Here is a 64,642-nt window from a genome sequence, read left to right on the forward strand (position 1 = left end):
TGGACGAACTAACGCGCCGGCACATCGCGGGCACAACGCCGGACTACTTTACACCAAATAGTTTTATAATGAGACATCGCGTGCAAAGTTTGGAAATATTAGCAACAAGCAATTCCTATTTTTCGATAGTGATATTCAAATAAGAAGTCATTTGTAAAAAAAATTATATTTTTGTCTGGATCGGCCATTCTAATGTTGCGTAATCCAAGTACTTGGAAATTTAAAAACGAGCGAACATTGCGCATTATGTTTTAATTTTTTTAAATGATGTACAATTTCAATTATGCACTAAAGTACATAAATAGATTATATTACTTTCATCGAACTGTTTTCAAACGATTTTATTACCAATAAAATTTATATTCAATTACAACTTTAACTTTTTTTTTTTTTTTTTTTTTTATTGCCTTTGTAGGCAGACGGGCATACGGCCCACCTGATGGTGAGTGGTTACCGTCGCCCATGGACTTCAGCAATGCCAGGGGCAGAGCCAAGCCGCTGCCTACCGCTTAATACTCTCCACAAGCCTCGTTTGAAGAAGGACATGTCATAGCGCTCGGGAAACACCGTGGAGGGGAGCTCATTCCATAGCCGGATGGTACGTGGCAAAAAAGATCTCTGGAAACGCACTGTGGATGACCGCAGTGGCTCCAGGTAGTATGGATGAACTCTACTCCGGTGGCGGGCGGTGCGATGGTAAAAACGAGATGCTGGTATCATCTCGAACAATTCCTCAGAGCACTCCCCATGGAACATACGGTATAAAATACAGAGGGAACCGAAGTCCCTCCGCAAACCCAGAGGCTCCAAACGATCCGAGAGAATGGGATTATCGACAATCCGAACGGCCCTCCTCTGTATGGAGTCAAATGGAAGAAGCTGGTATTTGGGAGCCCCGGCCCAGAGATGGGAGCAGTACTCCATGCGAGGCCGGACTTGTGCTTTATAAAGCAAAACTGTGATTTAGTTTCGTTTCATAGTTTAGTATCGATATTCCTAGGTTAATTAATACTCATAAACGAACACATGTTGCTTGCGCACGACTGTACTTGACAGTACGATCAAGTGGACAAGTGTCGGTCGCTACACGAGCGCGCGACGTGACCGCCGCCCCGCCCCACCACGCCCCGCCACGCCAGGCTGCTGCGCCTTACGGTCATGCTATTGTTGCTTCATGTGTTACTGAGCTTTACAATCCTGTTAGACGGAGGTTTCCAAAAGTATTATTTCTTCTCTGTTTTGTATTACGAGCATTGACAGTCCTATTGAGTTCTTGTAGTCAGATGTACCCGCCCACTGGCCCCGGGGTCTGCGACAACAGTGTGGGCGGGCCCGGCGAGTATTCATATGTTACAAATTTATTTTGACAATGGGGCAAGACAATTTTTTGTTTTCCCATTTAAAGGCTTAAGACATTTAAAGGTTTGCATTTCAGTACCTATAAAAATAATGATAACTATTATTTATTATATTTTTTATATTTTGCATTAGCAGATATTGAAGGTATATAGTCCAATAATGCTTATAGCGCTGACTAAAACTAAAAGGTTTCATTCTAACTAATTGGCTCGGCGCGTCTTCACTGGGGACTCTCCGATGTATGACCGTGCGACCACGAGGCCCACTCCTTATATACTCCGAGGCGTATATAACAAACCATTTCCCTTCACTGTTCTTGCTAAAAGGTTTCCGAAATAATATTGTTCCCGCGATGAATTCAATATATGTATATAGAGCAGACGGGGGCGCGGTTGTGCGGCACTGGACCGCAAATATCATTATCACAATAATTACTCAAGGCTTTCTTAAGTACTGTATTTAGTTTTGCACGTAAACTGTTGTATTAGTGTGTATATTTCTTCGATTTTGTGACATAAATATTTATAGCAAAAATTGTTTTAATTATTATAATCTCCCCTCTACAATATCCCACGCGCCACCGCCGTAAGCCGCGGCCCAACATCAGACTGTGCATAACGACCGACCCGACAGTAGGAAGCCTCGACACAAGCACAGTTCACGAGTCAACAATATCGACAAGATTGATCAACAACTACTCTAATCTAACACAATTCTTGCAATAAATGGAAATGACATGTAGTTTGTAAATAGTGTCCTATCTAATACAGCGGGGCTTTCAACGGTGAGCTCGCAGTCTAGACTTGCGGGTAGTCAATAAATAAATAAACAATTTACAAAAAATAGTATTTAATTTTATAAACAACTAAGCATATAACAAAAGGTTCAATACAAGACTAGCAAATAATTTATTACTAAAATAAATATAAGTACCATTAAAAAACAAGATTTGTTGGTAACTAATAATTCCTAAAAACCCGTAAAATAGATCACCAATCAACTGAGAAACACTAATTAGTTCATCACAGTTCACTCTAACCATCAATACAGTTTACATTAAGGAATCAAAGTAACTCCCCAGACTTCCTCATTATTATTTTGAAGTCTATTGAAAGTAATACTATCTTTTATCGTAGAAATAACGATATAGATCGTATCGTATAAACGCAAATAACCCTTTGTAACATTGTTTGTAGTTAAACATTTCACTAAACTGTCATAGCACATCGTCACAAATATTCTGCGCAATAAATGTTAATTTTGGTCGTGAGCTTAGAAATAATTGTATGCGACAACAACTTCTAATTAAGCTTGAGCAGCGATTGTCACGTTCGCGATGGAAGGTGGGGCGGTGCGTCAGGCGTCGGGCGTGCGGGCCCAGCGGCGCCGCCGGGCCGCCAGCGCCGCGCCCACCGCGCGCACGCGACCCGCCAGCGCCGCGCCATCCTGCCGCCGACCACACACGTCACATTACAGCGCCTTGCCGTTAATTAGGTACATACAGCATTCCACAAAAAAATTTCAGGCCAAGATTATTCCGTAAATTCATTTTGTTACAGTTATTTTATTTATTTATTTATTGTTAACATAGAAGTAGAAACACAATCACAATTTGCTTGAACTAGGTGATAAAACCTGTATCTCAAGCAGCGGTGCTCCTCGTACAAAGAATACAAAAGCTTTACTTCTGATACACAAAAATAGAAAATTAATAGACAAGAATTAAACTGAAATTCATGGATTGCATAAAAGTGACAATAGGTATGTGAGCTTATAAATATGTATTACAATTAACAAAAAATAATGAAATGAATGTATTAATATACCCTCTATGTGTAATGAGTCTGAGCATGAGTGAGTGTAAGATTAAGTTAAAAGTTATTAAGAGTGTAAGGTTAAGTTAAGAAAAGCTATTTAACAAAACTTCAGTGTCCTCATAGTTGAAATTAAGCAACCAATTAAATATAGAAGTTCTGCATTTCTTACTGTTTAGAGTACTTTAGAGGATATATATTAAGGTGTTTATTAATTTCATTATAAAGAGTGGGACCTATATCCAACTTGAGAGGGCGGATTTATTTTAGTGTCGCTCTTTCTAAGAGTGGAACGGCGTTATATAATACAGTTAAAACTTCGACCCCATATTCCAAAGCGGATGGCAACATTTACGTTGAGGTGTCTATGGACACCACCAACTCCGTCACTCCAGGTGTGCTCTGAGCACCTTCACCTGTGCATGTAACAAATACATTAAATTACCAATAGGTCATGTTCCCGGTGCGCAGAGCGGGTGTCGGTGGCGGCGTGGCGTCGCGCCGGGCACTGCGCCGCCTGTGTGCGAGGGCCGGTCTTGTTATAGCTTACTGATACACATTATGGTAGTAGTAATTGTAGTAGACGGAAACCATAAAAATCATGTGAAATAGGTAGCAACAAATCTTACATTTCAGTTTATTGTAAAGCATCGAGTCTACCTCATGAATCAAGTTCTAAACGAGCCTAGAGAAATGAGCAGAGAAATATCTTACCTCATCACAAGTGTGTTTTCTAAGCATCCTCTTTGGCGGAACCGGGGCTGACGAACAGCTTGCCATCTCACTTCCACTCGTACTGGCCCAATGCATTCGTCTCTTTTCGTCGTTCGAAGAATAACAACTCGCAGAACCGAGTGCAGTCTCTGTTATTCTATGACTTGCACATTTTGAGCAGCTCGCTTCGCTTTCTCCGCCTCTTCGTGTCCCTTTCTCTTTCGTTTTTAATCTTTCTTTTAAAGTTGATATTATAGTCTGTTGCGTTTTAATTGTATTTTCTTGTTCTCTAGAAATTAAAAACATCACCTTCGAATAGAATACGACACGCAATATCCCACGCACACCTCGATGCTTCTTAAACACACATGCGTCGTGCGGTGCCAGCACGCGCGCCGTTCCACTATTGAAACTTCAACCGGCCACCACTAGGCACTCGCCTTGTGATGAATATGGACTTCGAAAACCACTCAACACCGAGAGGAGTTGCATGAACTATCCGAGTTGAGGAATGAACCAAACTTCATCTAAGTATGCTGTAGAATGAAGATCGTTCACGATATAGGAGTAATATCGCATTAAAAGTTAATGACTAAAACATGAATTTTCTTAATTTTTGATGGTTCATGTTGTGGGCTGTCATGGCTAGGTACCAGCCTTTTGGCGTGTTTCCAGCACAAAGCAACGTATGTTGTATAGTGCACTGTTCCAAAACTCATTTCTTAAGTTTAAAATTTATATGTAATCTTAAGTTTAAAATTTATATGTAATGGGGCATAAGGGAACCGCTCCCGAATATGCCGAGGGTGAAATAGTCGGGCAGTAGGGCGACTTGGGCGACCAGAGCCGAGACAGTCGTATGTTCGCGGGCGCTGTGTTGTCGCGACGTCACGTCGCATCGCGCGCCGCCACGTCCCCGAGGATTGGAGTAGATGAGTTTGTCGAGAATTGTGTATCGTAATTTATATATTGCGTGGTCACCCACTGTTAAATTTCTTAACGTATAATTTCTGCGAAGAAATATATATTTGTTCCTAAACAAAGGTAGCAAATATTGAGAGTGAGGTCGGGGCGCGACACTCACGCGTGCAGCGCGGCGGCGCGGGCGAGCCAGCCCCGCAGCGCGGCGGCCGCGCGCCCCGCCCCCGCGCTCGCCGCCCGCAGCTCCGCCTCCAGCACGCAGCCCTCCCGCGCGCGCGCCCTGCGGACCCGCACCCGCACTACACACTGTGCTCCAAGCTACGATCCATTTTGAACGCCAACATTGGGATCGTAACAAACTTGAAATTTTTAAAACTTTGTAATTCATTTAATAAGTAAAAAAACATTGTTTTAAAACCAGACTACATAAATTCATCAGTTAGGGCGTTTAATGACGTAAAAGTTCAGTAAACAAAATGAGTGCAACATTATTCCGTATTTAGGAAACTATTTCCTACCTACGTCGTGACGTACGTTTGACGTACATATATAAATTTTACTACTGCTTTCGAATTATAGCACACTGAGTAAGTTATATTCTGAGATACGGTGGACAAGGAACAGTAAGGGATTTAGTAGGTATCGGTGTCGGTGAGACAACAGCCTGCGGGGTGTGCAGTCGTGTTCTCGGAGACGTGAATAAACTGAATTCCCTTTTTTTTTTATTAGGCAGATGAGCCTACGACCCACCTGATGATGAATGGTTACCATCACCCATGGACATCAGCAATGCCAGTGGCAAAATCAGCCCCTGCCTATCGTTTAATACTCTCAAATTTATAATAATAATAGGTAATGGTATGGTAATACCCTCCTACTCTTACAAACTTAACATAATCTTGAACAATGTATATTTTTATTGCAATTAAATTATCTAATTGAAAGAAATACCTAAAAATATCATCGACATGTAGTATGTGCGTCTCCGCGCGGCGCAGCTCGTCCCGCAGCGCGCGGTGTCGGCTCGCGGTGTCCGCCAGCTCGCCGCGACACTGCGACACTTGCTTCATTAGACTCGACACTTCGAGGCGCAGGTTCATGTTCTGGGAGTCAAATACACAGATAATAAGTCGCGATACCTTTGGATTATCTATATCTATGGAGACTTGGTTCTATGTGTCCATTATGCCGAGTAGTCTGAGAATAATGCCTTTAAAGGGGCTGTTTGATGAATTAATTATATAAAAACGTTAATCAGTTTATAGTTAAACCTAAAGGTGACCGGTGTCTGATGTCAGTAAACGATAAACTGCTATTCTCCTGAAATCTGGTGGTAGAACCTTTTGTGAGTCCGCACGGGTAAGTACCACCAACCTGCCTATTTCTGCCATGAAGCAGTAATGCGTTTCGGTTTGAAGAGTGGGGCAGCCGTTGTAACTATACTTGAGACCTTAGAACTTACATCTCAAGGTGGGTGGCGCATTTACGTTGTAGATGTCTATGGGCTCGAGTAACCACTTAAGACCAGGTGGGCTGTAAGATCGTCCACCAATAGAAGAAAAGAAAACAAAAATCATAACCTCAACGTTATCAAATTTGTTGTTCAGAACATCAAAGCATGATAAAGCATGACGTGTCTGAGCGTGCTCACAACACGACCCACCACCAGTTTGGCTTACCTCCTTAGCGACACTATCGGTCTTCTGGAGTTGCTCCCTCAGCCCCTCAGCGGTCTGCTCACAGCAGTCACGCTGCTGACTCACTCGGCGCAACTCTTCCGTCTTGTCTTCTAACATAACTGAGTATAAAGGAAATCAAACTTAATTAACCATTCATAAAGTTTGAGATGTTGTTGTTGCTGTAGTCATAGGGTACTCCGCTGGTACATAAGACCCTGACAAGTTGTCACCACTTGACCCTGTCCTGCGCTTACTCCTTGACATCACTCCAGATCATGTCAGGTTAATTTGCTCAATGCCTCGAACAAATTCCGAGTTTGGTTAATGTATGTATATACCGCTACACGTAATGTAATACAATATACCATGACCACTGCCGCGGGATGTGCGCCCCCGCTTACGGCCCGTGCCTCTATCGTTCATTTATTATACATAGGGATTTCACGAAGGACTTACTAAAATTTCACTTGATATTATTTTTTTTAGGTTGGGATGATGAGTAGTCTTGAATGCGCCAGGATAGGCGAGATTACCTATCAGCTGTTGGAGCGCCTCCATTGGACCTCGTAACTAAAGGCAGCTGCTTCGTGAATGCACTTCGAAATTACAAAACTCAACGGGTACACAGTGTTAGTACTTAGCTTGGTTTATGAAATCTGCTTGCTGCTTTTTTTTTATTGCCCTTGTAGGCAGACCATTATACGGCACACCTGATGGTGAGTAGTTACCGTTGCCGTAGCCAAGCCGCAGCCGAATGGTACGTGGCAAAAAAGATCTCTGGAAACGCACTGTGGATGACCGCAGTGGCTCCAGGTAGTATGGATGAACTCTACTCCGGTGGCGGGCGGTGCGATGGTAAAAACGAGATGATGGAATCATCTCAAAGAATTCCTCAGAGCACTGCTTCTGTTGCAGGCAGCGGTATGTACGTTATTTGGTTTGGTGCTGCGGTTTTGGTGGTTTGGTTTGGTCGGGTGCGTTACGGACGAGTTCGTGTTACCTTGGAGCTGATGCAGCTGCACCGACAAGGAGTCGCAGGCCGCGCTCTGGTCCCGAGACGTCGCGCCCGTCGCCGACATTTGTGACTTCATCACGCTTAACTACAAGCATAGTGGAAAGACGTGTGCAAATTTGTGAGTCCGCGCGGGTAGTACCACCATCCTGCCTATTTCAGTAATGCGTTTCGGGTTGAAGGGTGGGGCAGCCGATGTACTGTTAAAAGTGAAAACTTAGAACTCACATCTCAAGGTGGGTGGCGGCATTTACGTTGTAGATGTCTATGAGCTCCGGTACCCACTTAAAACCAGGTAGGCCGTGAGCTCTATGTGACAAATAAAAATAAAATGAATTAATCGTGATATTAATCAGCTATCAATTGGCCTCGACTATCTCAAGCCGTTGAGGTACCGTACGCTATCTCAGACACCCTGAAGTAAGATAATACTAATAGGAACTCTATTATAAGTTTACAATTTAAATTGTATGTGTAAAAAAAAAATTGGTAATACATACCTCGTCCTCCTTCAGGCTTATAAGTTGTTTCAATTCCTTCCTAGATTGTTTTTCTTCTTCCAAGGCGACCTCCAGGTCACTGAGCCGTCTACGGAGCTGCCTTACTTCCTCCTGCACATAAAAACGTTAACGTCAGCCGCTAGTTTCGTTTTATGGGCGGACACCGACAGCACGCGATTTGGATATTCTCACTCTGCATGTTCGAAAGTGAAACTTAACTTTACGGTTCAAACAATTTATCTCTCAATTATTTTCTATATAACTATCAATGTTGTACATGCAAATAAAAACTTATGAGGGTGATAAACGATGGCTACATCTTTTGATTGCCTTGACCAAGAAGATTGTAATTACCTCTTTCCGCAGTAGAACTTAGTTTTAGGTACTAACTTCATTATGATAATTCTAGCTATGCCTGAGAAAAGCACGTCTCAAGTTAGACAAGTTAGCCATTAGACAGGCAAACATAACAACAACCAAGTTTTTATCTTTTCTTTTTAAGTACCAAAACTCTAAAAGTTTAAATGGCTAATTTATTGAATACATAACTCACCTGTGTATTTTTATTAACCTCATTCAATCTTGCGTTCTCATCTTGCAGTCCGCATATGCAATCACCCTGAAAGTATTAAACAAGCCTTGTAATTTTCATACCGCGACAATGAAAATGTATTCTAGATTACCCATCAACAAGATAAACAGATAATTTGATAAACCCAGTAGTTTTAGTCCGCAGTGAAGAAGCTCTCAGTGTAGAGGTTAAGACTCCTTTTAAACTGCCGCAGTTGCTGGACTCTTTTAGAACAGCCGGCCCGTGGGGTCGAGCAGTCCGTGAGTGGTGACGTCATACCGATGACCCGGTGTCACGATGCTGGGAGTCCACTGGATATGGATAGCGCGAAACAAGTCACCCGCGGTCTTTAGGTAAATTAGGCTCCTGACCAGTGGTGAACCCTAGTCTACTAGGGACAGTCGGGGCAAGTACCCAGGGCGGCAAAATTTTGAAAGTCAAATTTTTTTTAGTCTTATCAAGATTGCTCTATATATATTTAATTAATGCTATTAAATTAATTGATAATTTTCTTTTTTAATTAATAATTCAAGAAATTAAATTCATTCATCAATTATTTGCGAATTATAACTTGGCACTTTTGGTAAAAATTAATAATCAAAATGATTTAATCAATTTATTTCCTTGAAATTTAAAATAATAATCGATTTTTATATTTTCTGTAATTAAAGAAATTTAATTCGTTTTATTTTATGTAATATAATTATGAGTCACCCTTAGTGCAAATTTTATAATTGTTACAAAAAAAAACAAATATTTATTTATGTATAAAGTTTCCGCTATAAATTAGTTATTTTAATTTTGAAAAAAAAAATGTGAACTATAAGTTTAGGTAAAATTCCAGTATTTTTTTCCGATGCCTAGGAGCGGCATTAAGTTTAAATCCGGCCCTGCTCTTGACATAAGGTAAGTTATTAACCTAACATCTTGCGTATGTTTATTAAACTAAAACCCACTGACTTCACTTTTTTAACATATCTTAAAGATATGTTGGTCTCTTCCAACGCTAGAGAGAGATAGAGAAACTTTTCTGACCGACAAGTCTTGCCGATGGACACTAATATATATAGGATCACCATCATCATAGGTCACCGGACCTCTCGATTGGCAAAAACTAATTACAGCCTATAAATACTACACTTAAACGTAAAATAAAAACAATGACATAGGAAATTATAATTGTAATTAAACATATTTAACAAATTATATAAACATAAAAATGCCGGAATCACATGCTATTAACAATAAAACAGTAAGTTTCTGAAAATATTAGTAAGCTTTTTGTGGGTTTATTATATTCAATAAATGTCATATCGCACCATACATGATGGCAGACACTGTAGCGGATAAATTAGTATTATTCGTATAGGAGCTTGGAATCTAGCAGTATCCTGCCTGTTCCTCAATCAAGTGGCGCATACGCCTCCTGGTAGGGCCGAAAGTCTCGCATAGCTTAACTCAATGATTATTGATATTTTTGATTGATTATATTTGATTTGATAACAAAAATATCAATACTTTACAATACAATACAATAATTTAATACTCTTTTATCAACTTCATTAACGACTACTATCTTTACTATCTTTCGAAGTCGTCGTGGCCTAAAAGGATAAGACGTCCGGTGCATTCGTGTTGAGCAATGTACCGGTGTTCGAATCCCAGGCGGGTACCAATTTTTCTATTGAAATACGTACTTATCAAATGTTCACAATTGATTTCCACGATGAAGGAATAACATTGTGTAATAAAAGTGAAACCCGCAAAATTATAATATGCGTAATTACTGGTGGTAGGACCTCTTGTGAGTCCGCACGGGTAGGTACCACCGCCCTGCCTATTTCTGCCGTGAAGCAGTAATGCGTTTCGGTTTGAAGGGTGGAGTAGCCGTTGTAACTATACTGAGATCTTAGAACTCAAATCTCAAGGTGGGTGCTGGCATTTACGTTGTAGATGTCCATGGGCTCCAGTAACTACTTAACACCAGGTGGGCTGAGAGCTCGTCCACCCAACTAAGCAATAAAAAAAAACTGAAGTGCATGCAACGAACGATAATTCGACAACACAAGCGCAGACAAGCACGCGAGAGCGAGGACGTACTGTGAGCATGTCCCTCAGCTTGAGGAGGTGGTCCATGATGTCCTGCAGGTCCTCGCCGACCCCCGAGGCCACGGACGCGTCACTGCGCTCCCACATGCCCTGGACACGCCACCATAGCATCGCAGATAAAACATTATTAATACATACATGCCACTTTATAAGTTTATTGTAACAATTAGTAACTTTATTTTGTACTGTATCAAATGATATGAATGTAAATGTTTTTATTGTAAAACACAAAACAATAAGAAAAATTGTAAGAACAGATCGATATTGATTTAATATTGACGATATTAAAATGGTTTTATATTTTGAACTGATAAAGTGCATACTTGGAGGCATAGCATGTTTTGTGTCTCAACAAAAATGTGGCGTTTTTAACAAAATTAATAAACATTCATTTCTACAACTTTACGCATTATTATAATTTCCTTAACATAAGTTTGTTTTGTGTTATCAACGAATAGTTTTGTGATTAACAATACCGAGTCGTTGTTGGAGCCGTGCAGGAAGTTAGATATCTCCAGCTTCAGGGCTTCCACTTCCAGCGCGATATCCTGTGAAACAAACCATATTATCATTAGTTAGGGAAGTGCTCTCGTATCCTTGTCATCTTCAACATTATGTTGATCCTCCGGAGACTACTGCCTGATATATGTAAATGGTTCGCTGCTCACAGACAAGTTCAAGTGGCGCGGGCCGTCGGAGGCTTTCCAAACGCATATATAAATTTTAGGTCAACAAAACATCATTTATTTATTTATAAATAAAAAATAATACCTGACACTTATCCAAGGACCACTGCTGTGTTTTCACAACGGTCTGCAGTTTGTCGATCTGATTACTTTTGTCTCTTTCTATCATTCTTATATCTAAAATCGACTTTCTCAACATTTCAATCAAATCTTCCTGTTTTGCTGTCTGCAATATTCAAACAAAACATTGAACTTTTATATCAAATAAAATCGAAGTCGATAAAAATCTCACATAATGTACAAATCTATCAAAAAAGTGCTAAATTGCCAAACGAGCCGCTTCGAACTGAACGTGTCCAGTTTCCGTTCCGGGTTGCATGAGGTGCTAGTGCGGCACGGATGGTGCATACAGCCATACACGCAAACATTCTCTAACTTGTCATTACGATAAACTCGGTGCGAAACTTCACCTCACTAGGGCCACTGGTCGCGCGAAATCAATTAATTGCATTAGAGTTTGACAAATTAGATAGATATATAGAGATAGAGATAGATAAAATAATTAAGATGTGAAGCACGCACTCACCTCATAGAAACACTCCCGGTACAGTTCCTCTATGACGCTCAAATTATCTTGCAATGTTTTGACGACATTTTTCTGATTTACCAATTCCTATAAAAATTATCACATCCATTCCTGATAACATTGTGAATTCAAATTTTTTCACTTGTTAAAAATATATTATTTGTAGTATATAATAGCATTTAGCAATTTTTTTTTTTTTAAGTTTCTCTAAAAAATTCAATAAACAAGGGGTAAAGAACCAATTTCAGAAACGTAAAAACGCCTACAAATTTCCTACTTCAATACATTTAAAAACCCAATAAAATACAAATATAATATTTCACCGACAATTTTTGCATTAAACGTGTTGTAATTTTAATAAATGCGGGGTTAATATACGACCTCATGTGAGGCAGCTGCCTCCATATTATTTGGTTGCAGGTTCACGGAATATACGAACTTGCCAAACAACAAAATGACCTCTTGTCATTAGAATACTGTCACCTACTATACATATTTACTTATATATCGATGTGGTCAGTTCGTGTACAATAATCATTAAAATAATTGTAGACAGTCCTTACCAGTTGAGTTTGAGAGTCGATCGAAATTCCGATCTTCTCTATTTTGTTATCTTCGATCGTTTTGCGAAGGCTTTGAATCTAAAACAAACATATATAGTACGCTTTGAAGATGTAGGTAATACCAGATCTGTGAGCACACGATCCGTAGAAAATTTAAAGGTCTTGTGAAATCGATAACAATGCAGTAATTATTATTTGTTGCACTTGTATTACTTGTATTTTACTGGTATGACCACATCTCGAGATCTAAATTGCTATAGTAGAATTATTTTGTCCGAGCAGTTTGGGTCATAAAACATAACCCGGCTAGGGCGGTGAGCATGTTGCGCGGACGCAATGTCATTATCGATAAAAACAAATGAGTCGAAGGCAGGTACACGGCGGCGGAGTGATATACGAAGGGTGGTGAGACATTGTTATCACTGACCCCCAAAATGACAAAACTAAATACACTATCGATAACGCTTATAGACAACAATAATGCGCATCACTATGCCCGTCCATAAGGCTCGTGAGTGTAAGAGAGAGCGAAATACTCGCTTCACCGCTCCGATTTTTTATGACCCAAACTCCAAACTGCACGCACAAAATAATTCTACTATCGTAAAGCAACCTGCTGGGTCATTTTATAATGTTTAACTTCTTCTTCATGCAACAAAGCAGACAACGACGCGTCTTCCACTTGCGATAAAGCATGCGACACCCACGCACCACACGCCTGTAGCAATACTGTACTAACTTACCTCCATGTCTTTCCTGTCAACTTCCCTCCTCATATCTGCCAGTTTCGTTGTGAGCACCGAGATCCTGGCCTCGGCCACGGCGAGACTCTCACTTTGTATCCTCATCGTTTCTTCTTTATTCTCAAGCTACAATAAAAACATTTTCGACGTCCGTCTGGTGTTTAACGTCCGTGTGGTGTAATGGTAAGTGACATGGTCACTACACTAGGGGGTCGCGGGTTCGAATCCCGCCAAGGGAAGATATTTGTATGATAAATATAAATGTCTTTTCCAGGGTTATGGATGTACTTATATATTAAATTTATGTATGTGTATAATAAAAATCTTACATTTATTTCCGATATCTGGTACCTGTAACACAAGTTCTTTACGAACTTATCACGGGACCAGTTAACGTGGCGTGATTGTTAGTAAAATATTTATATATTTATTTTTTAAACTGCTTGAGCTTTGTTTGTCAATAGACGCTGCAGGCACGACTTTTAAACTCTTCCAACGCTTTTGATATTCAGGGAAATGTATAGCTTTAATGTAGAGATAAAGAAACATGTTGGCAGAGACGCCTTCATATATTGATGTCGTGGCCTAAGCGATAAGACGTTCGGTGCATTTTTTTTTTTTTTTTTTATGATTGAAGGATTACTGGTGGCCCGGAGGCCTTTCCAGTTTCACCAGGACATGTGGGCGAGCAAAGGCTCAGCCAGAAGGGGTGGGATTTGCTAACAGCCACCCGAGCGCCTCCGAAGGAGACCTAACAACTCAAGAGTAGCTGCTTCGCGAATGAATCTACTACCGGATCGGAATCGCGACCCGCTGAGAAGATCCGGCGAGAAACTCAGCGAGCTGATTCATGGGTTAGGTTGCACGGCGAACTCTTGGTCGAGTTCGACGAGTACGGTTACCGAGGTCCCTAACCCTGCTCCTAGAGCTGAAGGCGTCTAGTGCAAAGGTTATTGGATCTGATGGATCCGTAAGGACGTGTCTAGGGCGTCGACGGTGACTGGCTCCTGCATGATCAGGATTCGGGGAGTAGTCAGCGGCGGCTACGATAAGGCGATTATCATGACGCATAGCCTTATCGAAGTACCGTTCCGACGCTGACTTCATGTATTTCTGTATAGATTCGAGGCCCAGGTCGTCGTGTAGGTCAACGTTCCTCACGAACCACGGAGCTCCGACGGCTAACCTGCAAAAGCGGGATTGTAAAGATTGAAGGGTGTCTATGTGTGTGCGGGCCGCGTGAGCGAACACCACACTCGCGTAAGTCATGACGGGCCTTATGCAAGTTTTGTAAAGTGTCACCTTGTTCCGAAGGGACATTTTACTCCGCTTACAGATCATGGGGTAGAGTCTACCGAGAATAAACGCGGCACGGTCACGGACTGATTTTATATGCGGGCGGAATGTCATCGATGCATCCAGGGTAACGCCCAGGTACTTGACCTTCCTGGCCCAGGGTATGGATTGACTAAAGAGAGTAATCGGGGGTGTGAGATTCCTCCTCCTAATACGGGAGGAAATCCGTGTGGAGCTTCCCCTTTGAAATAGCACCGCAGTACTTTTCGCTGGGTTGATGTCTATGCGCCATTTTCGGAACCACTGTCCTAGGGCTAGGGCTGCGCTCTGAAGCTTCTTCGCGATTAGGGACTTGTTTCTACTGGAATAGTAAACAGTCGTGTCGTCGGCGAATAAAGCTAAATGGGTCGGCGGCGACCGGGGAATATCGTTAACGAATAAGCTAAATAGGAGGGGTGAGAGGACAGAGCCTTGCGGGACTCCAGCTGTGAGAGGTCGTGGGGAGGAGCGGGTTCCCTCGACTCGATATCGAAAAGAGCGGTTCGACAAGAAGTCCCGTATGATGAGCACGAGACTATCCGGCACACCCATGTTGAATAGTTTGAAAATCAAACCGTTGTGCCAGACTTTGTCGAACGCTTTTGCGACGTCGAAGAAGAGAGCTCCCGTGTATAACGGTTTTGGTCGATTAAGCCCCACAAGAATGTGCTCCGTGAGGCGGTGCACCTGTTGAACGCATGAGTGATTTGTACGGAATCCGAATTGTTCATCGATGAGAATGCCCTTGAATGAGACGAAGTCTCTGAGGCGTTTGTAGAGCAGACGCTCATACAGTTTGCCTAGAGACAGGAGGCTAATCGGGCGGTAGCTCGTCGGATGATTTTTTGGTTTACCGGGTTTATGTATGCCGATAACGTCCACTTCTTTCCACACCGCGGGAAAGATACAGTTCGCCATAGCGGCATTGAAAATAGATGCCAACATCACGATGAGTTGGACGGGTAGAAGTTTAATAACGCGGTTGGATATACCGTCGGAACCGGGAGCCTTGCGAGGACGTAGGTCTTTGATCAAGTCTTTAACTTCCATCGGGGTGACGGGTGGTAACGCATCCGAGGGTGGCAAGGAGGCTCTGCGTTCTACCTCACTGTCTACTAATTCTACATGAACAGGGTCCACGGATTGAGTGCTGGGCCTACACTGGGTTTGCAATGTATCGGCCAGCAGCTCTGCTTTTTCGTCATCATCGAACGCCGTGAGTCGGCCTGAGGGGCCTACGAGGGGGGGCATAGTTACTACCGTATCCGATTTGAGAGTACGAGCTAAGCGGTAAGTTAGACCTTTGGGAGGGCGCGAGTCCTTCTAAGAAATCAGACCATCTGGCATCTCGGACTTCGGCGATGCGAGACTTTACGTCGCGTTGTAGGGCACGCATTCGAATACGATTTTCCGCGGTAGGATACCTGTCGTAGGCGCGTATCGAGGCGTTTTTAGCTCTAAGGAGTTCCCTAATATCGTCGGACAATTTGAAGCGGTGAAGGAAGTCCTCCGTTACAACTTGTTTCGATGACCTATATAATGTCGAGTTGATGTGTGACGTTAAGATGTCTATGGCTTCAGCGGTATCCTGAGGAGACGGGGTAGAGTTCGGGCTAAACGGGAGCGATGGTGGATCAGATTCCGCCAGGCTGACGCCCAGCGTGTGCCAATCCACCACAGTCCTTGTGACGGGAACGGAATCGGGAGCGCGACCGAGCTTTATAACGACGGGACGGTGGTCTGAATCTAACTCTGAAACTACTTCGATCGAGTGTAAGCGCAGAGTTACGTTTTTTAATAACGCTGTGTCGAGTATATCCGGGCGATGCGCGATATTTAGCGGGTAGTGAGTCGGGGTTAGCGGAGCGACGATATCGAAGGCGAGATCATCAACTAACGCGTCAAGCCGCCTGCCATTCGGGGTTGTGGTGTGTGAGTTCCACCTGATGTGTTTACAATTTAGGTCGCCCGCCAGAATGACAGAGCTTCCCATGCCGAGCAGCGCCTCGATATCACTGCTTAGAACGATCTTATCCGGTGGAAGATAAACGGACGCGATAACGATCGGCGCGTTTCCCGTCAGTGAGATTCGGCACACTGATGCTTCGATATTAGCGAGCGCGGGAGGATCGAGCGGGACGCAATGCAGGGCTCTTCTATAGTAAATGACGGTGCCACCACCACGAGCAGAGAGCCTGTCGTTCCTGACCATGTTACAGTTCGCGATTTTAGGGTCACGGCGCGCGGGCTTAAGTAGGGTCTCCTGCACTAAGAATATATCAATTTGATGGTCACGCAAAAAGTCAGAAACCTGATCACGTTGATTTGCGAGACCGTAAGCGTTAAAAAATCCTATCGTTACGGATAGGGGCTTTATTCTACTTATATACGCCATTGATTACCGGCGGAGTGAGGGGAGGACGTACGTATTTAATGACGCGTATACGTCGGCGTATTCTTGCACAACGGCGATAAAGTGTTGTGCAGTGGAGGCAGCGCGAATGGCGTCGCCCAAAGCGTTAACGCGCTCAAAGTTGATCGACTGAAAGAAGTCGATCGCTAGAGCGAGATTGTCGGACGCGGTCGGAGGGCAAGTCGCGGGAGAGGGACGAGTCGCGGGGGCGGGACGAATCGCGGAGGAGGGAGTTGTAGCCGTGTTCGTGTACGGTAGCGGTTTCGCCCAGGCCGAGACACTGGGCACCGGCGCCGGAACGAACGCTGGCTTAGCCTGCGACACAGAGGGTGCCGAGGCTTTGATGTCTGGGCCGGAAGCTCGGAGGCGGTTTTGGCGGGCGACGCGGCGATTTATTTTCGGGGCTCGGGGGCATCCGCGGTAATTTGCGGGGTGACCCTGTGTTCGACACAGGACGCAGCTAGGCGGTTCCGTCGCGGTTTTTTGATCGCGAGTGCATAGGGCCGTGGCGTGATCGCCTAAGCACTTGACGCATCGGGGGCGCGCGTGACAGTTACGGGAAGAATGCCCGTATAATTGGCAGTTATGACACTGGCTAGGTGTGCCTTTCTTGTGTGGGGTTTCGACTGCGATTCCGGAAAGGCTACAGACCGTTCGGATGTTGAATATTTGCTTACCCTCGGGGGTAGGCTGAAGGGCGACGAGAACCATATTATATGGCTCCCTTCCACGGCCTGTGTGCATGCGGTGTACGGAGTTAACCGGTAGGCCTTGTTCGAGAAGGTCGGCCTTGACGAGCTCGGCATCCAACTCTTTAGGGATGCCACGTATAACGGCACGGAGTTCGCGCTCCTCCTGGAGCGTATATGTGTGGAAACTTATACGCTCCTTACGGAGGTAAGAAGAGAGGGCCCTATGGTCGTCGGGTGTTCGAACCTTAATTTTAATGCCGTTCGCGAGGTTACGGGCATTCGTGAAATTTATATTTTTGGCCTTAAGGGCCAGGGAAACTCGTTCCCAAGCTGCCTTCTCTTGAAGGATTACCGGGGGAGGGGTCTGGGTTTTATTTTGTGCCACCGGACGCGGCGACGGAGTGGCACGGGCTGGAGGCGCAACGGGAGTCTGAGGGCGGGGGCGCGACGCGTTCGCGGCTTTGCTAATTTTAGCGGCCGCGGGAGCTCGAGACTCCGCGGCACGCTTCTTACCCTTTTGTACCAGGGTAAATCCATCCGTCGATGAGGCGGGGGCGAGGTCGACCTCCATCTCCGAGTCAGAGTCGGAGGACGAGGAGGCGGGCGCAGGTGACCTACGAGTAGGTGTTTTGGAGGGCGCGACGGAGGCCGCGGATGATCGCGCTGCTGGAACGGTGACCACGGCGGACGACGCAGCAGTTTTACTCGCCAGTATAGGCGACGCGGGAACGGCAGGCAGGACGGAGGCTGCGGTGCTCGATGCAGAAGCTTTGCACGCAGGTACAGGCGACGCAGGAGCAGCGAGCTCGGCGGAGTCCACGAGAGGGCTCGCGGTGTGATCGGCCTTGAAGGCCTGAAACTCGGAAGTGAGCTTTGGGTAGCGAAGCCGGAGAAATTCCGCAAATACAGCGTCCATGATGGCTACGTGCCCAGGTGGGGCTACCCTGGGTCTTAGAAAACACTCGCCTTGCGGCGAGGCCCCAACTTCTCGGACCTGAGCGGTTCTATTGAACACAGGTGGCGATGTGGCACGATTACTACAGGACAAAGAAAAAACACAACAAAACGGAAATAACAAAAAGAAACAAAACAATTAAACACTTCCAGGAAGACAGTTTGTCGGCAGATGTACCACGAACACAGAAATAAGAAAAGGAAACAAAACAAATAAAAACTTCCAGGAAAAGCACTTGGTCGGCAGATGTACCACGAACACAGGCCGCGCGAACAATGGCCGGGCTAACAAAAGCCGGGCGATCGAGTGGTCGATGAGCACGTCCGCGCGTGACGGGTGCCTCTATCGGAATCGGGGCTCTGTTTGGTGCATTCGTGTTGAGCGATGTACCGATGTCCGAATCCTAGGCGGGTACCAATTTTTCTAATGAAATATGTACTCAACAAATGTTCACGATTGACTTCCACGGTGAAGGAATAGCATCGTGTAATAAAAATGAAACCCGCAAAATTATAATTTGCGTACATAATTACTGGTGGTAGGACCTCTTGTGAGTTCGCGCGGGTAGGTACCACCGCCCTGCCTATTTCTGCCGTGAAGCAGTAATGCGTTTCGGTTTGAAGGGTAGGGCAGCCGTTGTAACTTTACTTGAGACCTTTGAATTTATATCTCAAGATGGGTGACGCATTTACGTCGTAAATGTCTATGGGCTCCAGTAACCATTTAATACCAGGTGGGCTGTAAGCTCGTCCACCCATCTAAGCAATAAAAAAAAATATTTTACGCATACGAGGCTAATTAATTTACTTCGTGCTTATTTATCAGCGTAAAATAACGCTCAGAAACGGTGCACTAGTTAAAAATATAACTAATAACAGCGGACCACTCGAAGGTCGAAGATGTTCATTAGATTAAAACTCACAACTTGTGTAGACAATAGCTGATGGCGCTTAGCTCGTCCACTTCCTCCACATGAACTGCTGTCCGCCGCACTCTCCTGTACAGCGAAATCATTATTATGGAAGTGTGGTACCTAAATACTATACTGAGTAATATATGGTAACTATACTGAGACCTTAGGAACTTATATCTCAAGGTGGGTGACGTATTTACGTTGAAGATGTCTATGGGCTCCAGTAACCACTTAACACCAGGTGGGCTGTGAGCTCGTCCACCAATATAAGCAATAAATTTTTTCCGAAAACGCAAAAGCGCCAACGGTTCCCATGACGGTCAGTGGTCATCGTGACACAAATATACATAATGATATATTATGGATCCTCACGCTGTGGAGAGTTCAATCGACGTTAATATCTCACTTTAACAACATTCACTCAGTGAATTGTAATTTATAATAACAATTATGTATTGATAAAAACAAATACTTGTTATGATAGCACATCAGTGACAGAAAAGACTGTGAGTTTTGTTGCATCGCGAAAGGCAGACAACCAATTTAATCTTTTTTTCTCTCAACATTTTATTAAAACGCTGAACCTGTGTGCCTAAATATTTATTTATTTGAAGCCTTCAACGCAATTTTCAGCTATTTCAAGACGTCTAATTATTTCTAAAATTAGCACACGTGTAAAGGATCGATGAAAATACAGCAATTTATTACTATGACCTAATATCACTAGAAATACCAGGGTAAAAATATTAGTCTTATCTTTAGTTCGTGTTACTATTAAAACAGTTTTTTTTACTAAACATACTCGATATTTTAATTTGAAATATTAGTTAGGTGTAGTAGAATGTACTGATACAATAATGTTTTGTAAATTCTGAGTATTATGTACATGCATTTGGAAGATAGCAAGCCGAAACCGAAATGGTAGACAATTCATGGTGATCTAAAAACTGTTAAGTACGCCTAAATTTCGGATTTTAATAAATTAATTTATACAGATTACACCGCATAGTATGTCGCGTTCATTTTTTAACGTTTTCTACTAATGTATCGCTTACAAAATATTTAGTAGATAAATTATGAATATCCTACCTATCAAACCCCACCTAGCAAAACAACAAAAAAAACCGAACTCACTTTAGTAAAATCACTTGTATCAGAATCCGTACACATCATTAATCCATTGAACATCATTTTTAAGAGTAAAAAACAACAAACAAACTTTTATAAAATTGATCTGCAATTGACGCAAACTTCAAGACACACGCTAACACACAATGTTTTCATAATTTCATTGGGCTCTTTGTCGCACGTGCTCAGACGCCCGCAGTGCGCGCTGCATTCACCGCGGCAGGTCGCTGGTTGCACGCGCCTAAATTTAGGAAAAGAGATTTCTGAGGAAGAGCATTGCCCCACTCGACTATTCTTTATAGTTCCGTAGCTATACGGAGTGGTTTATTTCAGTTACTACACTGTTTGTACACCTCTTTCATTCATTGAGAGCGCTACTTGAATTAAATACGCTTTGAAGATAGCTTATTTCGATGAGGCTATTTAGATACATTTAAATTACGGTTTCCTTTGAGGCTGCAGCGATATCTATCCTCGGATAGAAGAAACCTCAAGCGCTACAGACATATTTAAGAAATCTTGTAGTTAAGTTTCGAAGAAAATCATTTGAACTATCAGCTTGACGCACCGTACAGCTAAACTACAAGAGGTTATTAGACATACCATATTTTGTCCAGGCTACTAATAGGTAAATAAGCAGATTTGGTCGAACTACCATGTAATTGCCTAAAAGTCGATGGATTTGTATTCATCAGCAGAAAAATTATATTATGGTGGTGGTTGGCTGATTACTTTATTTTTAGGATATCTCAAAATTTAGAGTTAAACTACAGAATCCGTATTAAACACATTGATTCTCGTACAAATATGTGAATCAATAGCGTTACTGACTGAGAGAGTCTGATTTTAAATATCGCCAATTATACCCATCGGACTTGCGTTGCGTACTACAAACTCGATTTATCAATATGCAGATTTCAAAAGAACCACCTGTATAGAAGTATCATTAGCGACAAAAGTGTTAAATAAATTAGAAGAAACGACTTCTAAGGTTTCCGGCGAGACGTCCGCCGGATTGAGACAGCGGCTGAAACTCTATCCATACGTAAATATAACGACGTATCTTTATAAAATGACATAAAAAATGGTGGACTGCTTCTCACATACTTGTCTATGGCATTTTAGACCACCATATCACGCTGGCTGATATTCCACACAACCACCAGTTGAAAATCACAACTGCTAGGAAATAGCCACTGCCAGATAAAAGTAAACAACGACAGAAAATACACAAACAGACCCGACAACCATTGTAACAGTTTGGCAAAGAATCTTCTAACTATACGAGATAATTTAACACTGTTTTATTTAGTTCTATAATATATTTTTTTTTGTTGTTAATGCACTGTCGAGTGTACCTATAATTGAGGTGACATCTACGATGAACATTTGTTAATTGTTCAATGTTTTGTATCGATGATCACTTTGTTGGTGCAACTTAATAAATAAATAAATAACACTGCTGAAAATATGGCAAATATTAAACTTAAATCACAGAACCTAACAGACTTAACTTAACGTGATGTCAGTATTTGATGGTCTTAATGTAGCAAATTTCAGATAATGAACTTATGAACCTGACAAAAATATAATTGAATCTAATTTACCTATTTAGAACCATGTATGTACACAGACAAACGCATCAATTGACCTTACCTGCAAACACTCATGGAATCCGTTTAAGTTTAGAGCATACAGTACAATAGTATATAGAAGTATTGATGGCAGATAATTAAATTAATGTAAGATATAAATTTATAGAGAACTTGCAGCGCTCAATCTCAGAGGAACCTCTGGTTACTAATTATCTAATTGTGTAGATGCACCACGAAGGTAATGCTTTAGGTGACTGCAGTCAGATCGGAGCAAATTCCATAATATCTAGAGATATCTAAAGGCCACTTGCGCACTTCCCTGTGCATTTTCGGAGATCATCATGGCCCTGGTATTAACTATCTTCAACACTACGATAAGATTCGTTCTTCAAACAAGATTTTCAATGAGTTTTTAGGGAAAAACATCAGCTAGAATAGACCTCTGGCATTGGCAATGTCCATGGTCGTTGGTGACCATTACCGATAAGAGCGGTCTTAAGCTCTCTTCAGTATTTGAGGACAGTAAAAATACAATCAAAACTAACCTGAAAACTTTTAACATGATGTGCGCATCGTCTGAAAAACAGAACGTTTATTTTAAAACATAGATGGAATCGTAAAACGTGTTTGGGTTATGTTCGCCGCGCGACGATTATATGTCACGAGGTCTTTAACCCAACGAAATAATAATAATAACTGGGAACAAATCACGCACGCTCATCCGGCCCCAATTCAGGATTCCCTGTGTTATGGGTACCAAGGAACTGACATACATTTTTATATACATTCAAATATTTACATATAGATAATAAACACCCAGACAAATAAACTTGGTCATCACACAATATTTGCTCAATGTGGGAATCGAACCCACGACTGCTGCACCACCGGCTCAGTCACGAAAATATGGAACCATTTGAAATTTTTTCGATTAATATATAGTGTAGCTATAGTGATCGATCCGATAATCCATTCATCCCTGTTCGACACATTGTTTACCTCACACTAACTAGAGCGTTTGAAGACAGTGAACGATTTATCAAGTCTCCGAGGACTTATAATGTTTGCGGAACGTTTTTTCTTCGATGCGTGGACGATCTCACGGCCTACCTGGTGTTAAGTAGCTACCGGAGCCCATAGAGATCGACAACGTAAATGCCGCCACCCACCTTGAGAAATGACTTCTAAGGTCTCCGTTTTTACAGTATAACGGCTGCCCCGTCCTTCAGTCCGAAACGACAGAAATGGGCAGGGGGTGATATCTACCCGTGGATTCACAAGAACTCCAACCTCCAGTAATTACGCAAATTATAATTTTGCGGGGATGATTTTTATTACACGATGTTATTCCTTCACCGTGGAAGTGAATTGTGAATTTGTGAACATTTGTTAAGTACGTATTTCATTGGAAAAATTGGTACCTGCCTGCGGGATTCGAACACCGGTGCATCGCTACCTACATATGAATGCACCGAACGTTTTATCCTTTAGGCCAACGACATTCCGGCGCGCATCAGAAATTGACACGCGCATACAATGTGCGGCACAACTTTACCAGATATGATTTTTTTTTAAGATGTCAATATAAAACTAAAGGTTAATGTGTGTAATTTGTTATGAATGTGTATAGTAAAAATATGAAACTAAAATGGGAATAGCAAGCGTATCGGAACACCTAATTGTTTCTAACTTTCGAACATTCACGAACATTCGATTTCGTATCTCGATGTGGGGAAGCGCTCACGTTCTGGTGTCAACGGACCAATGAGACAGAGGACGATGACGAAAATAAAATTGACCTAATTTTAAACGAGGAATTTATTCTTCCTGAATAAAAATCTCATAGTCAAATACTCGTAGTGTCTGGAAACAAAACAAAAGAGAACAGAGACATTCAACTGCTCACGGGTGATCGTTTACTTCGATCTACTTGGCTACTTGCTGCTTTAAGATCAGACAGAGCTCTTCTACCGACATAATAGAGTTGGCGAGCGATTGAAGAGCTATCCCTCCGGGAGCCGTGCTTTTTGGTCGCTCGCCAAAGCTGCAGAAGGAAACTTCTGCAGGTCTAGTCTCCCACCACTGCGCAAATCCGATGACAATCTGGCCCACAGCGCGAAAGAGAAGGCTGACCTTCTGGTCAAACTCTTCGCCTCGAACTCGACTGTGGACGACGGGGGTGCCACACCACCGAACATCCCCCGGTGTGATAGCTCCCTGCCGGATATCTGCTTCACACAGTGTGCAGTCAGGCGGGAGCTCCGACTCCTGGACGTCCATAAGTCGAGTGTGCCAGACGGCATCCCCGCAGTGGTTTTGAAAACGTGCGCCCCTGAGCTGACACCTGCGCTAACGCGTTTGTATCGCCTCTCTTATTGCACTAACAGGGTTCCGTCTTCATGGAAGACCGCCCACATCCACCCTATCCCCAAGAAGGGTGACCGGTCGGACCCATCGAGCTACAGGCCTATCGCGATAACTTCCTTGCTTTCCAAGGTGATGGAGCGAATTATAAATACACAACTCCTGAAGTATCTTGAAGATCGCCAGCTGATCAGTGACCGACAGTACGGTTTCCGTCACGGTCGCTCAGCTGGCGATCTTCTTGTATACCTTACTCACAGGTGGGCTGAAGCCTTGGAGAGCAAGGGCGAGGCTCTTGCTGTGAGCCTTGATATCGCGAAGGCCTTCGACAGGGTCTGGCATAGGGCACTTCTATCGAAGTTACCATCTTACGGAATCCCCGAGGGTCTCTGCAAGTGGATCGCTAGCTTTTTGGATGGGCGGAGCATCACGGTCGTTGTAGACGGTGACTGTTCTGATTCCATGACCATTAACGCTGGCGTTCCACAAGGTTCGGTGCTCTCCCCCACGCTTTTCATCCTGTATATCAATGACATGCTGTCTATTGATGGCATGCATTGCTATGCAGATGATAGCACGGGGGATGCGCGATATATCGGCCATCAGAGTCTCTCTCGGAGCGTGGTGCAAGAGAGACGATCAAAACTTGTGTCTGAAGTGGAGAACTCTCTGGGGCGAGTCTCCGAATGGGGTGAATTGAACTTGGTTCAATTCAACCCGTTAAAGACACAAGTTTGCGCGTTCACTGCGAAGAAGGACCCCTTTGTCATGGCGCCGCAATTCCAAGGAGTATCCCTGCAACCTTCCGAGAGTATTGGGATACTTGGGGTCGACATTTCGAGCGATGTCCAGTTTCGGAGTCATTTGGAAGGCAAAGCCAAGTTGGCGTCCAAAATGCTGGGAGTCCTCAACAGAGCGAAGCGGTACTTCACGCCTGGACAACGCCTGGACACGCTTTATAAAGCACAAGTCCGGCCTCGCGTGGAGTACTGCTCCCATCTCTGGGCCGGGGCTCCCAAATACCAGCTTCTTCCATTTGACTCCATACAGAGGAGGGCCGTTCGGATTGTCGATAATCCCATTCTCTCGGATCGTTTGGAGCCTCTGGGTCTGCGGAGGGACTTCGGTTCCCTCTGTATTTTGTACCGTATGTTCCATGGGGAGTGCTCTGAGGAATTGTTCGAGATGATACCAGCATCTCGTTTTTACCATCGCACCGCCCGCCACCGGAGTAGAGTTCATCCATACTACCTGGAGCCACTGCGGTCATCCACAGTGCGTTTCCAGAGATCTTTTTTGCCACGTACCATCCGGCTATGGAATGAGCTCCCCTCCACGGTGTTTCCCGAGCGCTATGACATGTCCTTCTTCAAACGAGGCTTATGGAGAGTATTAAGCGGTAGGCAGCGGCTTGGCTCTGCCCCTGGCATTGCTGAAGTCCATGGGCGACGGTAACCACTCACCATCAGGTGGGCCGTATGCCCGTCCGCCTACAAAGGCAATAAAAAAAAAAAAAAAATTAATAAAAAGACAGATCCTACAATATTATGTTAGTTCTATCAGTCGTAACAGTAAAAAAACAGTATTCTTCATTATATTGAAAATCGAATTAAGATTTTTTAATTGCTCTGAAGCGTGATGCTAATGCTCCCGTTGTTAGTGAAATAAGAAATTGCGCAAAATTAAAAATATAATAATCAAATATTTACTCTACAAATAAGTTACTAACTTACAGAATTAGTTCAGAACTCGACGCCTTTATTTCAACTTTCTTTATCATTTCTGGCTCTTGGAAGCAATCGCAAAGATTTTCCTCAGTTTGTTTTAGTGAAACATCTGAAATGACCACGAGAGCTGGATCCACCTGCAAAATTTGGTTTCATATTTATTGTATTACATTCTGTTAATGGAATAGTTTATAGATTTCTAATTCTGTGTAAAGCGAATTCATTCATTCTCATTGTCTGAATTCATGCTATCTCCCCTTTTAATGGACGTCATGACTTTTAACTACACATATTACAATTTATAGTGTATACTTTAGTGATATACTAGTTGCAAACCAGCTCATATCAGTTGATAACAAACAGTTGCCATTGTAATTCTATAATCGAAAGCGAACTGTATGAACTCGTAAAGAGGCCGGTGCCTTGAACGATGTTTATCGACTTTTTTCTGTCGACTACGATAAAAAAATTAGATGTGGGAATAATAAGTAAAAACAAAGTGACGCACTTTTTCAATTACCAATATATCCGATCCAGTATCAAAATTGCGATCTGAGTCACTAATCTTTTCTGGTCCAATGGAATTTGACAGTGTATCCTAAAATGAAAAGAATATTAGCAAAATACTTCTTCGTACACATTGGTCCAAAAAATTATTTTTATGCTTATACCTAATACTTACATTCATGCTTTTTTCAAAAGACCTTGTATCTTCTATCACTTAAAATTTGTATTTTAAGACTTTGTGAAAGAAACACGTGGTTATCTGTTGTAACTTGAACTACATTCGTAGGTAATCCACATTATCTACACTAATCCATACTAATATTATAAAGGTGACGGTGTATTTGTTTGTTGGTTTGTCCTTCTTTTACAACGGCACGAATCGAGGAAATGACATATTTTTTTTATGTTTTCGTTTTAGGTGATTGACATACGCCACACGGAACTTTTATTATGAAATATTAACTGAAACTTTTCCTTGACGACGCAAGCGAAGCCGCGAGTAACAACTAGCAGTACCTACATAAAAATGTCTAGCGCGGAATTCGTTAGCACTTTGTAATCGACTATACCACTTATACTAAGACTCATTCAGACTCCGCGAAGCAGCAACGCATACGAGAGAGATTCATGTTGACGACCTGCAATTATTATATTGAACTCCAAGATTTTATTATATTATTTGAAGATGTTGTAGAGATTTTGGGAGCAACGACATGGGAAGATGTTCCACCGAGCGGATGAAAATACTCGGTAGACAGAATGTTATTATTTTTTCCTATCTATGCTGATAGCCTTGAGAGGCTATATCAGCGGAACCTTAACTAGTAGGTGAGCTCATGGGGCTCAAATCTGACGACGTTGCTAACACGAACCCTAGCAAGAGCCGTGCTTCGCAGAATCTACCACCGGATCGGAAACGCGACCCACTGAGAAGATCCGGCGAGAAACTCAGTGGGCTGTGTCTGAGGGTTAATTTACTCATCGAGCCCTTCGTCGCAAGCGACGGGTTCGACAAGAACGGTGACCGGTGCTTGAGGTACCTAAAAGCACCGTTAGTGGATCGGGAGGATCCGAAATGACGTGTTTGGGGCGACGTCGACTGCTTTCCATTCTTTCTGCAGGATCGGGAATGAGATGAATGTTAGGGGAGACCGGGGCAAGATGAGATAGCTAAGACAAAACTCGCTGTACAAAGGCAATTATACTCTTTAATTAAATTCTTTAAGAAAATAAGTAACACTTATACATTTGTTTCTTAAAATTAATAATTTTATCAAGCAAAATCACAGAAGTTTTTTGACAAATAATGATTAACGATAATGTGGCGAATTTCCCGTCTTGCCCCATGGACGGGGTAAGATGGGAAATGGTACGGGGCAAAAGGAGTACGTATTTTAATCGGGCAGACAGCGTTCACAAATGTGTGCCTCGTCGTCTTCTTCATCTACTTCGGCACAGGAATCGTGTGCCCAACCATGGCAAATACTGCAGATAGCCCAACCCTCGGTTGACTCTTAGTATAAGTAACCACAATAGATGCCGGCCCAGTCACCGTCCTCCAATTAAGATGAACTATATTCCGATTCGATTTTTTTGGCGAGTCTTAGCTTGATGATTGTTTTCAGTTCTGTTTATCTTCTTATTTCCAACTTTGTGTATTCGTTTTTTACGTCAATCTTCTCCTGCCATGTCGGTTTCTTCATTAAGTGGGCTATCTATATGATTTCGCTGACCCAACTGATAAGCTATTACACGAAGCTATTTTCCAGTTAACCGTGCTTCCTGCATACTTAGTAGTTACCGGAATCAGTGTCGTCATCCACAGTATCACGAGCTTTTCTTACACGGCGGTGGAACATCATATGTAGCAGAGGCTCGAGGAAGCCCCATCCTGTTATTAAGAACCCATAAGACCCAGAACTTCAGGGTCCCATTTGCCACGATCTGTTTTTCGTTTATAGTTCCCAACCATTGTATCTGAGAAAAAAACTTTGTGAGAAAAGCAACGATATATCTTGCTTATGTAGAAGTTACAACAATATGTACTTATACTTTTTTTATACCACTAAGTCAGCAAAGAAGCTTACAGTTCGCCTGATGGAAAGCGGTTACCGTAGCCTATGGACGCTTGCTTAACCAGGTTGCAATACTATAGATAGGTAAGTGGGTACACAGAAGAAATTATTTAAACCACAAGGAAGGGGCAAAACGGGATAGTATTCCGTTATGCCCCGATCATTGTGCCCCGACCCACATGTATCCAAATAAGTTGAAGCAATTCTAATCTTAAATCTTACCGGCGCAAACATCTAATCTGAATTTAAAGTGTTATAGTACTACAACACGCTGAGGATTAAAACATTATATTAATTCAAGTACTTACATGTCTGCACATCAGTTTCTTAACCAAAAACCGGATAAAAACACTTGCAAAATCAGTTTTTTTCCTATACAACGCAAAAACGATATCCAATACGTTCGCTTTGCTCGGACGCACTTGCGCAGTCTGAATTTCGTGCAAATGGCGCCGTTACCGGTCCGAACACGATTACCATTCATGGACAAAAGCTTATTTCCCGTCCTGCCCCGAACTTCATCTTGCCCCGGTCTCCCCTACATTTCGGAACTTGTATATATGTAAACCCTTCTTGATAATGTCGTTAGCGAGATTCAGGCATCTGTCAAATACTATCTTTAAAAGAATTAATAAAATCAAAATATGACAAAAGCTTGAACCTCGAAAGATCTCAAGACCTTTGTAATTTCCAGGATTCTGTCGGCTCGTCTCAGTTCTGTGGCAAAAAATTTGTTAAATATTATTTTATTTCAAATCATGACTCAAATTATGACTATTTATAAAATGTTTTACTTTTTTCATTTTTCAGTAACACCTACTCAATATTTACTGTACCTCTACGCTAATATATATTCTCCAGAAAACTGTAATCAAATAGATACAACTTGAATTTAGCAACCCTTCTTTGCTTTGTTCTATGTCGCTTATAAATACCACCACAGCTGGCAAAATCAGATTTTTATGTTCTATAATCAACCGGGGAAAGGACTTCATGGTGTATCCGCAGCCCTAAGACACATTACTCATGATTAATCTTATATCCACTCTAACTGTCTATCGAATAGAACTGTTATGGTTACCGAGTGATCGACTGTTTTCTCTGGCATTTTGAAGGCAAAAAAAAACAATCAAATCTCAAATAGTTAAACTTTATTCATATAATCAACAGAACAATAGTCAGTCTTCCCTACACAACATATCGTCATCGGAGTCCATCAGTCTTGGACTGGTGCAATTCGAAAATGACTGTCGACTCAGATCCAAGCCGTCGCAAGGTGGCGTAATGACGTCAGTGATGCGGCGCGCCTTGCTGACGTCATGGCCATGACGACTAGGCTGCTTGCGAACGCACGCGGTTGAATCATAAAGAAACATATCGAAGTCTTTATCTCCAGTAATGGCGTGACAATCAATTTTACACATTTCCGTTACTGTTCTTAGCTGAAATTTAAATTTTAAACGATAAGTTATTTTTGAAAGGCTTAATATAAAAAAGTAATAATTACACGCGTTTCTTTTTCTTGGCAATCGGGCGCTAACGGTGTTCGCAGACAACCATGGCGATCAGCTTAATACCATATTAGTCTGCGCCAGGACCCTCGCGCTGCTACACATGTACTAAGAAAAGTTTTCATCAAAGTCCTTGATTGATCAGCGCAGCACTCTGGACTTCGGTTAAGACAGGCTGTGATAGTTGCAACGATTTAACTTGAATAAATCTACAAGAAGAAGGAGGCAATATCTACCTTTTCTTTGGAATGTTTTAGCTGCCTCCTCAGTTCCCTGATCAGGTCATCTTTGAACTGCGAGTTAGACTTGAAGACCTGGCACTTGTCTTCCAGTGCGAAACACAGCTTTCTAGCCTCGTCGACTTCCTTACTCAGCAAAATGTTTTCATTACGAAGAGACAGGAACTTGATGCTGCTGCTCTGTGTTGGTTTCGTAAGACATAAAAAAGTGTTTGCGAGAAAGAAGATAAAAGAATTTGATAATGTTTGTAAAGAACTAATCTATTTTGTTAGCTAGAAGGCAACAGCTGCGTTTGAGCCATCTGCTTAGCGAGATTCAAGTAATAAAGATGGTTTTGATAAAGATCAATGATACCTTCAAATCCTCTTCAATTTTCTTAATGTGATCTTGGTATTTAATTGTCCCCTCGACTTCGAGCACTGTTAAATCTCTAACTGGCTCATTGTCACCACACTAGAACCGTTTACAAAACCGTACATTTTAAATACATTAACCCTTTTGTTATACTTAAAATACGCGGTTTTGGCTACTTACAAATTAAATAAAAACAAGTGAGAAAAATCGTAAAAGAGACATTATTTTTAAAAAAAAATACGTAATAGTATTCAATGATGTCTAAGTATTGTACAACAATTTTTCTATGTTAAAATTAACAGTTTAATGGACCAATGCGTATACCAATTAATCATATTACGATAGTACAACCATAAATACCATGAACCACGTACATCAGTTCCGATGTAACACATCTGCGCCATCACTTCAGCGTCTTTTTTCGGTATTTCCCTAAAAAGCAACGAATATATAAAATATGTATATTTTATCGTTTACGCTAACAGACAACAAAAGGTATTCTCTATATAAATGAAAAACAATAATCATAGAAACTTCATGATCATGATTCAGCTGGACTAAAACAATAGTAGCTAACTTACTCGGAGTGTTGACTCCAACCTTAGCTTAAAACCTTTGTCTGCAACCCACTTTTTGCCCCACCCTTTCCCTTCAAACCGAAACGCATTACTGCTTCACTGCTGAAATAGGCAGGGTAGTAATACCTACCCGTGCGAACTCGCAAGAGGTCCTACCGCCGGCGGGATTCGAACACCGATGCATCGCTACAACCGGACGTCATATCCTTTAGGCCACGACGACTTGCAGCTCATAGCTATCATGTGTACCTTCTTCGAGAAATCTCCGATTAGACAATTGGAAACGGAAATAACGCCGAATATTTTTTGTTTTGTCGGGAAGTCATTTATAAGAAATATTTTCAATTGCCTAGTATTTACAATTGGCAAGGACGTGGTCGCTGTTTACGGTTAAAACCACTGTTTATTAGTTAAAGTGAGATAAAGAATAAACCTTTTCTTTATATTTATTGCATAGACGGATGATCTTGGGACATATCCAGTCCAAATCTCTAGTATAACGGCCGGTCCGACCTTTTAAGCAACACGATCGTTTCCCTGAGAAATAGGTAAATTGGTGGTACCGCCTGCGTGGGTCCAGAATGCACCCGACTACCAGTAACAACGAGTACGTGCGTTGGTGCAAGGCCCGATACTAACGGCACGCGGTACTGGCTGACGGAGAGCTCGTTCCTGAGATTCGAGATCTTCTCTTCGCACTGCTGTATATCTTTGTTCAGCTTCTGGATCTCTCTACATAACATATCGAGGGATGAAAGGCTATTTGGTTTAAGCGACAGGAGGATTTTTACAACTTTACAAGAAACTCATTTAAAGTTAAAATTTGGAAAAGATATGATAACAATAAAACTTCTTCAGATTGAATTGGGTAAACTTAATTGAACTTCAATTAAAAGCATCGAATTGTTGATACTAATCTATACTAATATTATAAAGAGGAAAGATTTGTTTGTTTGTTTGTATTGAATAGGCTCCGAAACTACTGAACCGATTTGAAAAATTATTTCACTGTTTGGAAGCTACACTATTCCCGAGTGACATAGGCTATAATCTTTTTTGAAAAGAATTAGGCATCCTTAGTAAAACTCCAATAATGTAACCCAAGGTGTAAAAAACATACCTAAAATATTCTTTACATCGCGTGCCCTGCGAAAACTATTGATGATAGAATAAAATAATGTACTACGACTTTGTATAACACATTATTATTTACAAAAAGTGTCGTGACAGCATATGTCTAACTATTATAGTTATGCCGCAATAAGTGTTCTTTTACTTTAAAAAATAAAACAACGTCGTTGAAATTTTTGTTAAAGACCCGAGCGGAGCCGGAGCGGGCCGCTAGTACCGCTAGTAAAATAAAACGGAGCTTTATTTTCAAACATAAATGTCACGTATTAAGCGAAATGTCGCTTAAACCAAATAGCTTTTCCCACGGCTCCATATTGTATTAACGAAATTCGTACTGATCTTAATTACTGTCATTCAGCGCTGGCAGACGCAACGATTTTATACGCAAAATATTAAAAGCAAAGTTATTGTGAAATCAATTAAATATAATAGGTAATCTGAAACGTCCATTAATTTCTTGTATTTGGAAGAAAATGTATAAGATAAGCTAGGAATCATGGCAAACACATGTGGCATGCACATAGTGTGTTGATTCTTAAGCGAATTGCGGAAATCCCCATTATAAAGTGCAACATTTGTGATATCAACCAACGCTTCATTTCAGCGTTGTGTTGGGCGCGTTGCAAGTTTGCATGGGCCAATGCTCGGTCCCACCTGATACACCTTCATCTAGTCTAACCCTTCAGAGGAACCACGCCTTTCCCTTTGAACAATAAGCATTAGCTCCAAGCACCTAGGTTAGTAAATTTGCCTGCTAATTTATGTCAATGATAATCTGTCTCAGCATCCTGCTCTTCCGTCCGAGCCCCTAATAAAGCCGAATAGATTAATTAACGTATTTACTAATCAACTAATTGCACTAAAAACTATAATAACTAACCTCTCTTTTGCAAAAACTTCATTCTGCAGACGCTCGTTCGAACCTTTCAAGTCCGTCGCATTGTTACAAGACGGTTGTTTCTTGTAACGCTGTTTGATTATTACTTTTTATAGATAATAATTACTATTCCGAATGTATTACTGGCTGTCACTCGTTTTATTTTATTTTATTTATTGGGTACCAACGTATTGTTATACATCAGCACAGAACGTTACATCTCGTTTATGTATTACATCTCTCAACATTACGTTTCACCTCATTAACTAATAATATGACCTTGCCTGCTCTTAAATGCTTAAATGTCTTGTAAAATGTACATGCCATCAGGCAATAATCATGTTAATACCGGCACATACTTTCCATCTAATTATGTTACGAAACTGAGTTGAGAAGACGTTACAGTCGAACCAAATTGGTGTGGCCCGTGGTCGAAGTAGATCAGTTTGCGTGGAAAAATAGTTTTAGCAGTCCGTCAACAAATTCCCATCTGAACGAGTCAGGTTATTCTACGTAGTGATTACGTAGCGGATACCATTTAGTGTGCTAGGAGAATTGACCGCAAAAAGATTAGTATGGACTGATTAAGTCCATTGCAATTTATAAGGATTACGATGCCTCATGAGTATTCTGAGAAAATGTTTGAGATGACCCAGTTTCGGACTCGCAGCCCCTGCGACTGGACCAGAGTCTCCTCTACTGCCTGAAACCGCTTCAGTATTTCAGAGTGCGCTTCCAGAGATCGTTGTCGCCATACGGTTCTTGAATGAACTGGTGGAGGGTTCCACGGTGTTAGCCACAGTTAAATATCGTTCTTCTACCGAATTTTGAGAAGCATTATCTCTAGTAGACGCAGCTTAATTGCTGATGTCCATGAACGATGATGGTCACTCACCATCGCTGAGCCGTATGTTTTTGTAGACAAAATAAAAATTTTTTTTTCAGGAAACAATATTATAAATCTTCCGTAAGATTGATTCAATTATATTATAAGTAATGAATGCCACAACATTCAAAAACTGACATTATACGTGTAATGGGTGCTACAAGACATACCAGATAATAAAAGACAAAGGGAAATAAAGTAAAAATTTATAAAATAAAGATCACAAAAACGAATAAAAAAAACAAAACCAATTAAAAAAGCCGTACAAATTTTATAAACGTAATTAGAGTCTGTAATGTTTCCCTTTCATTCTTCTGGTTACTTTTCTCGATTCGTCTGTTTTATAATCGCCTTGGTCAAGTTGATTTTGAGGCCTAATCAATACGTAATTTATAAATATAATTCATACAATTTTATTATACTAAGACGTTAAAGTAATAAGTTCTACCAAAAATCATAAATAAATTATATGTAGACGCAATAAAGTATTATTATATTATAAATGTATAATAATATGCTCTCTGGCTAGGTGGTGCGATGACCTCAGAACGGTGACCGGCAAGAAGTGGTTGGGGAGAGCCGTAGACCGGGCTCAGAGGTGTGGATTGGGAGAGACCTATGCCCAGTAGTGACGACTGTGGGGTGATGATGATGATGATGATAGTATTTCATCATAATTAAACACTATTTGTGCGTATAGATTTTTTAAATTTACGGTATAGGTAAGTAGTAACAATATGTCGATGACTCGTAAATACTCGCTATTTTATTACTGAGTACTTATCATTAGATAATATAAGCAGACGGGCTCCCCAGCGACGCGACCCCCTATACTAAGCTACAGGATCCGACAGACACCGTGATGACAGTTATGAAACTGCGGCTGCGTTGATAGTCCTGCCTTCAAGCGGACAGGTTATTTATGTTTTGACGCTATTGTCCCCCGCAAGTAGAATGCTTCTTGATACATTCTTGAGACAAACTTAAGATGATTTAAGAAATATAAATATAATCAATCCGAACTGTTTTGAACAAGCTGCTTTCGTGTTTCCTACATACTTAGAATGACATTGCCTAGATTAATATCCCTATTTTAAATAATTAATCTTTTTTTTTTTATATATATAGGTAAGCTACTTTTGTCGTCGGTGTTAAATCACTGAACTATTGATGAAATTCGATTTAAAACATTCTATATTCCGGGGATTTTGCGAGAGAAGTATTTATTTCTGACGATGACAACCCACTCTATGGTAAACTATGGTAAAGTACGAGTATCAATATACACGAACCACTCCATTGTCCCGAATATGTCTGATTCCGTGACTTCGAAGAAATGTATGCCGTCCAGCGTGCAGTGGTCGAACTCGCGGAGTCGGCGCAGCACCTCCACCAGCCCGCGCACGTCCGACTCCTTGCGAGCCAGCCGGCGTCTCAGGGCGGCTCTCTCGCACTGCAGCTCCGAAACTATCTGGTGCGAGAACACTCCTCAATACTCGCCTCCTTATGCGGAGCACTGCACTCGTGTGTAAAGTGAATCCAATCCACGGACATTGAACACATATAGCTAAGTATTTATTTTTATATATATATACAAGTCCTACCACCAGTAAATACGCATTATAATTTTGCAGGTTTCATTACACGACTAGTTGTACCCGTCCGCTTCGCTGAGCATTTAAAATTAACATTATTATTTCTCACCCCCACAAAGATTCTCATCATTAACGTCTCCGCAACTGGTGTAGGGAGTCCAACACTCATATAAATATTAGCCTATCCATTAAGTACATGTATTTTCTATATGGATACCAAGTTTCAAGTCAATCGGATGCATGGTTCAGTAGTTATAACGGAACATCCGTAAAAACCACTGTAGATAAATATATTATAGTAGGTATAGATAAAGGAACAGGATGTTACGCGTTTTTTTTAGAAAGTAAAATCTGAATAATCGATGTATATACCAGTGAAACACTACAAAATATAGATTTTCGTGTAAATTTCCTGAAGATTCGAGCCTCTTGTATCGAATTAAAAACAAAACTGACTGGTATGAATATAAATAGTCTAATGTTAACAACACTTAAAAATAACAAAAATTATAATTTTTCGTTAAATAATTTAAATACGCAATTTACAGAATAAGAATAGTAGAAATATAGATTTTTCATTTATTACAAATAATTATTCATTTTTATCTTAGAAATACCTACAGCTATCAGTTTGAGGCCGAAATAAATTATTTCCCATACATTTTCGAGATGAAGGTCGACTTGCGAATTGCTTAACAAGGCAGGTTCTATTCGGCGAGTCGAAAATCATAAAAATACTATTTTCTAAGGACACTATTTTCAGATAATTCCCTTTACTTATACTTTCAGACTTTACCATTTTCTGTGATTTTGTGATCAAAGGGAAAGGTCCTAAGTACAGGTCTTGAGTGACAAAATGTTATGGCTCACTCGGACTACCGCAATAACGCGGACCTAACGGAATGTGTCGAATTTTTTTCAACTTGATGCCTTTAGCCATTGCCTAGAAAAAGCGTCTTAAGTTTCAAACAGACTGACGACTGAGCGGTCTTATTACGAAAACACTGCAACTGTATAAAATACGCAGAAGTCTTGCCTCAATAACATAAAAAAAAACATTCCCAATGAGTGACAGCCAGCTAATTAATAAAAAAAAAGGAAACCTTACTTCAACGTGTTTCCGACGTTCATACAAGAGTTTGGAAGTGGCCTCCGTCTCCAGATCCTCTACAGCCTGCACGAGCAACGTGTTCTGAGCGAGGAGGTCGCTCACCCACGACTTCAGGACGGCTACTTGCATCTAAACGCATCACACTTGCGTTAGCAGGACTTTAGCTTGATTAGATCGAAAAGGTATGTAGTATGTAGACTCCCAAGAGCCGTCCTTCGCAGAGTCTACCACCGGATCGGAAACGCGACCCACTGAGAAGATTCGGTGAGAAACTCAGTGGGCTGTCTGTGGGTTGATTTACTTGTCGAGCCTTTCGTTGCAAGCGACGGGTTCAGCGCGGACGGTGACCGGTGCTTATAGTACCTAAAAGCACCCTTAATGGATCGGGAGAATACGTAATGACGTGTTTAGAGTAACGTCGACTGTTTACAAGTCAGGTGGACTGCCAGTTCAGCCAAGGTTCAAATGAAGAAACCTGTTGTTCAAATGATGTTGTGACCTTTCCCAAGTTTTATGTCCCGGTTTTTTCTACTTAAATTTATTGGTTTAATGGCGCGAGTCTCAAACTGACCTGCGTCTTATTCCCGGCCCCGGCCTCTTCGATCCGGGCCAGTCGTTTTTCATAAACCACCTGAACCTCCCGGAGTATCGCGAGGGTGGAGCCTCTCTTACACTCACATACGTCACGCTCGGCATCACAATCTATTATATTTTGATTCATTGTGTAAATAAAAACACATTTGTTTTACTTTGATAAAGTTCAGTACGATCTGATTGCACGTGTCAATTGTGATAGACGTAACATTGCTAGGTTTGTGTAATATTCTCTTTGATTAGAGAAATGTACCGATTTAATGACGAAAAGCAACCGTTTCCCATCAAAAGAGGTCTGTGTCGTCAACTCAAGGTTTATTTTACAAAAAATAAAAAAATTCCCACATTCAAGGATCGCGAAAGGATCCGTCTGTAACTTTGGCTAGGAGCGCATGTTCGCGTGGTGATGTCCACGGGCCACGGCACAGCTCTAAGAATTTCGTTTACACCAATATAAAGTAGGTATGTAATAGTGAGGGTGACCGGCGGTCCCACGTCTGCTTCCCGGAGCCGCCCCGGGACACAATCATCAGCATTGACTGATCTACTACAATTAAATCGAAAAACACTCCTTTCTAAAGTGGGTATATAATGGGTACATACACTAAGTATTCACTAAAATATGAAAACAAGTAATAAGTGTTGTAACACATATATTTATAGATAACACATAACATTAAAAACAATACATATATATACAGTCAGGTTAGTGCCCGCCGCGACTGCTGGCGAGGGGCCGCACCGACACTGCAGTATGCCTAGTGCAAGCTTTTTAACGTCCTCGATAGCGTAAAAGTTTACTCAGATATGTATGCAATTGGAACATTTCCCTATGTTTGCCGCTAGGGGCGCTGTTCCAACTGCAAACAAATTCGAATTAACTCTTACGCTATCGAGAACGTTTAAAAACTCGCAGTAAACACAGTACACTCACTACTTGATTGAATTCATTCTCAGATGACAACCGATCACACGACATTCGATCTTATTCATACTTCAATGTGAATACATTTTAGCTTACCCTTAACAAAAATAATAAAAGCATTTATTTGGGAAATGATTTCAAATATTCGAAGCGACCTATTCATTCAGCTACTATTACAATATACACGCTTTTTGTAAAACCTAACGTCTAGTTATGAACCTTACGGCTCAGTAAATAAGGACAACACTGGTGGTGCCAGTGTGCCCGAACGGTTCGCTTACTAACTGGTGCCACTACTCAATTAACTCAGCCCTTTTACATATTTTTCTGCTAAAAATCTATTGATATATATATCAATACATTCATTAAGCTAAATAACCTAGTTAGTATCACAATGCATATCTGACTACCGCGCCTGCCAGCACACGTGCACAGTGACGTCACTGTGCTGCCTGTGGGTACCGAGCCACGCCCACCTCCCGTAGACTAGAAGTAATCTCGCGCCGTGTTGCTCACTAGTAGACTCAACTGTGTGAGCAGCCGCGTGTGGTGTCCGCCGCGGGAGCCCCGGCATCAGGACTGTGGGACACGGATTACTGGGGGCTCAGGTAATGACTTGCGTCTAGACATCTAGAATCCATTATTTTTTTATATTTATGTGACAAAATTTGTGTAATGGCGGCAAGACAGTGTCGCCGAAGATTGAACAAGCCAAGATATCATCTCACCTTATCGTTTCGTCGCACGAGTGCGCGGACAGCAGCGCGGCTGCGTGCGGAGTCCTAGTAGAGCTGCTTGAGTTGCTCGTACGTAATGAAGAATATGATGTTCCAGGGCCCCATCCGCAGCCACGTCGGCACGAACCCCTTGTACAGCGCGCGCGCACCCTCGCTGCGCACCGTCTGCACCACACAACACTATACTTTATGCGACTATATACAGTACAATATCCGTACGCTAATTATATCTAAAGCACTCCTAAAAAGATATAGAGAGCTGATTTCAATATAGACAGTTTAGTGTTGAACTTCTTTCCGCAAAACAACACAAATTACTACATTAGACTCACCTGCAGGAGACAGTCGACGGTTCCTTTGTATATTATTTCATTTGTCCTTATTTTGTGATCTAAGACTTTTCTTTGGTTCATTAACCGCGTCTGTAGAGAAATTTAAATCAAGTCAAAAGAAAATGTTTATAAATAAAATAAATAATACTATAAAAGACTAACAAATAGCTAATAATAGTTAGCTATTAGTAGCTAACAAAAAACTAAAAAAAACAAAAAAAAAGCGTGGGAGGCCTTTCAGAATATTATCAAAATAACCCTTCTACTCTTATCTGTTCATAAAATATTCTATTTTTTAGTTGGATTTTCTATAAAAGTGTATTTTTTAAGTTTTTTTAAACTAATATTTATTTTTCATTTTTTAGTTCAATTTCAATTTTTACAAATTTTTTTTAATATTGAATTGTCGTCGATCCTTATTAAGTATACCAAATTTCGAGTTAATTCGCCGTTTTGAAGGGGGTCAAAATCATGTTCAGAGATTCCGTTACATATTAACATACATAGACGTCTGAAGCTAATAAAAGTGTATTAAAAATATAAAGTTTTATGTGAGTAGTGTGTCGGATGGCCCTAGTGGTATGTACCCGCAAGACGTCTAGCGGCGTGCTGGCCACGGCGCTGCCCAGCGAGGCGAGCAGGCTGGACAGCAGGTGGTTGGGCGGCGAGTCTCCGAGCGGGCCCAGCAGGCGGCGCTTGGCGGCGTCGTACACGGGCAGCTCCACGGCCGCGATGACGGCGGCGCGCTGCGACGTGGGCCCCACGCCGCGCCACAGCCCGCCGCGACCCTCCGTGCGGTATATGTCCAGGAAGCAACGCACCAGGTTGCGCTTCTCCTCACCCATCTGCGCGACAACACCACTTGTAACCACTTCACTCCGTCTCAACATTACCACATAAAATAACATTTGTATTTTAATGAACGTAAAATGTGACGAGACCTCGCGATCTACCTAATGACGACCAGTTACCGGGACCCATTGAAGTCACAATGAGGGACAATAAAACGTTGAGTTGTATTCTTAGTTTTCAAAGACTTCAGAACTCTGGCAATAACGTGCATTGTTTGCCTCGCAGCAGAAACAATCAGAACTGTTTTGGCAGTTAAAAATATGGGAAATACTGCTTGCTAGACGATGGTGAGAAATAACATTATAAGATAAATTAGTAAGTTAGGTTTGGGTAATCTACGATGTGTCCGAGGCCTACCTGCATCCGCACTTTTAGTACGTCGGTAGGGTTGGCAATAGCACTGGACAGTCCACCCGCAAAGGCAGCACAGAAAGTGTTCGTAGGGAGGTGCTCCTTCGTTCCACCGTCCGCTCGTCTCTTGGCGAGCGCGTTCTTCAGCGTATAGTAGGTACCAAACTTAATCGTGCCATACGTCGCTTGTCGCAGCACCGCCGGCCAAATGCTGTTCGTATAACATTACTAATGAAGTAATCAATTTTATTCGGCTTTTTTTTTGTTTTTACTGCCCTTGTAGGCAGACGATCACACGGTCCACCTGATGGTGAGTGGTTACCGTCGCCCATCCCAAATCTACTCCGGTGGTGGGCGGTGCGATGGTAAAAACGAGATGACGGTATCATCTCGAACAATTCCTCAGAGCGCATACCTCAGGCTCTACATAAATTGACTAAGATTAGACTTATCAAATCAAATCAAATCAAAAAAGTTTTATTCAACATAAATGAAAGTACATACTTGTTGAACGTCAAAAGAACTACCGCCAATTCACAAGAATTAGCCTCCGTCCTGAGAAGAATTGGCAAGAAAGTCAGCGGGCATGTCTTTTTTTTTTTGGAATATTAGATTTTTATTTTTTTATTTTAAATATTAGTTTTTTTTAAATATTCATTTTTACAATAAGTAATTATAACATAACAATTATTACAATATTGAAATGCCCGGTGCTCCATACAAGTTGTTACTAATTCTGCCCGAAAGAAATGCATCGCTGTTTGTTAAAGAGCATATCCAATACAAACGAGTTTTATAACCGTCATAATAGATCTGAACGCACAATATCGAGATCATATATCGAATCGTATGTTCCATGGGGAGTGCTCTGAGGAATTGTTTGAGATGATACCGACATCTCGCTTTTACCATCGCACCGCTCGTCACCGGAGTAGAGTTAATCTATACTACCTGGAGCCACTGCGTTCATCCACAGTGCGTTTCCAGAGATCTTTTTTGGCACGTACCATCCGACTATGGAATGAGCTCCCCTCCACGGTGTTTCCCGAGTGCTATGACAAATCCTTCTTCAAACGAGGCTTGTGGAGAGCATTAAGCGGTAGACAGCGGCTTGGCTCTGCCCCTGGCATTGCTGACGTCCATGAGCGACGGTAACCACTCACCATCAGGTGGGCCGTATGCTCGTCTGCCAATACGGAAAAAAAAAAAACTTGTAATTGTTCTATTTCACAGTGAAATCTAAACAAGTATTTAGGTCCAACAATAACTTTGGCATAGGGCCAATGAGAAGAAAGCGTTTACTAGGAAATCGTATTGTAGGACACAATGTCGCTTGAAAAGCACGTGTTTTCTTTTTACGCGCGCTATGACATGCCCTTCTTCAAACGAGGCTTGCAGAGAGTATTTAGTGGTAGACAGCAAGTTGGCTCTGCCCCTGGTATTGCTGACGTCCGTGAGCGACCGTCACAACCCACCATCAGGGGGCCGTAACTCGTCTACCTACAAGGGCAATAAAAAAATATAACCCCATAGTCATTGCCAAATCCGATGACTAAATATCTATTGTCGGCACTGAGAAAACCCAGTTGAAGTCCGTTTCTTTGGTAAAATGATTTGGTGTTTAGGATCTGGGTGTACAAATCCTTGTCTTGAAGGTGTGTTTCTAGCAATCATGCAATGTAGAAATTCTTAACTTGGGACCCCTGTATGTTTTTAACTAACATTGATTGCAAATCAGCATATGGTACCGTTTTGTGTCAATATTTATTTTTATAGTTCACTGTGCATCAGAAACAGTGGTACAAGCCCATTCTTGACACTAAAAGTTTCTTATTCAGTATAGCAAACAATATTTCTCTATGCAAAGGTCAGATTTCAACAAGCAGCTCTTTTTATTGATAAGCTTTATAACCCATGTGTCGATAATAGATAGTCCTTACTGCCACAAGAAGGTTACAAGATTACAAAGATGTTACAACATAAATATGTGTATAAAATATTCATTGTCTGCTGATAACAAATCTGTTATCATTACTTGTTATGACTGAACTTTATCAATATAAAAACATTTACATCATAACAGTGGATTTTTGATAAATACAACTTGGAGACAATCTTCCAATTACAACTAAATGAAAAAAAATATATTTATAATTAAAATTATTCAAACATATAAATTAAAAGTTATAAGATAATTTGATAGGTAAGATATCGAGTGAACTATTTAATCATGCAACTAACCTAAGATTCAAACAGTAAGCAAAACTTTTCTCTATAAATGGTTAAGATTTGAACATGTCGTCTTTGACTTAGAATAGCTTCACCCCTACTTCCCAGGGGGCAGCACCATTCATGTCCAATGTTCAGAAATAAAGGTTTCCATTGTTTCTATTCAAACTTACCCACAATATAAAGCCTTGACACCCTCTTGCTTGGAAGTTTTGATGATGCAGTCCACCATCCCAGTATACCGTAGTTCAACATGACGAGGATCTATCTTCTGTCCTTGGATTTGAAGACGAGTTTTGGTTGTATCGATAGGGAATGTGCCTAGAAATAAATTAACGATTGTCAATTCTTTATTCCATTTTGTTTTATAATTTCTAGCAGTGCACATGTGTATTGTATTTTAGAGGATTGGGTTATACACTAATATGTACTAGCCAGACTTGGCCTAGCCTGCTCTTTGTGTTAATTATATATTAGTAAAACACTTTACACTTCTAAGCAGTATAGCCAATCTTGTAAAAAAACTAAGAGACAATCTTCATATCTCAAAGTAGACATTAAAATTATAAGGTACCAGTCTCAATTGTATTTCTTAAACTATCCAGTGGTCATATGAAAGGGACTGTGAAAAGCTAAGTGGAAATTAATGATTATTGTGCTATCATTTGGTCAAGGTATTTAATCCATATTAAGAGGTTATAATTCTTTTTATATTTTTCTAAACATGCTTACCGAATTCTGCAACTATGGACGCTAATCCACCGTAAATAAACGGTCGCCAATTACGTTCTCCCATTACACGAGAAATACAATGTCACAATTTAATATTATTTAACACCGGCTGAGCTTTTATTATGAGTAAATTAATTAGATTTAACGCATTATGTCAGATAACTCTTACACTGCTCGAATTATCGTATTTTTTTCACATACAAATGTTATTGGTATTTAATAAAACATTAAATAACAAAACTAAAAGATTTTCCATACAAAACTAAATATCCTGCCTCACTGCCTCTCAAATATTGTCTCAAATATATTAAGTGTATAGTCTATGTACCTATTATGTGTATAATCTATGCTGCCTCATACACGACACGATCTTCTGAGTTTTTGGCGGGAACGCGAGGAGTGAAGTTGTGTGATTTGTTTTATTTTGTCTATTTAGTGTTTCTTCGGGTTTAAATATGTAATAATGGTGGTTTATTAACTGTCTGTGAAAGTGCACAAATGTAGGAAAATGAAACAAAGCCGCTGGATGTAACTTCTCGGGATCCTCCAAAAAGTCCACTAAAAGATCTTAGTAAATGACCACCATTTTACTGAGATTATATTTCATCCCATATCGTCTCATTTCATTTCATTTAATTTCATCCCAGTTAATTAATGTCTCAAATCATCTTCATTTCATTTCACTCCATAATATCATTTTTCATAAAAATATGAATATAAATTAAAATAAGACATGACTTAAAGATCTCAGTTACCAGGTCATAAAATTCCTTTAAAAAAAACCACGCCCTTCTTGGACTTTTTGGCGGGAACGCGAGAAGTGAAGTTGTGTGATTTGTTTTATTTTGTTTAATTAGTGTTTCTTCAGGTTTAAATGTGTAATAACGGTGGTTTATTAACTATTTAATATCTGTGAAAGTGCACAAATGTGGGAAAATGAAACAAAGCCGCTGGACGTAACTTCTCGGGATCCTCCAAAAAGTCCACTGAAAAATCTCAGTAAATGACCACCATTTTACTTATATTTCATCCCATATCGTCTCATCTCATTTCATTTAATTTCATCCCAGTTGATTAATGTCTCAAATTAATCAATTTCATTTCATTTCACTCCATATTATTATTTCATAAAAATATGAATATAAATTAAATTTCATTAAAATAAGACATGGCTTAAAGGTCTTAGTCATTAAAGCTTTTAAAAAAAAAAGACACGACTTTCTTCTTATTTATTTTTTGGCTCCGGCACGGTTTGTGCATTAGCCAGCGTCAAGTAATAAGATTTTTATTATTGGTTGTTTTAATTATTTACAGTTTTTGAATAACAAAAAACGAAGGAAATGAATCGCGACATAATGTAAATGATTAAAAACGAATTAACTTTACAAATGATATGATAAAATTGTAGTAATTTACTGATATTTTTTCAATCGATTTTTGGAGGATCCCTTTTTGGATATAATCTCGTCTAATTCTTCACTTCATTTCGTTTAATTGAAGTTGATTAATGTCTCAAATTAATCATCTTCATTTCATTTCACTCCATATTGTCATTCTTCATAAAATTAAGACTATTATAAATTAAAATAAGACACTTCGATCATAAGACATGACTTAATAGTCTTAGTTACCAGGTTATAAAATCCCCTAAAAAAATCTCTATTGTTTATCTAAATTATTTACCTTTAAAAATTGTTGCTATTATTACAAAATTACCTTACACGTTACACAACTTTTCTAATTAGTCCAAAGCAATAAAGTAAGTAATGATATTATGGAGTGAAATGAAATTTAAGCATGCACGCTTAATTTTATTCATATTTAAATAAAATGGTTAATTTCCAATAGATTCAATGTAACAATAAACCCTGTAGTAGTGCACATATTTAGGAATCGACGAAAGCAATGTTTATCTAGTGTTTTGCAGTACAGCAATTCTATTAATTGTGTCTTGGCAGTCGTCGAGGCTTAAAAGATAAGAGGCCTGGTGCACTCATATCGAGCTATATGATTGTGCCAGTGATCGAATCCCACAAGAAGGTATCAATTTTTCTAATGAAATACGTACCTACTTAAAAAATATTGACGAATGACTTCCACGGTGAAGGAGCCCATATATATACAGCCCACTTTTTTCGCCCGATCTTCTCAGTGGGTCGCGATTCTAATGCGGTGGTAGATTCTTTGAAGCACTGCTCTTGCTAGGGAAGAGCACCTAGGCTCCCAGCGAACAGGTAGGGGAAAAAAGTTGAAAGAATAACATCCTGCAAGCTGTGAGCTCATCCACCCAACTGAGCAATAAATAAAAAAAGAGTTGGCAAGTTAATGTAACAGCGTTCCCAGTAATGTGAAAATTATTTTTCAAATTCTATGCTTTTAAGGAGAAGATGTTTGATAATTTCCACAACAATCAGACTGTGGCACAAGAGCCCCCACCTCCAAAGAAAGTGCTTAGATGTGACAAGAGCTATGTCACAACTATACCAGGAATCCTGAAAATTGTTCAAGTGGTAAGATACTAATATCAACTGCTGATTTAGACTTTTTATTACTAAATAAATTGTTTTGAATTACATTCATATATGTTGAAAAAGATAATTGAGAGAGAGCTTATTGTGAATCTGTACTGGTAATTTAAATATCCTGTATACTTCTCCTGTTAAGCAAGTTGCATTGTAGTTTGAAGGGGGAACCGTTGCTACGCAGTACAATTGGAACTGACTTTTGGCATTTACATTGTGATGTGTACTGGTAACCATTTCATACTAGTTGAGATGAGACCACATTAGTCCTAGATGGGCGAATTCGAATCTTGTACTGGTGGTAGGACCTCTTGTGAGTCCGTGTGGGTAGGTATCATTTCTGCCGAAGCAGTAATGCGTTTTGGTTTGAAGGATGGGGCAGCCATTGTATCTATACTTGAGACCTTAGAACTTATATCTCAAGGTGGGTGGCGACTAAGCAATAAAAAAATAATGGACTGCTGCTATAACGCTTTGTCTATGAGCACCAAAATACGCTTCAAGTCCACAAGCTTGGGCTCCAGTAACCACTTAACACCAGGTGGGCTGTGAGCTAGTCCACCCATCTAGCAATAAAAAAAAAATTAAACCCATACTAACTTCCATAATCATTAAATAATTCAAATATTATCTGATATGTTAATGTCAGCTGATTGAATGCTTTCAGTGCTGCAACATAATAGGCTTCATCTGTATCAAAGTGAGCTGGTCATGGGTATCGGCAATATTCTACAACATGGTATACTGGATTGGAAACATTCTGACTATTCTACTTCTTCTCGCATACACTTGTCATTTTGTTGAGAAGTATGACCACTGGCCTTGGTTCAAATATGAGTTCTTCTACTGTAGTATTATGGCCTTAGCTTATGTTGTGTGTTCAATATTTGCTGCTACCATTGGGGAAAGTGTTGGATATGCTGTTGTTGTGAGTATGTTTGAGTAATTATCTGAGATAGAGATTTTTATTTACATATTTTTGCTTCTTTACTTTGAATTTTAATAATCATTTAGCGGGTATAGTAAACCAGCAGTAGAAAAAGCTGTGGGAGTACCCATAGCTTCACACTTATTCTGATAGCCCTGTGCTTCATTTTGCCTAGACTATTAAGGTAAACTCTATCACCTTAACAAGTCAGTCCAAGTAAAACAAATTGTTATCAATGTACCTATTTAAAAAAACAATTTATTATATGAATACCACATACCATAGACAATTAAAGTGAAATGAAATATATGGGAGGCCTGTTCCATCTTAGCACAGCAATTATCTGCAACAACCTTTAATTTATGTGAACTAATTTGGAGTGTGAAGTTGTGGAAGTGTACCTATGTGCCATATTTGTCCTAAAACAGTCCTATAAGTGCCAGAAAAAATACAAGCCCTAAGTTTTGTGCAAATTTTAATTGATGAAACTGCAAGTTTTGAATGGGTTGTGTAAAATCTCAACATTGTAAAACAACCTGTGTAAACCTATGTAATTCCCAAAGCAAAAAAAATGATGCTAATATACCACCTAATAAATCTGCAATCTAATATGAAGAATGCATGAGATGGAGTAGTGTTCTCACATCAATTGATGTTTGATTGTAAAAACATTGCAGATGTCTTATGTTTTATGGAGCTAATTTCAAACATTCCCCTTTACAGTTCTTTGGATTGGTGGCAACCTGTGCCTATGGATTTGATGCTTACCAAAAATACAAAGGATGGAACAGGGGTCTGCCACCACAATGAAAATTTAAAGACTGCAAATAACTGACTGACTTTACTTTACCAAACATACACAATGCAAAATGAGGATTACAATACACACACTGTGTATTAATTATCATTCTGCTAGTGTTGTGTTTGGGTGTTTTTTTTTTACTTTATAATTACTAATCTATTTAAAAAACTTAAGATAAATAACCAAGTTATTTAATTACTTGAGATTATCTTATACATTCTTAAAGTTGGGGTTAAATTATAACAATAAGGTGTTATTATTAAAGTTAACATTATTAGAGCTTATTCAATATTGGTGCTCTATTTTGAGAGTTTTAAAATTAAAGCTTAAATCTAAGTAAAAAGTGCCTTAATGTTAAAGGAGCATTTTATTCACCTAATTATTAAATTATTTGATTATTTGTGGTCATCACAAGTCCTAGGTAATATCTAAACCTATACTAGTAATTGTTGTTGTTGTTGTTTTAGTAATCTTAGGGTATCCCGCTGGTACATCAAACCCTCAAAAGTTGTCTCCGCTTGACCCTGTCTTGCACTTGAATTAATATATAATTGAACCTATAATTGATAATATGTAATACACAATATAGAAGTTTTTACAGCATATTCCTATACTATATACCAGTGTTTAATAATCGTGTAAGTAACTTTTTTTCTGAAAAACAGTTTTTTTTTCTAAAATTCTATCACTAATGTGAACAAAGAACAAAATTTTAATTATGTTGAAGTTATGTTTGGAAAACTTTAACAGGTTACTGTCTCAACAAGCTCACCACATCGACATTCATGTGTCATATTATTAGAAGTCGCCAGGGGTGGACGTGCATACCCTAGTACCAGATCTGTAGAGATCACAACTTTTAGATTGTTTGCTTAATTTAAAATTTTCAAGTTCTGAACTATTTTTACACATTACACAATGTTTTGTTTTTTTTCTAGGTTTATTTAGTTGTGTACGTATTTAATGATATACATCACTATAAAACTAAGAGAATATCTTTTCATTTTCATGTATTGTATTAACAGAGGGAACTGAGTAGGTTTTTGTTTACGCATTTTTAATATACCATTTGGATGTGTTGTATTGTAAGTTTCCCAAATAAATGTTTTGAAGAAATCGAGTCGAATTGGGAAACTTGTCGTAGGTGGTTTGGTCAGCAGTAGGTACCACCACCCACCTATTTCTGTAGCCAAGCAGTCATGCGATCCGTTTTGTACAGCCCTAATACAAGCTGTACAATTGCCTTATACCGTTGAACCTTCGACCTTCACGTGCCAAGGAATCCTCACTCTCCACTGACACCTCCTTCGCCCAACTAAGCAAAAGTTTCTCTTTTTTCAGTTGCTTAAGAGTTATCTTGTATTTAATATTTTCAAAAGAATTACCTTTTAGCGTCAGAGACTATTTAATTTTAAGACGAACATAAAAATCTCGGAAAATAACGCTAGACGACTGTATGGTTAGTTTTGGCGTTAGGGTGTGTTTTAATAAACTAATTACAAACTTTACAAGTTGTTAGATAATGAATTATAACAGAAGCTGTTAAAAATATGGGTCCAAAAATATCATTAAGTACATAATGGTTTGTAACATTTTTAATATTGTTTTTATGTATTTTAATATTAGAACTAAGAATAACATTTAAAAGTGTAAACTAATCAAGATATATTTGTGACTGATGGTTTTAAAATAATAAAGTTATTTTATTCAACAAAATAGATATTTTACTATATGTAGTACCTAGCCATTGTAACCCCAAATTTTTTCATATTTAAAGTAAAATATAATATGTTTAGCCGCCATCATCAACATGGTTCAATTACATAATAGGTACCGTAAAATGGGGCGATTAGGGACAAATTCCAACTTTATGAGCAATTTTAAGGTAGTTGTTGATGTATATAATGCTATATCAGGATCAAAATGATTGAGTCTTGGGTCATCTTTGTTGTCTAATTTAAAATTATGCAACTAGCATTCCAGTTTAAGCAAAAAATGCAAAAATAGGTGTAATCCCTATTTACCCGAAAATTGCGGTTAATTGGGATGAAATGAGAAATTTGCTAGGGTTGGCACTACTTTTATTTTTATATATAGTTTTAATTTATTTATTTATTTAGTTGCACAAACAAAGTGATCATCAATAAAAAAAATTTAAAAACTGACAAAAGTACATGGCAGACATCACCTCAATTATAAGTGCAATCGACAGTGCATTAACAACTAAATATATATATATATATATATATATACATATATAGTGGGCTTTCTTAGAAACGGTTTATATTTCTCCGTTCTTGGTAAGTACTTAGGGGCTGATATTTCTATCTAGGTTAAGAGATTAGGTGTGTCGGTTATTCCATGGATTAATCAGATGAATACCCCCACTCTGAACAAATATTAAATATTTTATTATGTATTACTTAGACATTTTTGTCCACCTTGAGATTTCATTGATCTTGTTACATGTCTCTGCAAAATCGACTTACTTACATTAAATTGCTTATCTATTTCAACTAAAGACTTATTCCCAATTTCGCTTCGAATAAACCAGATTTTTACCAACAAATTTAAAAAATATTGTTATAACTACATAGACAACCCTACAAACCTGTACCTATTTATACTTAGGTCGTTTCCATTTCACGTATTCTCATCCCAATTGACCCCTTTTTCGTTGTTATTTATACCTAAGACGTCCCCAATATCCCCAAAAACAACAGATTTTTACATGTATTTTTATTTAATCAAATACATTAAAACCAATAACAACTGAGACTTACCTTTAATATATATGCTGGTTCAAATACTAAATAACGTTTATAAATCATAGTCGTCTTCTATTATTATCAAAAAAATAAAAGAGAGCAAAGTTTCTAGCACTAAAATAATGACCACCACAGAAAGTTAATTTGAAACGCGATTTTTTATAAGTTAGCAGCTATTATCGTGCATATTCAGAGTTGTTTTGTGAACTTTCAACATTCTACTATTAAACTACAAAAAATGGAAGATTTTGCAACGAATATAAAACTTATATTGAGCGTCGAAAGATTTTCCCGGTTTTTTCCCGATTCGCCTCTCAATCCCTAATCGCCCCATTTTACCGGTATATACGAATGATGCATGTTGTAGCAAACTCTTCTCTCCAACACAAACAGGCGATTAAAGCCTTCGTCAAACAGAACGCGTACTTAACGTCGCGCTCTTCAAATTGACTAGATGAGTCACGCTCCTTGACGCAACGCATTCGCTAAATCATAGTGCCTTTCGATAGCAGTGTGAAAATTTAAAAGTATTAAGAAATCGAGTGATTCAGATGTGGCATTGTATAAGCATGGGTATTTTCTAACTATTTATATATTTTTTCGGGCATTATCTAGTATTTTAATACACATTCACTCGGACGCTAAAACAAAATTTGTAAAAAATTACAACGCCTGACGTCAAAGCGTCCTAACGCCGTGACAGAGCGTTGCGTACTTATAGCGTTGGGGCTCTATTTGACGGTATGTTACCATAGTAGTACAACACATATCGGCGTTATAGCGCGGCGTCAGTTTAGCGTTGTGACGCGCGCTAAATACGGTTCTGTTTGACGAAGGCTTTAAACAGTACTAATTCATTTCGAAAGGTTTTTATTCATTTCATAACAATGTTGCAACTAATGTTACAATGTAATGTTAATAATGTTACAACAAATCAATTTTTTTTTTGAAGTGAAACTTCTAACTTCTACTGCGACTTCCAATAAGGTTGCGTTTTAAACGTTTAACGCTACCATGGAATAGAAAGAGACAGAGCGAGAGTGAATGCGTGGCACTCGAACACATGCGCATAGAGTATGTTACAGGCCAGCGCGAGCGTTAGCAACGAGTGGTGTCCAATATTTCAAAATGAAGTATTTATAAAAAAAATTTACATATATATTTATTTTTCTATGTATAATTCAAAACATAATATATAATATAAATGTTGAAAATGTCTCTTATACACAGCATTCCCTATCACAAGAGCAATCTGATTTAAGGATGAAAAATGAAGAAAACCATAATACTACGAATCAAAAAAGAAGTTTCATTTCATTCACGTCCATCAAGTTTTTTTCTACCTATTCGCTAGTAGCCTAAGAGGTTATTCCAGCTACGCCCGGACGGGTAGGTGAGTTCACGGGCTCAACCTGAGAGTATTTGCTAACGCTAACCCTAGCAAGAGCAGTGCTACGCAGAATCTACCATCGGATCGGAATCGCGACCCACTGAGAAAACTCAGTTTGCTGTGTCTATGGGTTAATTCGCTCCTCGAACTCTTCGTCGTAATCGACAAGTTCGACGAGGGCGGTGGCCGGTGCTTGAGGGTTCTAAAAGCACCGAGGGTGAATCCGTGGGATCCGACAAGACATGTTTCGGCTTTGCGTTGCTCCGTCGCGGTCGGATAAGTAATTAGCGGCGGCCACGATAAGATAAGGATAAGGTTTTCTACACTTGCATGGATCATGAAAGAACGTATTCAACTTTTGTGGTGTCATTTTGTTATGAAGGGACAATTTACTTCGCTTACAGATCACGGGGTAGTAGAGTCGACCTAGTAGTAAGTACTAGGAAGGACCTAGTAGAGTCGGTCGCGTACTGACTTAATGTGGGACCAGAATGTCATTTCCCTGTCGACAATGACGACTAAGTACATAGCCTTCGAAGCCCAAGGTATGGGCTGGTCAAAGATTTTAATGGCGGAAGTTGAGTTACTGCGCCTAATTGGTGACGAGATACTAGCAGAAGGAAACAAATCTATATTTGACAGCATCCAAAAAACTTGGTCGATAGTTGTCAAGTATCCATACGACCGTCTGTCCGGCCATCGGCGCCGTGCAGACTGCGGTTCGCTCGTTCTCATTGCGTTAAAAAACGGTGACAAGGTCGTCTCCTACGTGTCTTACGTATTTAAAATATTATTAGACATCGCCCAAGCCAGTCGAACAACTTCCCATGTACCTATTTGAAAATCTCATAAGATTATGTTCATGAAAAAATATGTGTTCTATGTTAATTGTCATTTCAAGAGCAAATCGAACAAACGATATATAGGACAGGTATTTTTAATCAGCTATTCAATTTATCTGGTTACCAAAGGAAATAGATTACCTACTTCTTGTGATTGGAAGACAGCAACAGCCCAGCCCCGACCATTGGACGTGACATGATGACGGAACGTCTCCTTTTAGATTTAAAGGTTACAAAAAGACAATTGATAGGCAACGTGCTTTATTAAGAATATAATTTTATACAATTTGGAATGTTATTTACACGGCTTTAACACAATTACAAGATATTTAATGACGATATGAATTAGGAAAGGGCGGGTACGTCTAACTGATTTTATTTTAAATTATTACAGAACGTCGGTCGCAGCTCTTGTAACAAATTACTGATTATTTTCAAATTATTTGTGACAATTCATTATTATTACACAAATACATAATTATTTTAGTAACAGAATAATACCAAAGCCAAGTAAGTCCCTTTGCTCGAAGCGAGAGATGCTGTCGAGACGACAGCAAAACGTGCTTTGTGCAGTCTAATAAACATAATCAACAATTTCAGACGACACGTGTTAAGTTCAAATATATATATTATAACATTATATACAGAATAATAAAACTTAGAATTATATCACAAAGAAGCGACAAATCAGACGGTGCTGTGCCATTCGAGTCCACGTAACGGTGAGTTCTTTCTGGATTGCGGTTCCCGGCACAAACACCGCCACTCGAGCTAATTCTACGTCACTAACTAATACTTAAAACTTAAAGTTTAAAACTAATCTTTGATTACATCGTCTTAAGTAAAGGCCGTTTTGTTAATCACAAATTTCTAACAGATAATAAATAAATAACTAAACAACTAATAATGTCAATATATTACAGATAAATTATCATACATGAGCACTCGTGAAAATATAGGGACGTGTAAGTTTTGGCACGCGTATTACCTCAGAGCAATTACAACACTGGTTTCACTATGTTTAATAATTACTTCCCCAGTAACAGTTTAACTGTGTCAATAGTTCTCACTTCTCAGTGAGCGGAGGAGCGTGGAGGTGGCTTGGCGCCAACTGTCGCACGCTTTCTACTTGGTATTGCCATTTAATCTAAATAAAATGTAGTAAATTTGAATTTTCGTGAGCATTATATTAACGAATCACATTCTGATGTTTGGCAACGTAGTTTCAGATGTAAATTACGAATGAAAAAATTAAAAACATAATGGCATCCACATAAATAAGTCATAGCACCAAAGTAAAATTATCTATTTAATCATTTATCATAAACTTGACAAAATTTTAACGAGACCTAAATGTGTTAATAACTTAGTTTCTAAAGATACGCCGCGAGTATCAGTCAAGCTTCAGGTGGCGTCCTGCCTACATCGCTAACGGCTCGCGGCAGGTGCTTACTTTCGCTCTTGGACATCAACATTGTCAAGGTCAGAAGCAAGCCGCTCCTGCCGTAGCAATTTTACAAATAACCGTATTTAATTGTAAATTGTAATAGACTTCCAATCATTTGAATAAACCGCAATCAGATATGACTTCAGTTTGTGAGCGGAACGTTGTTAAGCGTCGGTAGGTAGGTACATAATGTTCGTGTTGTGGATGATGAAAATTGCATTAACACGTGAGTGGGGGCGGGTGACGTCACAGGTTACATTCAACTACCGCTGGTACCGTAGGAATACAATCAGTGGTTACGTTCCTAGATTATTTAGTTAACAGCGCGGTGAGTGGTTCCGGCTTTAATTACAAAATAATTAATAGATGTCAGTTGACGATGAGAACGTAAAACAGTGTGCTTAGTGCGATTGTTTTAACGTTCTCGATAGCGTAAAAGTTAACTAAAATTTGTATGGAGTTGGATCGTTTGCTTGTTTGCCGCTACCGCTGTTCCAACTCCATACAAATTTGAGTTAACTCTTACGCGATTAAGAAGTTAAAAAACTCTTATTAAGCAAACTGCTCCCCGTTCCCAAGGTGATGAGAACCGTTCCAGTGTTGTTTCTATAGACGCGAATCAACGTGTTTTTCACTACAGTAATTTCATTTGGCCACGAATGACGTCACAATTCGGAATTTCGACAACGTCGTTGTTTTAGAACTTTTTTCGAACGAATAGTTTAAATACTGAAAGGCTTTAATTCATTTTACAAATCATCTTCAAGATATCACAATTTAATATCGCCTTTTCATTTTGTTTTTCAACAATTTCCAATGTTTCCAATAAATATTTATAATTTTTCACGGCGACAGACGCCTGACTGGCGATTGAGCCGTAAAAGTGTTTGAGCTATGAAAATTGTGATGAATATTTAGTGGTACATATTTTAGGTACTAATGGTATGCACATTTAAGTCTTAAAACAATAATTATATCGATATTGATCGGTACAGGGTCTCACGGCATGGCCGGTGGTGTGGCGATGTGCGTGTGAGCCTCTTTGGCCACGACCTTACGTCCCTGGGCCAGTTCACCTGCCTTTATCGCGTTGAACTTTATAAAGGCGTCGCTCCCGAAAAGCACCATAGTCAGGTAGCCGAAAAACTGAAAACGATTACTTTTATTAACTTTCAAATGACTTTTGAAAACGACATCGGTAATTATTGACCATCAGGTGACCGTGCTCTGGTGATAATAACAAATTAGTTTACTTGCGTCAAATGGGAGATAATCTCAGGATCGGTCTAATGTCGAGCGGTGAGACACATCAAGCAAAGCTTAAAAATAACACGATTGAAATCGGGTAAACGGTAACCTTAACCAAGAATCGAAAAAAATATTGATACATTTTCGATTTATTCTCAAAATGGTTACATTAATTTTATGTTAAGCGATATCGAAGACTACGGTTTTCTCAAAGTGTCGGTAATTATAACGTAAACGCTTTTACATACTTGACGAAATTTTAAATACAATATAATAATAATAAGCCATTTATTTCTTGCTTTACAAAGTTTAAAAAAATATATAATAAATATAAATGTATGTATTAGTATTTAGGATGTAAAAGAGTTTTGTAATGAATCAGTAAAATTTAATTAGCAAGAACCCCGGATCGGGTAAAGGCCTCCTCCAAAGATGCCCAAGCGTCTCTATCCTGTGCTACGTCTATCCAGTTTGGGCCAGCTGTTCGTCTAAGATCGTCTTCCGAAATACAATATATACAACAATAAAAATGTCCCTTATTTATCGGGGACAATAGGGTTACTAATGACTAAAACGCTGCTCATTGTGCTAAAAAACAAATCGAAGACCTACCGCTTTTTAAACAGCATCTCAATCATGAGGAAAAAAAGTTACAAAAATTAGATCTATTATGGTGTCTACAGGCATTAAGGAAACATGATTATTATAGAGCGACATAGTTATCGCCCGACACGCCCCTTTTATTGTAAATGAATAAGTAAGTAGGTCAACTCTGAATCTGGTACCATTTATTATTTTTTATGCATAGGCGGGTGAATGTTCTCAAGTATCGCCTGATGTTAAATGATGTATTCTACCATTAAGCTGGGGTTGAAGTCTCAATGTTGTACACTCTGTACAGCGGCTGTCCTACTCTACTTTCTACTGGTTCGACTGGTAGTAGGACCTCTTGTGAGTCCGTGCGGGTGGTACCACCACCCTGCCTATTTCTGCCGTGAAGCAGTAATGCGTTTCGATTTTAAGGGTGGGGCAGTCGTTCTAACTATACTTGAGACCTTAGAACTTATATCTCAAGATGGGTGGCGCATTTATGTTGTGGATGTCTATGGGCTCCAGTAACCACTTAACATCAGGTGGGCTGTGAGCTCGTCCACATATCTAAGCAAAAAAAAAACTCTTCGAACCTGAACGCTGAATACTTCGCAGCAGACATAGGGCACCTGGATGGTACCCACCCTGGCGGGCTCATAATGACTGAGTAACAATAATCACTCATAATTTTACATATTTCTGAAGGAGTGTGTGGATAGGCAACACTGGCCTCACCCTTTTGGGAATTGTACCACACTCAATAAATATTATGTTTATTTATGATTATTGTTTAATTATGATGAACTAAAGAGTAATAGGCTAAATCGGTCAAGGACTGATGAGCTAGTCAGCCAAGCCCACTCGTATGACATAATAAATATCCAGAGAATTAAATTGTAAGCTAAACTTCATGATAAATAATATGATGTATGACAAATATGCAATTAATATAATTAGATTTTTTTAAATTAACAGTTAATATTGAGCTTAGTCTTCACTTGTAATTATGAAAAAATAGAATTTTCATGAATATCTGAGAAAGGGGAAATAAATATGTAGTAGATGAAAAGTTAAAATCAATAAGTAGAGCTGCAGTTTACGAAAACGTACAAAAGTAATGATACCAAGTATTGTTATTATTTTCTGCAGGTAGCAGGTGGGCTGTGCCTACAGATAATGGATTTTGGGAGTAACAACTACTTTCCAACGGGCACTACGTCTACCTTCGTGGAAAGGAGATGCATGTGACTTGGAGCCATATGGAAATGGTAGTGCAAGGTAGAGAGGGAAGAGGTTGACCGAAGAAGACATGGAGTGTGTGAATGATGATATTATGATATGAGAGAGAGAGAGGAGTGAGTGTTGAGATGATGGCTGATAGAAGATAATGAATAGAAAAATTCGCTGTGCTGACCCCACCTAGTGGGATAAGGTGGAGACAAAGAAGACTATCTGTCTACAATTGCAATAAAAATGTTACACCATGTTTATTACATACATTCTTCTACAAAGCAAGTTTTAAAATTATCCTCAGCAGGTAGCAATAGCGGAGCTGTCTTTGTCTGCCTTGAATCAATAAAAAATGAAGCTGTAGGTTTTGACTTATTATCTCAGAAAAGACAATTTCAAGTAGAGGTCCTCTCAGGCTGATTAATAAAATTTTCTGCCATAGTGCAATAACTCAGGACAATATGCAAAGTTTCTTTGTTACGCCATCATCTATCATATGTGTCAACTATCATATGTATAATATATTTTATTATCATTTCATCTTATATCATATATTGACTTACATATTAACATATTCTATATTAACTACTCAACTAATCATCACAATAATAATTTTTCATACACAGAAAGAAAACAGATGCAGGATTTCATCCACCAAAAAAACTAATCTGGAATATATTTTTGTACATTAATGTAAGTAATGTAATTAAATCAATATACAAAGTCATGAATTAACAACCAGTTAGATTATAAAATATTAATTCACAAAAATTATAATAGACTATTTTCACTTACCCCAGCAGCTGAGTATGCAGCAGATCCAAAAGCCACAACAATTGTTGAAGTTGTAAGGTAAAGGAACACAAATGCAACATCAGCTATCATTTCAATCCGTAACCATTTCCAATTGTGATATTTTTCTACTATGTGAAATAGATAGCAGAAAAGGATGCCAACTGAATACCAGATACCAAATTGTGCTATAACATTGAAGTAGACTCCACGTCCATTTGACCAGAAAGACGAAGCTTGAATGCAGATGAAGGCAATCAAACTGAATATCTGTCAACAAATCCTAAATCTATAGCTATATATATAAAAGTTAAAGGCTATTTATAAATAAATCTATTAAGATATATAAATAAATAAGCCTCGTAACTTTTTATTACCTTTATCAAGGAATCATTTTGTGTGATGGTTATATTTTTACTCAAGTTTTGTTTTTACAACAACTTGAAAACTACCAGAAACCAAACTACATTCAGACATAAGAACAAAGTATGCATTGTATTATATATCATCAATCCTACAAATGGGAATGCATGTGTTATGTTGAGAAAGGTAGAATAGGGACTTAATTATGTTTTCATATATTGGTTCCTGTAAACACTTTCCAGTCTTGCCCATGTTCTCTGCTCATCCAGGCTAATAAACTAATTCAATTAAAGTAAAGTAAAATGCCAAGGCCTAAAACATTTGACCTTGATTCTTTTTTGAGTTGCTGCATATTGGAGATACTATTTTTTGATGTTGTAAAGAAATTTCCTGTGTCTAAATATATATGAACTTATTTATATGGTTTTGACAGATACAATTTTCTTATCATTCCTTCCTTTTATGTATCTTTGCTGTTCAGATAAATAGATAAAAAGGTGATACAACATATAAATAGATTAGGTACTTACTATAATGATTATTTTTATTACTCCCGGTACCGTTTTAGCGTATGATGGATCAAATCTTACTTCAGTTACAAACATAGTGTTGGAAGAGCCCATGGACTGGGGTAGCCGAGGTTGATTAGGGTATGTCATACTTAGGCAGTCTTTATGCTGAAAATAAAGTTTATTGTATTAATATTTGATTTTTTGATGAATACGTAAAACGAAGTTTTTTTAAATTACTGGCCTTATTTTACAATCTCTGTTATAAACCACACATAAAAAAGTCTGCATTATAAATAATAGAAAATGATGACTTACGTTCGTACGTTACGTCCATACAAAATGTTTGAACGCGATGCTTACACTAGCAACGCCTACGATGAGATAAGCTCTGATGTACGAGGCTCGCTGCGCATCACTAATTGACACCCAACCACTAACCGATATTACAAACAATATACGGAACGTGTTTCGCACGTTAATGACTCATTTCAGCAGAGAACTCGTGGATTTTGAGTAGGTAGATACGGTACGTATTCGTATGTATCATTGTTTACATTCAACAAGCGTATCCATCCACAGAACACTACCGTAGTCCGTAGTCTTAAGTCTACATAACAATCGCCGTCGCGCCGTCGTTGTTCGAAAAGTAAAATATTCACATATTAAAATATGAGCGATAACAATTATTTGCTACTTGTGAGGCTAGTTACGATTTAAAACTTTTCCATAACTTTTCTAAAAAAGAATTTAAAATCGTGTTGTGAATTACAACAATTCACCATGTATTAATATTTCTACTTGCACTTTAATCTATGAGTTCAACAGTCAGTCAACACTCTTTTTTTGACTTTTTGGCGGGAACGCGAGGAGTGAAGTTGTGTGATTTGTTTTATTTTGTCTATTTAGTGTTTCTTCAGGTTTAAATGTGTAATAATGGTGGTTTATTAACTGTTTAATATCTGTGAAAGTGCACAAATGTGGGAAAATGAAACAAAGCCGCTGGACCGCTTTGAAAATTTATTGTACGTGCGTAAAAACATTGTAGAATTCCGCAGAGTCTGCGATTTGCATAATGTGAACACTAGGAACAAACATAGGCTTGCGTTGCCGGCGGCTCGAATTAAGAAAATAAGCAACTCTTTCAGGGGGCTGGGTGTACAACTTTTCAACAAGATCCCACAAAACGTTCAACTACTACCTGTTCATAGATTTAAGAAAACTGTCAAGGAACGTTTGTGCAACAAGGCATATTATAAAGTTAAGGATTTTTTACTAGATGGCACTACGTGGGAATGAGGAGTTCGCTCCTGGCCTTTTCATTTTTCATTATTATTATTATTTATTTGAATTGTATTTTTTGACTTGTTTTTTCGTATACTGTAAATATGTTTTCTTGTTTAAAAAAAAAAAAGAAAATATTTGAGAAAATCCAAAAAAAAAATAAAAGCCCGCTGAGTTTGTTTCGCCGGTTCTTCTCAGGACTGTGGCTTTTTTTGGAACCGGTGGTAGAGTTAACATTTTCTTTTACATTTTGACATTCAACAAGTGTGTTTTTGATGACATCCAAGTTGAAATAAATGATTTTGAATTTTGAATTGAATTTTGGACGTAACTTCTCGGGATCCTCCAAAAAGTCAACTGAAAAAATCTTAGTAAATGACCACCATTTTACTGAGATTATATTTCACTAGCGACCCGCCCTCGCTTCGCTTCGGAAACATTAAAACACACATGAAACCAAAAAAAAAAAAAAAAAAATAAAAAAAGTAGCCTATGTTCATCAGGGACAATGTCGGCTTCTAATGGAAAAAGAATTTTTCAAATCGGTCCAGTAGTTTCGGAGCCTATTCGAAACAAACAAACAAACAAATCTTTCCTCTTTATAATATTAGTATAGATTCCATTTCATTTCATTTAATTTCATCCCAGTTGATTAATGTCTCAAATCAATCATCTCCAATTCATTTCACTCCATAATATCATTTTTCATAAAAATATAAATATAAATTAAAATAAGACATGACTTAAAGGTCTCAGTTACCAGGTCATAAAATCCCTTAAAAAAAACAACACTCTTTTCATCTTTGTTTTTTGGCTCCAGCCCGGTTTGTGCATTAGCCAGCGTCAAATAATAACATTTTTATAATTCGCCGTTTTAATTAAATAATATAGTTTATGAATAATAAAAAACGAACGAACGAAACTAATCGCGACATAACATAAACATCTAAAACGAATTAAATTCACAAATGAGATGTAATGTGACGAAATATAATCTCAGTAAAATGGTGGTCATTTACTGAAACTTTTTCAGTGGACTTTTTGGATGATCCCAAGAAACTACGTCCAGTGGCTTTGTTTCATTTTCCCACAATTGTGCACTTTCACAGATTTTAAGCAGTTAATAAACCACCGTTATTCCACATTTAAACCTGAAGAAACACTAAATAGACAAAATAAAACAAATCACACAACTTCACTTTCGCGCTCCCGCCAAAAAAGTCGTTTCACCATTGGTTTCACCACTCTCAAATACCTATTGCTTAATGTATATTATCTACGTTCACCACTGTCATAAATAAGAACTATTGAGGCTTTATTTATTTTTATTTATTAGTTATGACACATACGTTCAATCATACACATAATAGATAGGTACCTATTTGACTCATTTGAGACATATTTAACAGACCACAGTCTACATCACAGATTAATATATTATTTACTATGGTCTACTTAATATTTGTTCTTATGCCGGCCACTTACATAAGCGCAAATATTCGTACATTGTACGAATGTTTGCGCGCATGTGAAGGGCCGTCAAACATTCATTCGCAAACTTAGCGGCTGTGCAAATGTGTTCGGTACTCAATTTGCGAACCCGTTTGCGCTTCCTCCTACACTTGTTTACGAATGTCTCACGAATTTCTCCTCCTTTTTAATTCGTCAATAGAACATTGAAGAGAAAAAGAGTTTTGAATTCTTTCCCAGACATCATTAACAGCCATGCTGTTTATAAGGGATTTCTTTTGATGAAGATACGCTACACAGTAGATGTCACGATCTATGAAAATAGCGAAACGTCCGTTGCCTTCGCAATCCTGGGCGCAACTGGTCACACGAATGTGTGAGAGACTACGCGAAGGATCGCGGTTCGCGCGCTTTGATGTCTGTTACAAAACCGACACAGCTTGGAAAACCACGAATGCAGCGAAAACTTTGCATAATCGTTTGCAAATGTCGTCCTACACTTGCGTGTTGCGTATTCTTGCGAATGTGAGTGACCGGTATGGAGTAGGTATACATTTTGTCTACTACCTATAAGTCATAGACCTATATAGTAGGGACACGACATATTGTTCTATACGTACAATTGCTTATATAAATAGCACCCATTTTGAAGGCACACACATAAACATATATCTATCTCGTTCTTACTCAGCACTTTAACTCGCAGGAAAACAATATAACAGTATTTCAGTGCGTACATAAAATGAAACATGAATATACGTAAATGTCTCCGTCTCCGTCTAATGAGGCCGAAAATCCGCCATGTTTAGCGCGCCAAATGTCATTGTCACGTCAGTTCGGCCGTCTGTTTTGGGTTGTACATTATTTATTGACTTTGATATCGATTTAATATGATTGCTTATATAAAATTTCTTATTTTATCATGCTTAAAATATACAAAAATAATAATTAAAACATATTTTATAGGATCTCAAGAAAGTCGTCGGAACTATTTAAATAAAATAGTTTTATTCCGCAGTGAGTAAAACACTATTGTAAATTCGTTAAATATTTAATAATTAAGTGATTTTAGAGAGGAAGTCACAAGGAATGACATTTGTAATTTTATTAACGAATAAATGTTCTGTAGGTGTTTTTTTAATCAGGCGGTCCCTTGATAAGTTTAAAATTTGATCACTCTCAAGTGAAAGTGATTCAAATGGTGCGGCGCACTTTCCTTGAGGTGCGCTGCGGTAGTGTGTTACGGAGTCAGCAAAACAATTAAAATAGATTGTAATAGTCTAAGAAAAACACGTACTCAAAATACGATAACATTCAGCATGCTAGAAATGGGCAGATGGCACTGTACTACGCCATATCTTTATGTTTTGCGGCAAACGACAACTTTATAAAATCAGTGTAGCAAATTTTAAAAATCGTCATATCGTTTACTTGGCAAATTTGAAGCACGAACTCGTCTTAGATTTCACATAATATCTAAATCACATCATCTTTGCACATAACAATATACTTACTTCCTATTAAAGTATAAATTCTACAAATACATTCACTCAACAATATTTAAAATAAAATGAGCCAAGAACGTTTATCGATAAAACCTACTAACATTAAAATCTTCTGGGCAGCACTAAAACCGCCATGTTTTGTGGCCAGATGACGTCACAGTGGCACGAATTTTTTGTTGACGTTTCATTTCCATAGGTTTCCTACTTCAGTGCTATAAGTATCTATATATCTTTTTACTGTGAGGTCATTTTATGTAAAATTTGACGTCTGTCAGTGTTATCTTCATAGTGAGATGACCTACTTAAAAACATCGATTAAAATGAATGAATCGATACGAACTTGAATCATATGTGGATTATACAAATCATCTGGTGAACCCCTGTCCCATTATTATTTTTTCTTTCGTAAATCTATAGAGAAAAAGAAGAGACGAGTAGATAATTTAACAAAAATATTGCATTTTTTGGGTTGAACGATCAGAACTGTTATTAGTATTGTCATCTTTATCAATGCTGTCAGCACTCAGAGATATTATTAATTAATTTTCACGTCGTCGAGCTTATTTGGGCACAAATAAAGAGTCACACAGCGCGGAAAAATACTGAACCACCCTTCTACCAGTACTGAAGTATTGCTAAAATGATACCTCTGCTACAACCTGCGTGTGCAGAAGTCACTACAGAAGACTGGAGAAATGTCGTAGAAAAAACAAAGAAAAATTTAGTTTACAAGATTTTGAACGAGATGTGAGAATAGACAATATTGTTGAAAATACTGACGGCAGTGATGAAGATGACAATACTAGTAACAAATCTGATAGTTCAACCTAACAAATGCAATATTTTGTTAAATTATGTGTTGGTCTTAAATTGTTTTATAAATTTACGACAGAAATAATAATAATGGGACAGGAATTATCGGTAGGCAGCGGCTTGGCTCTGCCCCTGGCATTGC

At 39.3% G+C, this 64,642-nt stretch overlaps 5 protein-coding genes across 8 annotated transcripts in view; 2 read left to right on the forward strand and 3 right to left on the reverse strand.

Moving 5' to 3' along the window:
• Window positions 1–373, forward strand: part of Atg14 (autophagy related protein 14) — a 4,980-nt gene extending 4,607 nt beyond the window's left edge. The window contains exon 7 of the mRNA XM_089740423.1: window positions 1–373. This exon is cut by the window's left edge and continues 75 nt beyond it. Within this exon, the coding sequence (XP_089596549.1) occupies window positions 1–12 (12 nt within the window). The 3' untranslated portion in view covers window positions 13–373.
• Window positions 374–2,191: 1,818 nt separating this feature from the next.
• Window positions 2,192–38,345, reverse strand: LOC114249488 (uncharacterized). Its single transcript, XM_089740426.1, has 24 exons — window positions 37,816–38,345; window positions 37,242–37,373; window positions 33,656–33,744; window positions 32,284–32,376; window positions 31,441–31,498; window positions 26,888–26,977; window positions 26,386–26,516; window positions 22,834–22,864; window positions 19,575–19,649; window positions 13,258–13,383; window positions 12,515–12,592; window positions 11,952–12,038; window positions 11,451–11,591; window positions 11,156–11,227; window positions 10,671–10,769; window positions 8,553–8,618; window positions 8,000–8,110; window positions 7,488–7,587; window positions 6,488–6,606; window positions 5,760–5,911; window positions 4,972–5,088; window positions 3,888–4,176; window positions 3,619–3,690; window positions 2,192–2,805 (listed from the first exon to the last, which is right to left on the reverse strand). Exons 1-24 carry the CDS (start codon window positions 37,963–37,965, stop codon window positions 2,716–2,718), a joined length of 2,568 nt encoding a protein of 855 aa, XP_089596552.1. The 5' UTR covers window positions 37,966–38,345; the 3' UTR covers window positions 2,192–2,715.
• Window positions 38,346–38,474: 129 nt separating this feature from the next.
• On the reverse strand, window positions 38,475–44,341 carry Bmcp (uncoupling protein Bmcp mitochondrial). Of its 3 annotated transcripts, none has more exons than XM_028183071.2 (7): window positions 43,997–44,341; window positions 43,438–43,585; window positions 41,042–41,246; window positions 40,420–40,677; window positions 39,833–39,922; window positions 39,492–39,665; window positions 38,475–39,342 (listed from the first exon to the last, which is right to left on the reverse strand). In XM_028183071.2, the coding sequence occupies exons 1-6, from the start codon at window positions 44,058–44,060 to the stop codon at window positions 39,546–39,548; spliced, it is 885 nt and encodes a 294-aa protein (XP_028038872.2). In that variant the 5' UTR covers window positions 44,061–44,341; the 3' UTR covers window positions 38,475–39,342; window positions 39,492–39,545. The 3 variants fall into 3 exon arrangements, with proteins under 3 accessions (XP_028038872.2, XP_089596551.1, XP_089596550.1); XM_089740425.1 differs by having other exon boundaries at window positions 38,475–39,359; XM_089740424.1 differs by having other exon boundaries at window positions 38,475–39,393.
• Window positions 44,342–44,790: 449 nt separating this feature from the next.
• LOC114249497 (CKLF-like MARVEL transmembrane domain-containing protein 5) lies at window positions 44,791–49,964 on the forward strand. 2 transcript variants are annotated; one of them, XM_089740427.1, is made up of 4 exons: window positions 44,791–46,036; window positions 46,378–46,506; window positions 47,186–47,446; window positions 48,170–49,964. In XM_089740427.1, the coding sequence occupies exons 1-4, from the start codon at window positions 46,004–46,006 to the stop codon at window positions 48,254–48,256; spliced, it is 510 nt and encodes a 169-aa protein (XP_089596553.1). In that variant the 5' UTR covers window positions 44,791–46,003; the 3' UTR covers window positions 48,257–49,964. The 2 variants fall into 2 exon arrangements, with proteins under 2 accessions (XP_089596553.1, XP_028038900.2); XM_028183099.2 differs by having other exon boundaries at window positions 45,619–45,755.
• A 3,528-nt stretch (window positions 49,965–53,492) lies between these two features.
• Window positions 53,493–60,379, reverse strand: LOC114249470 (uncharacterized). Its single transcript, XM_028183066.2, has 4 exons — window positions 59,747–60,379; window positions 59,450–59,596; window positions 58,560–58,826; window positions 53,493–55,841 (listed from the first exon to the last, which is right to left on the reverse strand). Exons 2-4 carry the CDS (start codon window positions 59,576–59,578, stop codon window positions 55,695–55,697), a joined length of 543 nt encoding a protein of 180 aa, XP_028038867.1. The 5' UTR covers window positions 59,579–59,596; window positions 59,747–60,379; the 3' UTR covers window positions 53,493–55,694.
• Window positions 60,380–64,642: the final 4,263 nt, after the last annotated feature.

Source organism: Bombyx mandarina, chromosome 04 (genome assembly GCF_030267445.1).
Source record: "Bombyx mandarina strain Sakado chromosome 04, ASM3026744v2".
NCBI lineage: Eukaryota > Metazoa > Arthropoda > Insecta > Lepidoptera > Bombycidae > Bombyx > Bombyx mandarina.

What these genes read in the sequence shown, in the direction of transcription:
- LOC114249488 (XM_089740426.1), bottom strand. Translation starts at nt 37,965, where the DNA reads ATGAATCAAAATATAATAGATTGTGATGCCGAGCGTGACGTATGTGAG. An exon ending in GGGCCGGGAATAAGACGCAG is followed by an intron (nt 37,374 to 37,815) that starts GTCAGTTTGAGA and finishes TGATGCGTTTAG; the next exon opens with ATGCAAGTAGCCGTCCTGAA. An exon ending in ACCGGGAACATGACCTATTG is followed by an intron (nt 2,806 to 3,618) that starts GTAATTTAATGT and finishes GGTCGGCGGCAG; the next exon opens with GATGGCGCGGCGCTGGCGGG.
- LOC114249497 (XM_089740427.1), top strand. Translation starts at nt 46,004, where the DNA reads ATGATTGTGCCAGTGATCGAATCCCACAAGAAG. An exon ending in TCCTGAAAATTGTTCAAGTG is followed by an intron (nt 46,507 to 47,185) that starts GTAAGATACTAA and finishes GAATGCTTTCAG; the next exon opens with TGCTGCAACATAATAGGCTT. An exon ending in GTGTTGGATATGCTGTTGTT is followed by an intron (nt 47,447 to 48,169) that starts GTGAGTATGTTT and finishes TCCCCTTTACAG; the next exon opens with TTCTTTGGATTGGTGGCAAC.
- Bmcp (XM_028183071.2), bottom strand. Translation starts at nt 44,060, where the DNA reads ATGGGAGAACGTAATTGGCGACCGTTTATTTACGGTGGATTAGCGTCC. An exon ending in GTCCATAGTTGCAGAATTCG is followed by an intron (nt 43,586 to 43,996) that starts GTAAGCATGTTT and finishes ATTTATTTCTAG; the next exon opens with GCACATTCCCTATCGATACA. An exon ending in TACTAAAAGTGCGGATGCAG is followed by an intron (nt 40,678 to 41,041) that starts GTAGGCCTCGGA and finishes GTTGTCGCGCAG; the next exon opens with ATGGGTGAGGAGAAGCGCAA.
- LOC114249470 (XM_028183066.2), bottom strand. Translation starts at nt 59,578, where the DNA reads ATGACATACCCTAATCAACCTCGGCTACCCCAGTCCATGGGCTCTTCC. An exon ending in TAATAAAAATAATCATTATA is followed by an intron (nt 58,827 to 59,449) that starts GTAAGTACCTAA and finishes ATTTGTTGACAG; the next exon opens with ATATTCAGTTTGATTGCCTT. An exon ending in CTGCATACTCAGCTGCTGGG is followed by an intron (nt 55,842 to 58,559) that starts GTAAGTGAAAAT and finishes AATCGTTTTCAG; the next exon opens with TTTTTCGGCTACCTGACTAT.